The sequence below is a fragment of the Sprattus sprattus genome (genome assembly GCF_963457725.1).
Source record: "Sprattus sprattus genome assembly, chromosome: 2".
Classification (NCBI taxonomy): Eukaryota; Metazoa; Chordata; class Actinopteri; order Clupeiformes; family Clupeidae; genus Sprattus; species Sprattus sprattus.
In genome coordinates this window covers 52,060,929-52,122,803 of record NC_137921.1, presented here as the reverse complement: position 1 = coordinate 52,122,803, position 61,875 = coordinate 52,060,929, and the positions used below count along the sequence as shown (strand labels likewise).

The following is a 61,875-nucleotide window of genomic DNA, read 5'->3' as shown; positions in this document are numbered from 1 at the left end:
TACACACACACACACACACACTCACACACACACACTCACACACACACACCCACATATACACACACACACACACACACACACACACACACACACTCCAGCTCTCACTGCATCTGCGCAGTGTGACACCTGACTCCAGGTAATGCCCCAGTTCCACAGTAACAGCAGGCAAGTGGAACGGCCCCACACACAGTCTAGCATACCTTTAAACACACAAATACAAACACGGCACGCGCACATCTAGACTCCGCACCCTCACCTGCATCAAAACTGCAACAAGGTAAGCTTGGATTCTCATTCACAACAGGCATATCAATTTAACATTTCTCAGACATGGTAGGTCAGGAAAGCAGTATTATAGTACACAATTATCCACTGTTTATTAAACTATTCACTATGTACTATGAACTAATCAAACTAGAAGTCATGCCATTTAGCTGGTAATGGCCAACAAGCTTAGTAAAAAAAATTGTAAACTTTAATAGCAATGTTTCGCTAGTATGACAGGGAACATGGTGTTGACATGGTTTCAGTGATGCTGGCAGTCCTAGAGCTTGTGGAAAATGTAACCCTGATCACATGAGCTGGTTCTACGCCCACATCCACCCCACCTTCCTCCTTCCTCTACCTTTCCCTAGACCTCTCACGTTCACGCTGTTCCTTTCATCACTGTCTCTTAACTGTCATTCATTATCACACGCGGTGCCGTGTGACTGGGAGTCTCTCAGAGGGCAGAACAGTTACTGGGGTTTGCTGTTTTATGCAGGTCTGCTTGTTGTAGAATTAAAGGGAGAAGGTATATGAGTGGCGTGAGTCCTGTGGTTTACATTCATCGTGTTTTGATGTCCATTGTATGGGGAATGTAGAATAAAGTTGTGTTGTTCGATTACATGTGCCCCTGAACACGTTGTTGGCACTGTACATTGGAATTACATTTACATTCGCTGCATGCAGACATTGGCCAGCATATCGACATCCTGCCATTTTCAGTGATGTATACTTTGCTTGTCCTGGAGATGTAAGGGAGGCGGTACATGGTAAAAGACGCAATTATCCCACCTCAGTGACACAGTAGGTTTACTCTTATTCGTGCCAATGCGTACAGTCGTTGTGTGGTCATCTCTACATCGTAGATGAACTGTTGTGCGCTGTAGGTGGGATTGTCCAAATGCTGATCCAGGGCTAAGTGTGAACTCTCCTCATATTGCTTGAAGTGGAAACCTTACCCACGATCAGCACTTAGAGCGACATTTCCACCCATCCATCCCTCATCCATGTCTCCATCTCCCTTCTTGCAGACTCTCAATGAAAACGTTTGGCCGTGGTTTGCAGCCTTTAGATACCGTGTGTAGCCCTAACCATAAGATAACCTGTTGAGATACTTTGTATTATTATTTTTTTGTGTGTCTTGTTGTATTTCTCCAAAGCCGCTGAGGATCAGCATCGGGACACGTGAAAAAATATAGCAAAACAAGAACAGACAGGAAACACAAGGTGCAGAAGAGCAAGTCAATGTTTCCTAAGGTTTTACTGAAGTGGTGTGCAGCTTTGTCGAGCTGTGCAGCTGAATTAGGTAAAGGGTATGATAAGTGTTTGTGTACGCTAGTGTGTAAACATGTTAAGTCTAAGCTGAGTCACTGTGCTGGCATGCTTTTGAGTTTACCCTGATGATAAACTTTGTCACTAAGCCACACTAATAATCGATGGATTATGCCAGTTACAGTGACTTAGTCCATCATGCTAATGTGATTAACTGTGGCAGTTCATCAGCCAAGTCATATTCATTTAGCACAGGTGATGCTATGCAATGCTAGCAAACAGCTTTGCTATACCATGGTCAAGTTAGGATGCTAAGCTTCTGTTTTGCACTGTTCCATCATTTCATAGGGTGACCAGACTTCTATTGGAAAGTAAGAGGGACATATTGCATTAGATATGACTACTAGGGTTTTCATAATTGTGACGCAAAACATTTCTTTATGAGATTGCACCTGTTCATACAAAAACATGCACCATAACATGGCCTTGTCCAGGCCTGGCAAATAATGCACTCAAAAGGTCTCTGTCTTATTCACTGCATAGTGTAAGTCACGTTGACAAGGAGATAACAGTGTGCAGTGGAGTTTACCTTTTAGCATTTGGATACACTCCATGGGCTGCAAAAGCCATATCGGTCCAGATTGAGCAAGGTCAATATTGCGAGTGCCAGATCATTTTACATTGAAGGTTTGAAAAGGTCGTGAGGATGTAGTAGTACCTGCAGTGAAAGTCTTCCTCTTACTGACAGTAAATGCACCTTTTTGGGCAAGGTAGAATTAACTCAAAAAGAATGTATGGTTATGTTTGTGGTTATCCACGCCAGATGTTTAATTAACACTGGCCTATTTAAGTTAGTTGTGCAACTCATGGCATATTGTATTTATCCATTTGTATTGCACTGTTCCCCCTCTTAAGTCCTTGTGATCTGGTCACCCTAGCTGTGCTATTGTGCCTTAGCAATTAACAAGATCAGCCGGCACAAACAGTTAGCCAACAGCCACACCACAGCCAAGCAACAGCCACTAACCCGCAGTGTAATATCTGCAGCTAATGATCCATGCTGACAACTAACTACGGCTTTGCAGGACACTTGAGACATGCCATTGAGCTTTAGCACATTGATGCAACGCTGTGCAACTCCTCTAAGTGAGGAGTTATAGAGCCGTCCCTCTGAGTTAATGACCATTCTTCACGCAGACAAATGTCAAGCCTTCAAACGGTTCGTGCTCCATTGTTGTGCTGTTGTGCATCGGAGCACAAACACTGTGATTATGTCATCATAAGAAGCACTGAATGTGCACCACGGGGGGAAGTTTCAGTCCTCCTGCTAGCGCTGTGGTGCTGCATCGGTGCAGTAGTGTTGTCGGCGCTACGCTTTGCCCTGTGTTTCAGTGCTGGTGCCATCAGGTTTTTTTTTTTTTTCTCAGATTTTTTGCAATGCTGAGTCGTGCCAAGCCCAAGCACTGCAGTACGTCCCTGTTTAGTGTGAAAGGGGGCTAGCTCCAGTCGATGCTGTTTGCTGGGGGTACTGCTGCACTCCTGCCCAGTGTGGAGAGCACCTCACTGGGATGCTGTCTGCAGCTGTATCCCCCCCCCCTCTTTGTCCAAAGCATCTCTCTGTTTCTGGCTGCCTGGGCACATGGCTCACCCCCGTGCTTCGCCCATCCCATCCACAGCTGAGCTGAGGGCTCCATTCAGTGTACTGCAGCACAAGACACACAGACACACACACACACACACACACACACACACACACACACACAGACACAGACACAGACACAGACACTCACACACACACACACACATATACATACTCAAATACATGGGAAACCCCACATGTAGACATATAGACATACCAGAACTCATAAAAACACACAAATGTATATGATTATAGACAGTCCCCATGTCGAAGAATGACACAAAATACAAATACAACAGCGTGGCATCTTTGTATGTATGTAAACATGTAAGCCAACAAACACACACACACACACAGACACACACACACACACACACACACACACACACACACACACACACACAGAGACACACACACACACTCACAAACACTGATCACACTGTCCCCACTGACAGCCCAGAGCACAGACCAACAGAAGACTGTGCAGCTGTCAGATGCTGTCTGGCTGAAGCAAAACGGGACTTTAGTTTTAAAATAGACACGCAGCAATTGATGCATCTGTCATAGTCACACACTTTAAAATACTGTCACAGCAGCTCTACTTAAAAAAAATTTACTTCATTTCCATGTTGATGCCTACTGAGTTTTGTTTCGCCCTATATGCACCTTGTGGGGCTTCTCTAAATAATCAGATTAGCTGCAGAAATCCTGCTGCAGGGTATATGGAGCTGATTCCCTGTTGGATCAGATGATGATGTTAGGACTGCATTATATTGACAGATGTGGTCGTGCAATAAACATAAACACAGTCCTCTGCCTGCAATGGAACAACTCACAGCTCTGGAGACATACAGGAGAGGTAGACAGAGAGAGGGCTCTATGTGATGATGATAATGATGATCATGATGATAGGATGGCGAGAGGGGATTGCTTTAGGCAGCACTGGAGGAATGCAGATTTCATGTTCGCTAGTTTGTGTGGTGACCGGCACCGGCGGAGACTGTGGTGTGGTGTGGTGTGTTATGGTGAGTGTAGCACTGTGTTATGGTGAGTGTAGTCGGGTGGAGACTGTGTGGAGGTTTGTTGTGGTGAGGTGAGTGTGTAGTGTGGTGAGGTGGGGTGAGTGCGTGGGGAGGTGTGGTTTGGTGTGGTGTGGTGTGTTGAGTTGTGGTGTGGTGAGGTGAGTTGAGGTTTGGTGTGGTGTGGTGTTGTGTGGTGTGGTGTGGTGTGGTGAGGTGTGGTGTGGTGTGTTGAGGTGTGGTGTGGTGTTGTGTTGTGTGGTGTGGTGTGGTGTGGTGTGGTGAGGTGTGTTGAGTTGAGGTGTGGTGTGGTGTGGTGAGGTGTGTTCAGTTGAGGTGTGGTGAGTTTAAGGTGTGGTGTGATGTGGTGTGGTGTTGTGTGGTGTGGTGAGGTGTGGTGTGGTGAGTTGAGGTGTGGTGTGGTGTGGTGTTGTGTTGTGTGGTGTGGTGTGGTGTGGTGAGGTGCGTTGAGTTGAGGTGTGGTGTGATGTGGTGTGGTGTGGTGTGTGGACTGTGGGGAAGGCTAGCTGTGGGCATGAGAACAGCGCCGCTGGTTGCTGTATGGAGCAGACATCCGTTGTAGTACTGCTGACTCAGGCAGACATCTGTAATCTAATGCAGGGCTAATGGAGGAGAAGACACAGGGGCTCCCTCTGATGTTATGCGCCTCTTCCTCTCTCTCTCTCTCTCGCTCTCTCCAGCCCTCTTTTTCTGCCTCTGTCTTCCTCTCTTTTTTTGTTCTCTGTCACTATCCTTTTACATCCATTTGTCTCAAGTCTTCTCATACACTATAAGATGGTAAGAACGTGGACACAAACACAAGCCCCCACCCCACCCCAACACACACACACACACACACACACACACACACACACACACACACACACACACACACACACACACACACACACACACACACACACACACATTTCATTAACAGTACTTTAGAGTTAATGGATCCTATGTTCTCAGGTATCGGGCACGTTTGTTTGTCTGACTAAGAGCAGTTCTGATGAAGTTTATCCACAGGGTCAGCCTGCAATCAACCAGCACCTAGTGGCTATCTGCCACCAAGGGACCAAAACATCCAGACCTGAGAGAGGTTACAGAGGTTGTGCATGAAAGGAAAATGGAGGAGAGAGAAAAAGAGGGATCAAAAGGGACATGTGAAGAGAGGGTAAGAGAGAAAAGAGAGATGAGCTGAAAAATAGTTCTGAAGGGAACACCTGGGTGTTTTATAGAAAATGTTGATGGAGAGAAAGAGAGCGAGAGATGCATGAAGGGGAGTTTTACCAATCATGCAAAACGACAGAGAGAGAGAGAAGGTGATAGGGGACAGAAAGGGAGGATTACTGAAAGAAAGAGAGAGAGAAAGAGGTAGATTTAGAAAGAGAGAGATAGAGAGAGAGAGATAAAGCGAGAGGGTGAGAGAAGAGAGAGTCCACAGAGGTGTGCCATCTGCACTGCAGACAGGCTGAGTGTACTCCGAAACGCCCCTTATATGTCAGCTCACGTTTCCCCTGCACTCTCCTCCCCTTCACTCCTGCACTCTCCTCCCCACCACTCTCCTCCCCTTCACTCCTCCACTCTCCTCCCCTTCACTCCTCCACTCTCCTCCCCTTCACTCCTCCACTCTCTCCTCCCCTTCACTCCTGCACTCTCCTCCCCTTCACTCCTCCACTCTCCTCCCCTTCACTCCTCCACTCTCCTCTCCTTCACTCCTCCACTCTCTCCTCCCCATCACTCCTCCACTCTCCTCCCCATCACTCCTCCACTCTCCTCCCCATCACTCCTCCACTCTCTCCTCCCCATCACTCCTCCACTCTCCTCCCCATCACTCCTCCACTCTCCTCCCCATCACTCCTCCACTCTCCTCCCCATCACTCCTGCACTCTCCTCCTCATCACTCCTCCACTCTCCTCCCCTTCACTCCTCCACTCTCCTCCCCATCACTCCTCCACTCTCCTCCCCATCACTCCTCCACTCTCCTCCCCATCACTCCTGCACTCTCCTCCCCATCACTCCTCCACTCTCTTCCCCATCACTCCTCCACTCTCCTCCCCATCACTCCTCCACTCTCTTCCCCATCACTCCTCCACTCTCCTCCCCATCACTCCTCCACTCTCCTCCCCATCATAACACAAACACACACACACACACACACACACACACAAACATTCGTGCAACCATGGTGGAAAACATCTCCTGGTGCTCATGCCTCATTTTTTCCAACTTCTACCACAGACAAAGATCGCCATTACTATGGCGACGGACCCCAAGGAAACTAAGCACGAGGCGTGTTTAGACGTAACCATATCCGAAGTCCCAGGTAAACAGGAGAGAAGCCTTTTGGGCCTCTTCTTAAAGAGACAGCACCAATTTGATTACATAACAGCAAGATTGCAGCATTTCTTTGGAGGACACCAGTGCTTCTGCTCTGTTGCTGGTGCTGTTTCTTTAAGAATCTGCATGGTGTGGAGGCAATGGGGTGTGATCAGATATCCTCACACAAACACCCATTGGTTAATCGTGTGCTGTGCAAAGGCCTTTTAAATCATTGTGTTGGCATGTGTGTGTGTGTGTGTTTTTTTTGTTTGTTTTGGTATGTGTGTTTGTTTTCCTCCTCAGCTCCAGATCTTTCATAAATAACCTCTTGTGTTGTTTACCTCTTTACAGGAATGATATGCATAGTAGATACAACTGCCAGAGAACATATTCAGAGAATCCATTATTATAGCTAAAGCCACTGGGGTAGGGTGAGGTTCCCTGGTGTCTCTGTGGTGTGTCCACAATGCATTTTTTGATACAGAGTTTGAAGGGATAATAGCTAACATAATGCATTTCTGTGTTCAGACCGCATTTCAGTCATTGTACTTTTAATAGTGTATCTGAAGCCCGTGTAATCAGAGTAGTGCTGTCCTTTCATGTGCCTGATTTCCTCTCCCTGGCTAACCCTAGATGACATCACTCAGTTCAAGGTTCACTCAGGGTAATACGTTTGAGTGCGAAGGCTTGCAAAAGTGGGGCAGTGTTTTTTTTTCTTTTTCCGTGTGCTGTCCAAACGTAGTAGTACATGTGTGGGTAGTTTGTGCCACTCTCTGTTATTGTTCCTGGACAGTGCCCCCACTCTAATCTGCCCATGGGCATCTCACATATAGGTCAGTCTTTAGCGCAGAATGTTACTTAGTGCTGACAGTAGACAAGAGATTGATTTGATTGGCCACATTTCATTGTTGTTGTCACAGCAGCTCAATATTTTCTTGACGTCCGATAGCTGGTCGTTTAGTGTGAGAGTCTGTGTGTATGTGTGTCTGTAAGTGTGTGTGTGTGTGTGGGGGGGGGGGGGGGGGGGGGAGTTGTTGTGTCTGATTTGTGTGCTGAGTAAAGGGTGCTGACTGGGGGTTTAGCATGTGGAGAAGTGGAACGCAGGGTCGAAAAGGAGACTGATGTTGGAAGGTTTGGTGATGAGTGGGTCACACACACAGAGTGAAGGGGAGACAGTGTGTGTGTGTGTGTGTGTGTGTGTGTGTGTGTGTGTTTTCGGCAGAGCATGTGTCCTTTGCGCTTACACGCTTGGCTGGCTGAGCCCACCGGGGGCGGTGCATTGTGGGTCACCATAACAGAGCACAAGCAGGGAACAGGCTGTGACAGAGGGATGGAGAGGGACAGGAAGAACACTGCATCATAACTGCAGTCTTGAAGTACAGTGCGGAGTGAGAGGTGGAGAGAGAGAGCAAGAGAGGGGGAGAGAGTGTGTGTGTGTGTGTGTGTATGCGCACATGCAAGCGAGCATGAGTGTGTGTGTGTATTAGGGCTCAAACACTGTGGAAAACATCCAAATAGTCCAGGTTCTGAAGAATGATGAGTTCTTTCTAGGGGAGAAATACTAACCCAGAGAGATCCATTCAGAGTAGCTTTAATAATTGGGGTTGATGAATTGTTAGGCCATACAAAACTTTTATGAAGCTGGGATCTGTAATGTGGCACATCTTGACGGAGTGTCATTATGAATGGCCTCATGTCCAGATCTCATTGGCAAGAGTACATTTGTCAAGCTTTTACGACAGGCAAGCTCTTAAATTCTAGATCGGCTTTCATCAGCATTGTGAGGGAGATGTTATGCAAGGTGAGAAACACGTCATGTTGGTGTATGATCTACTGCACCATGGATCTGCACAGGGTATAGAGTGCAATAGTTCTGTTTTTGAATACAACATTTCACCAATTCTGATCAGGCTACCTTACACAAAAACGAAATGTTCCTTATGTGACAATATAGATGTATAGAAATCATGGAAATTATGCAAATCAAATGTCTTTGATTTTTTTCTATCAAAAAAGTGTCACTGACAGTCACTGATGAACACACACAAACACAAATGGAAGAAGAGGGCTGGGCGCACACTTTTTTTCTTTTATAGTTTCCCACAATGGGGACGGCCCAGTGACACTCTCCAAGTGAAACTCCACACGCGTTTCTACTTTTAGTCCGGTAAGAGATACCCCTGATGCTAAGAGTGCAGAGAGCGTTTGTCTTTACTGTGTGGTGTAGTATGGCCCTGTAACCTCAGACATATCACCTGGGCCCTCCCACCGACCCTCATAGAGCTCTCTGTGTGTGTGTGTGTGTGTGTGTGTGTGTGTGTGTGTATGCGTGTGTGTGTGTGTACAACACACAACACATGACGTAAGCAACGCTCTTTACTCCATCATCTTACCCGAGTGGCACAGTCATTAATAGGAAAACAAAATTATCGCATGGTGCCTTAGATAATTCCAACAGACACACACTGCAGGAAGGGGATGGAGTCGGTAAAATGAGACGCATTGAGGGGTGTTGCCGCAGCTGGGAGGAATTGTGGGAAATGGATAGGTAGAGTAATTTTGGGTTGTGGTAATGTGAAATGACGATACCTCATTATAAGACTGGACTATTGGTGTAAAGTTCACACAAGAGCAGTGTGGATTGTCTACATGTGGTTTTAGGTTGCGTCTGTTAAAAAGAACAATAATAATTCATGCTGTGGCCACTGCATGGATTTAACACTATCAGTATCAGTACCAGTACCAGTAACAGTAATTGGCAAGATAAAGTTTACAGCAGTTTAGATACCACAAGGACACAATAATTCCCACGCTCCCATTAATAAGGTTGATGATGTGAAATGAGAAAACTATTTGAATGAGCATTTTTTTCACTTTGAAGCATAAATCCTGATGGATGTTTTAAAGAAATATCTTCAGGAAAGCACGTGGTAGCCTTTGACATGGGTTCCTTTTCTCTCAGTGGACTTAATAGTTGGCTGTAAAACTCTGTCTCATGGGGAAATAAAATATGAAACCAAAGGTCCTTCTGTTATCTTTCATTGATCACAACAATGCGGGAAACTCACTCACATCCTATCAGTGCCAGAACAGAGTAATCTCTCCTACAGAGGCTTTCTGGAAGGTAAGGCATAGAAAATATCTTATAGTAATCATTTTATATTTGAGGCAAGGAGCTAGTTAGTGATCTTATTTTCCTCACTCAGGTTAGTCTGATGAGGTCATGGGAATTATTGTAACCTGAAACTTCATCTTTGTGTTTGTGTCCTGGGGATCCACAGTATGGCACTTCTTTGTCTTAATCTTACATCTTCAAAGTAATCAAAGGATTAACACAGAATTTTCTGCTGAGCTAGATTATTTAAAAAAAAACTGCCGGTTCGTAGGTTTAGGGATTAGACTAGGGAATCACTTCAGGATCACTTAAGACAGACTTTTATAGTTAAAATGCTTTTTCACTGGAGTTGGAGTAATTCTGTATGGCATCCTTCATCTTTGGATTCTTTTCCCTTACTAGTATTCCTTACTGTGTAATAGAATGGTTAGTATAGTATATGTATAATAGTATATGTATAGTTGGGTGGTGTGGTGTGGTTCACTGTACATAACAAGGATTAAGGTTGGCCTGTCAGTACATGTCCCCTGCGTTTTCATGTGTGGGTACATTAGGCTTTGCTCTATGTTCTAAAGGACTTTTCTATCTGGCTATCCCATTTTGTGGTGCTCAGAGTTGCTTTGTTTTCTAATTTAATCACAATACAGGGATTGGAACACATGCTCAGACTCAGCTCGTTGTGCTTAGACTTTCATTGGTAAAGTTTATTGAATGATTCACCTAGACACTTGTGTGCAGCTCATTACAAACGTCAATGAGAGCAAAGGACAGAGATTATGTATCTAAAGTGATACACCCAATGACCAGTTTAGTGATATGGTTTGTAAAGAGTGATTGTGAGTAACAAACTTAGACATCTGTCAATGAGAGTTATGTAATGTCTGTGGCTACTGAGTGAGATTGCGAGTGCCTTCCTCTGCCAGTAAACCCGAGCCCAGTGGTTCTGAGGTCTGTCTATCTATCCCTCCTCTGTTTGTCATCCGAGTCTGTGTGGAAGTTTCTTGTTTTCCTCCAGATGCAGCCAATGGATCTCTAGTTAGGCTGTTCTTCAGAACAAAGTGGAATCAGAACTCCTATTCCCCCATTGGCCTGACAAAAAACCCTTGCATAGCCTCTGTCTGTCTCTCTCTGGCAGGGATAAACACAGTGTCATGTGAATGTATATCTTCACACACCCCACTCAGTATGAATGTGCTCACAGACACACACTCACTAATACACACACACACACACACGAGATGAGGCACTAATAGGCTGATACGATAACATAAACTTGCTGAGGTGAATATCAACTCTATGTTCTGCACTTATAGAGAGGAGACGACAGGGCAAATTCCAGCCTTTCCGACGTCTCTTTGGGAAGAAGAAGAAGAGGGAGGGGACTTCTGAGAAGGGCTTTGACGAATCCAAACTCAAGCCCAGTCACTCTGTGGGGGATGTGTGCAATGGGGCTGTCTCAGATGAAGAAGAAGCAAACCAGCATCTGAGGTGAGGCAAGCTTAACTCTATTGGTAAAGACACAATGTATGGATTCTGCATCATAATGGTAGTACTCCTACTATGATGCTTTGTGTACAGTTCCATGAGGTACATTGTGATCATATGTGACAATATTTCATTCACACTGCTAGGGGTATGTTGGTGTTGAATTAACTGTATTCTGGCAAGTACTATAACTTTTGGTTTCAGACTTGCCTTACATTGAATTGCTGTGTATAGATAACATAATGTGTCTTCAGTATTAGTCACCTGATGATAATAGGATGCAGTTTGCCTTTTGGTTTTGTGAAAGGTTGTTATTTGAACTCAACAGCCAATCACATTACACCCCTCCTTTTCATGCTCCTGAAGCACCATGCTGATTGGCTGAGATTATTTATGGCCACTATGTCTGTTTCCCTGTTACAGAGCTAGGACTGATTATTTTTTGACTGCCAACACTGAACAGACAGTTAGAGGACTGAGGGGAGCAATTCGCAAAAAGTGTATGGATTAGAATGATAGACTACACCTTTAATGTGATAGAAGCAAAGCAATAATTACAAAAATGTTTATAATAAGCAACTGTCTTGAACGATGTCATCACATTCACAGTGCCAGCACTGCAGTAGTGCTGTATTAGACTGCTTTGGTCATAATGCTAACATGCTACATTTTGTAGCATGTGTTACTCACTTTTGTCAACAAGCTGTTTGTCTCCAATCATCTCCTTATATGGACTGAAAACATAAAACAGGCCATAAACACTTACTACTGCATACACACTTTCTCTGAGAATAGCAAACAGAAATAGAAACTGCAGCTTGTGATACAAACAGAGAATATGACACTAGAATACAGCGACAATAAATGGACTTGTATGACATTTGTATGTCCTCTGACAAAAGAATGTTTGTATGTTTTCATGTTTCCTGTAATTTTCTGTTCATTACATCTGTATATGTGTGTGTTTTCAGTGAAGTTAATCCCTTGGGGTCTCGAGCTTTGTCACATGACAGTATCTTCACCCCTGAGGACTCAGCTGAGAAGCCCAGTGCAGAGCAAAGCATGTCTCAGGAGAACGTGTCGGATAAGGTCCGCAGCCTGCAGGTGAGTCACCTGCAGAACACGCAGTGAATTTACACTAATTGTACATACACAAACATATACAAACACCCAAAGGCATGTGGACACTAACATACCAGAATATGTAAAACATGAAAATCTAATACATTTTGAGTTTGTACATTTCGTGTTTATATCAGTATTTTCTTCTATCACTGAATTATCTCTTTCATTGGACACAGAGGCAGATAGCTCAAGGTATAAAGTTTGGCCAGAAACCTCCATCGCTGAGGAAGAGTGAGGGTGATGAAGGCAGTTCAGATGAAGAGGAGGTCCCCGGAAGTCCTCTGAGGGTGATGGCACAGGTGGAAACTGAGCCTGCTGATGTTGAAACCAAGGTATATATCTGTTATAGTTCAGTATGCTGTGCTGTTACGTGTATGTATGTAAATGCAATGACAATGCACTCTTCACACTCTCCAAGCAGTGGCTATGAGTATGAGTATTGTCGTTCCTCCCAGGCTGCCGCACATGGAACACCTGGGAAGTCGCCTCGTTCCAAGCGCGCTCTTCCGCCAGAGGGAACAATCGAATCGATCAATCTGGATGCCGTTCCCCAGTCTGGCCCTCGACTGGATAATGCAGCAGCGAAACACAAACTCTCAGTCAAGCCTAAAAACCAGAGAGTGTCCAGAAAGCACCGCAGGTTCACTCAGGTAGAGAGGGAAAGGGGATGGTTATACCTCCTACATTTACTTTAGTAAAACCTTACACACAATGACTTACAACCAACATCCAGAGACAAGACATGTTGGGATGAATCATTTACTGTGCTGTTTCCTGAGAAGCCTATACGTAAAATGGCTTCAATAAAATAGTTTGAATGGCTGCCTTAAAATAATGGTTTAAATATTGATGAATTTTGATGATTATTTTTTCTTTTAAATCTCCCTTGCAGGAACTTCAAGATGTGAACCTCCCAGGCATCTTGCAGGAGGAAACAAATGCACAGCGGGCTGCAGAGGAGTCAGGTGGGCCTCTTGAGCACTCGAAGAAGCAGAGGCTCCAGGAAGATGAGCAAGACCAGCTGGAACTCAGGCGAAAGAGGGATCGGGAAGAGGGAAGACAGAGAGAAGAAGAAAGGAAGAAGGCAGAGGAGTTGAGGATAGTGGAGGAGAGACGCCTCATGCTAGAAGAGGAGCGGAGGCAAAGGGAGGAGGAGGAGAGACGGAAGAGAGAACAGGAGGAAAGGATTATCAGAGAGGAGGAGGAAAGGGTTAGAAGAGAGCTGGAGGAGACAAGGAGAAAGGAGGAAGAAGAACGGCAAGAAAGAAAGATGATTGAAGAAGAAGAACGAAAAAGAAGAGAGGAGGAGAGAAAGAGGGAAAAAGAGGAAAGGAGGCGTCTTGAAGGTGAGCGCCTGCGTCTGGAGGAGGAGAAGAAAATCAGAGAAGTAGAGGAGGCAGTGAGAAAAGAAATGGAGGCTGAAAAACGAAGACTACGGGAACTAGAGGAGAAACGAAGGAGAGAGGAGGAAGAACGACTCCGTGAGGAAGAGAGAAAACAATTCGCTGAAGAGGAGGAAAGGATGAAGGAGGAGGAGGAGAAGAAAAGACAGCAGGAAGAACGGGAGAGAGCGTCTGCGGGAGAGGAGTGGAAGAGGAAGGCAGAGGAAATGCGATGGAAAGAGATGGAAGAGCGACAGCCCTTCACCTTCAAAGTCTCCTCCGGGGAAAAGCAGATCCTTTTCCAGAAGGTCAATCTGACACCGGTTACTCCAGGCTCGGGCCAGCAGGCAGCCTCCTCTTCTGAAACAGGAGAGGGAGCTAAAGCTTCATCGTCAGCAGGTGCTGACTCGCCGACTCGCTCCTCGATATATGTGCCCCACACAGCCATCCTTGTTACTGGTGCCCAGTTGTGTGGGACTGCCGTTAATTTAGACCAGATCAAGGACACTGCCTGCAAGTCACTCCTGGGCCTGGGGGCACCAACAAAAAACAAGACCTCTCCAGATCGTAAATCTGGGAAAACAAAATCTTTGAATTTGTCTGCCGCGCCATCAGATCAATCCAGTGCCGCTGTGCTGGCAGAATGGGCAAGCATACGATCCAAGATCTTTAAAGGTGTAGACGAGGGGAAATACGAGGACAATCAAGAGCCCACACAAAGCCGAAAGGAGAACCAGAGCCAACCCACGAGTGAGGACCTCAACCAATCCCCGTTCCCCCACCCCAACCTTAGAAAGACCCTGTCCGCTAGCGCCAAGTTCTCCATCACCCCAGCACGGAAGAAGTTTGGAGACTCCAACAGGAACTCCGAGATACTATGTCAAGATGAGAGAGATGACAGGAGCACCGGGTCGGTCTCTCCAGAACCCTTCCGGCCCGGCCCATTGCCCCCCTCCTCTTCTTCAAAGACCCAAACCCGGGTCACTAAAAGCGTCCGAATCTCAGACAACTCCGAGGAATGCATGTTTGCCAAAGACCTGCCTTCCTTCCTCGTCCCCAGTCCAAACCAGGAATCCCCCATTCCTCAGACACCAGACGCAGACTTCATGAGCCAGGCGGACTCCGAGGGCTCTGACACCAGGGAGGAGGGTGATCAGAGGGACTTGGGGAGGGACGAGCAACCCTCACCTTTTGGGATCAAGTTGAGAAGGACCAATTACTCACTCCGCTTCCACAACGATCAGTCGACAGAGAAAAGGAAGAAAAGATACAGTGCTGGAGATTGTTTTGATGGGGTCCCCGGACCCCTCACCCCAATGGACCCAGAGTCAGACTCCTCTGTGTTCTCCGAAAGGTCTAGCCCTACATCCCCTCTCAGAGAGAATGTTGGTATCAAGCCAGCAACATCACCCAGTGTTGATACTCAAACAAAACCCAGCAGATCTCCGGTACCCTCCATGCGAAGCGAGAGTGAGCGGTTCATCTCCAAACCCCATGTTTATCAGAAACTCACCACAGCCCTCAAACCCTCAGATGGTGCCACCCCTCCACCCTCCCCACTCATCAAAGTGGGCAGAACGCCCCCTTCTGGTGACACAGGAGACCAGCAGAAAGGATCACTACATTTTCTCTGCGACGATGAGCGGAACACTGGAAAGGATGATGAAGCGTCAACATCGACCCTCTCGCCTAGAATCAGCCCTGTAGAGGAGGAAACAAAAGAGAAAAAATCTTTCTTTCCCTCCATCAGCATTCCGTGGAGAGAGAAAACTGACAGGAAGACTGAGCTTATCAAAAAAGGTACGTCACTTCCATTTCAGTTAGTGGTTATTTCTAGCCCCACAGTCTGATTGGTTGCAAAACAGTAAAAACATGCTGTAACAAGACAGTAGTAAAAAGGCACTCAAATATTTTAAATTATTGTAGCTCTTTTGTTTAATTGTTGTCTATGCAGTAGAACGATTGGGGTTATGTATTATTGCACATAACACAGTTATAATGATTAACTCCCTTCAGCTCCCTTTTAACTTGTAGATAACTTGTTGGTACAGTGCTCAAATACATAACAGTCTGGCACCATCTCATTTCAGTCTTTAGTGATTGGCTACACAAAAAATTAGATACTGTGGAAAACCAAACGTGTATGTGTTAGCATGTGTCATCCTGGCTTGGGCTGTAAACTTCTATGGGCGCGATCCAGCTCAGGAGGCTCAGAAAGTAATCCACCAAGCAGGGTATAAAACATTTTAGCCATAAAATCTCTAGGATCGTTCCCCTCAGTATTTTCTGGCAGCCCCAGCACTCGGAAGTTTTGACGCTTTGATCTCGATTCCAAATCTTCCACATTAACCTTAAGCACAACATTCTCCTGAATCCCGACTCTAGGTTGGATTGAAGCCCACCCGAATCATGTTCTATCTGGGTTATCCTGTCACTATGTTCAGATAGGCTAGTTTCAATTTCTCTGATTGTGGATGCTTGGGTGGATAATGTCGCCTCAATCGATTGGACTGATGAACGGATAGGATCCAGGGAACCATTTAGTAGAGTTGTAAATTCGCCAGTCATCGTTTTTCTAAGTTTGTTGAGTTCTTTAATCAACCTTTCAGTAGTGATGTGGTGAAGGGCTATCCTCAATGTCGACGTCTTGTTGGATTTTGTCGACCTGCCCGTCACTTCTGCCCTTTTCGAATGTCGATATCATACAAGGCACTCGAAATCAGATAGTAGATGGAGATATAGGGTATTTTGGTACAAATAATCTGAAAGTTATCGGAGCACAGCCAACGCATGTCTTAACACCACATTGCATAAGCGGAAGCCAGCATTTGTCATCTTGATCCAACATAATAATTTCTAAGCCACAAAGACGTGGTCAGAAAATGATTGTGAAAATTGGTTATACACACAACAATTTGTGCAAATAATTAAACACAATATGTGATACTCTAACTGTTCATAACATGGTTAAGTTATTGTGTAGCAGGGAAACATATGTAGAGACTGACTTTAGGTAGTCTGACGATGTCATACTCATAATTCTAGTCAGAATATGAGTCTGATACTGCTCCATTGGGCTGTGATTATGGGGCGTGTTTCAAACGAAATGCCTCTTTGCTCGATTGGATATACCTAGAACCAGTCAGAGCAACGTATTATGACCATCGGGGCCATCTTATACATTCAACCTTTACCGGATCCCGTAGGAAGGACGGCAAAAACATCTTTACGATAGACAAATACCTTGAAAGCGTGTCTCTGTTCCTCTTTCAAAATGAATGTGCTCTCAATGTCTTCTTAAACAGACTTGAATCCCCAAATTGTAGGTCTCCAGCGACAGCCATGTTTATGAATACGAACTCAACCCAAGCGTTGGTGACGAAGTTGATAACGTTACGGTTGATCATCTGCCTATCATCGTATAAAGCCCGCCCTGACAATTTGATTGGTCCGGCAGAATCCTGCCTTCTGATAATTTCTCCCCAACGGAGCAGTGCCAGACCGAACTTCCAGGCTAGACTTTAGGTGCTTTGATGTAATGAATTTAGTTTTGTTTGTGATCCTCCCCCCCTTGTAGAAAAGCCATCACTGCAGAGTAGACACTCTCTGGACAGTTCGAAGGTGCAGGAGAAGGATGCGGCTGGCCCCCTGTGGATCACCCTGGCTCTCCAGAAACAGAAGGGCTTCAGGGAACAGCAACTGACCAGGGAGGAGCGCAAAACCCAACGGGAAGCCAAGCTGGCAGAGAAACAGTGCAGAGAAAGCGTATGTAACAAACATGTAACTGAGTCAGGGAGAGAGTGCATATGTGTGTGTGTGTGTGTGTGTGTGTGTGTGTGTGTGTATGTTTGTGTGTGTAAGTGTCAGTGTATGTGTAAGTGTGTGTGCGTGTGTGTTGGTTAGCGTTAGCATCTCTGTAATGTACACTACATTATTAGCCACAGATGTAATACAATCAAACTTTTCATTGGAAGAGCTCAACAGTACAATACATTTCAGATTTGTTTATAGTAATGTAGTGTTATACTAGAATACCGTTATTTGACAGTATTCCAGTTTACTTAATGACTGAAAGTCAAGTGGGGTCCAGTTCCAAAATAGGAACCCCCATATATCAATACATTGTTCTTTCTGGGAGAGATAAAAACAAAACATTCAAAGTATATTGGATAGAATTTTGAATACTCAAGATTGTCTCTCTTCACAGGTTGTAGTCAGTCCAACAGGGAGTAAGGGGAATAGAAACACAAGTCCTCCTAAACCACAGACCCCTGAGGATGGCAAGAGACCAGAAAGTCTGAAGAGGTTTGAACGTCGTGAGAACCTGAAAAAAGCCAACACCTTGCCCAGCTCTGTCACTGGTAGGAATCACAACTGCTTCAATCTCAGCATTACCGTTGTGTTAATCTGTTCAAGTTGCTGTGCTGTTTCAAACCAACAAGGCAACTGATACTCAATCTATAATTGTATCTTTATTCCATTACTAATTCAATGCCAACGTGGTCTCTCTCTCTCCCTCTGTGTGTGTGTGTGTGTGTTTGTTTTTGTTTGTGTTTACCAGTTGAAATCACAGACTCCACTCCGTCCCCGCCGGCAGTGAAGGAGGTGTCCAAGCGCTTCCCTCCTGGGGACTCGCAGCAGGTGTCCACTGAGCCTGCCTGGCTGGCCCTCGCCAAGCGCAAGGCCAAAGCCTGGAGCGACTGCCCACAGATCATCAAGTGACCACCAGCCTTGAACTCTGACCTCTGCCACAAAGCAAATAAGACCACCACACAAACACACACACTCATCACTTAGGCCCCGTCGTCATGCACTACTGGGACGAAGGCCTTGTGTTACTTTTGCCACCCTCATGCTCGCCAAATAATGACACAAGCTGATAATGTCCTGTACCTTTTTCCAGATGTTCATTCCACCTGGTGAATGTTCACAGAAGATCATGACAGCTCTTACATCACCACTGTGGTTACTGCACTATTCCCTACAGTTAGCCGGCTTACCAACAACACCAGTGTGTCATTAGAAAGTGCCATCAAAATTTGTTTCACGTCTAAAAATTGCATTTAAGTGGTTGTTCATTTGATAGTATTTGGAGTCCAGCTTTAGTAGATTCGAGAGAGTGAAGGGATGTAAAGACGATTAGAGACCAGGGTAAAAACTGGGGATATCTACTGAAAGGAGATTTGTTTCGCTGGACACTGCATTCATTCTAAATTCTTTAATCGAGGATCATATGTAGACATACACCTACATGCAGATGTTTGTCATTGTTACAGAACTTAAATCAGTATCCAGCAGCCAATCAGCTGCTTGCAAGCCCTCATGAGCCAATCATGTACCCATGAGTACTTAAATAGCCAATCACAGCCCAGCAACTTCACCACACATAATTAGGATATCTTCTCATTTTGTAAATACATGAGGCATGTTCACACATTTCAGACTTTGTTCACATTCTGTAAAGTTTTACATCTGTTTATTAATAATGTAGCCTAATGTATGTAATGACATTATGGGGGATTATTTTGGGAACTGTGTTTTAAGGGCTAACTATATCACTTGTAGTGAAAACCTCTTGCATCATTCTCGCAACGTGCATGAAAATAAATGCCGGCTACTGTTTTGTATTGTTTTTTTTAAATGAACATTATAACATGGCCTTCACCTTTGTAAATGTGTTGAATCAAGACAAACAAACAAACGAACAAAAAAAAAACACTTACTACATCTGACAGCATTACTAAGTACGATTCTCACTGTGTCCGTGAAGACTGTGACTGCTGTTATTGAAGCTCTTGTGAAATTCACCGTAGCAATGCTAGGTCACCTTGTTAACATAAGTAAGAACTAAAAAGAGAATCCGTCTCTCAATTGAGTCTCCTTGGCACAGTGTCAATGCACTGAATCACAGCGTTTGAGTATCGATCCGCTTCTTGCACAGTGTTTATACCGCCATGTGACTACAAGCCCTTTCCTTTGGGTTAAAACTGACTGCCTGCTTGTTGTAATACACACTGTTCTCCCTGTCGCAGAGTGTGCTATCTGTTCCCATACCATGCTAAACACCATGGCGAGCAAGCAAGAACAGATCGAAAGCTAATGCACCCACAGACCCACTAGGGCGGTATTGGAGAGCATGACTAAGGTTGATCAAAACTACTTTAGTAGTAAACTACGAGTTAGCAGGGCCTTGGTCTTTCACCTCCCACTTAATTTAACATTATGTATGTATGTATGTATAGAGTTGGCTCTGATGAATACTCCTCAAGAAGCGCAATCGCTTTGTCCTTTTGTTTTCCCCCCTTTGGTTGTGTGCAATAGTGTAGTGTAAACAGTGTTGTATGTAACATGGAACAAACTGGTTTGTTGATAATTGCACTTTTTGTTTCACTTAGAGCTACCGATGAGATGTCTCCTTAAGTGATGCAAATGTTATGAATTCTGTAGAGAAAATTAAAATATAATGTTGATATTTGTGTCAGAGGAAGTATTATGTCTCTTTTTATTTCAACTGAATGTATGTTACTATATATATATCACAATATTTATATAATTGGACAAAACCAAACTTTTGCTAATCAAAATCAGAAAATGTAACTTTATATAATCAATTATAAATTGTATTGATTCATAATCAAGTATAATGAATTAATCCCCAGTGTCCGGAATAGTACATCTAATAACCTTTATTACAATCTGTCCATAGGTATTCACATTGTCAACACTTGAAACAATGAATACTACTATGCAGACTTCATTACAGGGTCCTGTGTCAGCTCCAAGCAGTACACATAGTCATTGCGACACCCTAACACAAGGGTCTGTTCCCATACAACTGGGGAGGAGAAGAGCTCTCCAGGTAGAGACAGAGAAGCACACACAGTCCCATCCTCTCCGTTTAGGACCCAGACCGTCCCATCTGTCGAGGCGACGGCCACTAATATCTGCTTTCCTCCTGGGAGTCCGTGAAAGGTGAAGGGGCTGGAGTACAGCTTCCCTGCTGTCTGAAACTTCCACAGCAGCGAGCCATCTGTGCAGCTCAAGCTGTACACACAGCCGTCATGTGACCCACATACCAGCCGCTGATTGGATGCTGGAGGTGCTGACACAACACAGGGTGATGAGAACACTGGGCCATTGGTGGTGAACTGCCATAGCTGTTAGGTGGGAGAGGTTTTGAGGAACAGAGTAAGCTGCTTTTCTGCTTTTTGCACTGCTGGTTAGATGCTAACTGCATTTCGTTGTCTCAGTACTTGTACTCTGTGCAATGACAATAAAGTTGAATCTAATCTAATCTTGAATCTAAAGACAGAGTGCAACATACACAGAAAATAACACATCATTAGCATAGGTTCTGAGACATGCATGGATGCATAGATGTAGAGTATATCACATATACAAGCTCTTGAGCTCTCTTACCATTTCACCCATATGGCTGAAGCCAGAGACGTTTCCGTCCACTGAACCAATGAAGACACAGCTGCTGGAACAGCAAGGGGAGGAAAAGAATGGAACTTCTCCAGTGTGCGTCCACACAGGGGCGCCAGTAGCCTGTAGTTACAACGAGGGATCACTTTTCCAGCTATGAGATAAACCTGGGATCTTAGGTATCAATTTTCAAGCTAAGAGATGAAACCTGGATATTTGTTGATATTACTTCCATAGATCCATCACAAAATATACAGGATGTTTCCACAGCATATATAAACATTTACAGAAAATAACAATCAGCCTCCAATGTTCAAAACACAGTCAGAGCAGGTTTTTGGCTGTGTTCATGTCTTGCCAGTGGTGGCTCTGGATGTTATCTACATCTGAAAGCCAGTGCTACTTCATACACTGAATGCGAAGATAATAATATGTAAGAATGTCCCTATCCTTGCTGGACTACAGTGATGACTTGGTAATATGAAGGTGTTCCTCTTTTACCCTGCTAACAACGCTGTTCACGACTGTATGAGTGTGTGAGAGAGAGTGAGACAGACATGACATCAGGCACTTACTGAGCTAAGACACAGTAGGCGACCCTGTAGCGTTGCCGCGAACAGCAACCTAAGAGAGGGGTGGAGGCAGGGAGAGGAGAACACTCCACCACCACCACAATGGTGCTTCCACACACACGTCTTCAACTGAAACAAAAACAAACAATGAAACACACAATGAAATACTAACAATTGTGATGGAAATGGATATAGTCATATAATTACCACTGCATTGCAAGCATGTATGCTCTCTTGTGTGTGTGTGTGTGTGTGTGTGTGTGCCATGTGTATTGACAGTCTGGCCTCACCCTCACACATGGCCTATGCTAAATAAGCTTCACGGAACCTTTCCAGACACCCCCTCTCCCCAAGGTGATGTAATACACACTACATTCTGCACACTACCTTCGCTTAAACATAAAAACACACTTCTGCACACGGACATACACAAGTTGTTGTCACAAGTTTCCTGCAGTACCTCTGGGTTTAATGCATACACATGACCATCATGTGAGCCCACTATGATCAGGCCACTGACAGGATCTACAGCAGGACTGCTCTTTACAGCATCCTTTGTCTCAAAGGTCCACCAGGTCTCTCCCGAGTCAACACGCAAGAAATACACCTGTCCGTCGTAGCAACCTACAGTGCGGCACAGAGAGAAGATCAGACACAAGACAACTCGCTGAAATGAACACAAACAAATACAAAATCTGGCAAATGTCGTTGAGGTATAATGGAGCCATGGCAATATACATAGTATGAGTATGAGAAAGTTTAACAGCCACAGGATTATTTCAGCATCCATATATCCCTTTATTTTCTTGATGTCATGATTCGAGGCATCTGTGGACACTGACCCACCACAACCAGAGTCCCACAGGCAGAGATGGCAGCTGAGGACTCCAGCCTCTCCCCGAGTACCCGCTCCCAGCGCAGCTCTCCACTGCCCAGGTCCAGCGCCTGCATCCTGTGGGAGTGGGACCCGATGAAGACTGTAGCAGCACCGGAGATGGACTCCACCAAGAGGACCGGAGAGGCGTCCACACACCTGCCTGTGTCAGAGCTCCAAAGCACTCTCAGGGACAGGCTGTCCTCAGAGCTGCCTGTTTGTAAAGCTGAGGCAGCACAAGGGACAGAATCACTTGAGTTCTTTGGGGGCCTTGACATGTGAGGAGGCATATGGTTCTTATCATTCTTATCTACAGGCGTGGTGAGGGCAGTTTTTGCTGAGTCTATCTGTTGTATCACACATTCATTTGATGGACTGGTATTCATCCAATTGCTTTTTTTGGTCTTCTCAGTGGTACTTATGTTCTCACTTGCATGTGAATGACCAATCTTGACAACCTCTCCTGCTCGCCGTACTACATATCCCACAATCCTTGTGTCAGAGGCTAGAGCAACTCTTACAGGCCTAATTGATGTCACAGTCATGAATGGATCAATCTGTCTCTTGGGAGGAATAGGAGAGTGGGAATCTGAATACTGTCTCTTGGATGCAACATGAGTGTCTAAATCAAGCTCTTCGGGGAATGTTGCCATAGTGACATGTCTAAGAATGTCTGAGTAAGAGCCATCCAGTACAACCTCCAGTAGCCCTGCTGAACTTATCCCTGTGACAACGGAAATGCTGTCACAAAAGCGCAGAGCCTGGAGAGAATCTCCTCCGCTCAGCAGGAAGTTGGAGTCCGCCCCCACTGCCACATCTTCAGACAGACCAAGCGTCTCCTGAGGGGTAAACACACAGAGAAGCACTTACACACATTCCAAAATAACACCAGTCATGCCAAAGCTTGAACAGTATCTTATCATTTCATATTGAGAATTGAATCATTCCTGTAGTGTTTACTGTTAATGCAAAATATGGTGTGGTAAAACTCTTTTACTCCTATGACCTTTTACTGTACCTTCCAGAGTATCTGCAATCTTTTCCTGAATACGTCTGGTGACAGCCTATTCTTCTGGGTTCCTAAACGCTCTCTGTGCCTCTCATACATTATCTTCAGTTCCCCAAGGGCCACCTTACCTAAAAGAACACAAGGTCAAACTGCTTTTTGAATAGTCTGAACAGCTTATTAAAAAGGTGTGAGGCCTCTAGGAGAGCAGAGCAAGCCTCTTTACCGTGTGAGGTGAGTGGCAAGGTTGGGATGAACACCAGAGAGTCTGGGACGGCGTGGCCGGGCAGAAGGTCAGACAACCTGCGCTGGATGCTTCTCTGCAGGTCTGCTGGAGCAATGGCACCATCACCGCCAGATTCCGTTTGGTGAGCGTCAGAAGACACTGGGCGGTTTCCATGATTTATGGATGTAGAAGGAGAGTAGGACACAGGATCTTTATTGGGTTTCCTGAGGGACTGGTCTCCCTTGTGAGTGCTGGAGGCTGTTGAAAGTGCCTCTCTGCGTGAAGGAGATGGCACAATGAAGGCAACTAGTTTGTTCCCCTCGCACAATCTCACAGCACAGGCTTCAACCTCGGTCAAACTCTCCACCACCTGAATGGAACAAACAGAGAGCAAAAGTACATAATTTCATCCTTTCTGTAACCTACATCAGGCCTCTTTAGCTTACCTAAACAGTTCCCACCTGCTGCACAGCATCGAGGTGAAGCTGCTGTCCGTGGCGTTTGACTAGACGGTCCTTCCTGCCAAGGTAGAAGAGCTGAGCATCTTGTATCATCACCCAATCACCTGTAGCACGCATGGTTCCTGTAACAGTGGTCTCTTCATCATCCAGAAGACACACTCTGTCTTGCCCACCTGTGTGTTATGAGTGAATCTTAACAAAACAATGTATTTGCACATTATGATCCACAAGAACTTCTTTTAAAACTGAGCAGCAGTTTAAGAGCAAATTAAATTTGCCAAAAGGAAAAGAGGGTTAATGATATTATCAGACAACGATTAATCTGATCAGTACTCACATCACACATTTACATCAGTCCAAACAGATAGTAAGGAGTTCTTACCTATGAACATCTGTCCCTCCCCTTCACTGACCAGTTGTCCTTTATCATCTCTGACCTCAACCACAGTGTCCATTAAGGGTTCACCAAGAGGCACAGAATCTGTAGTCCTAACAAGAGAGCAGCACACAACGTAGTCTGGCTGATCACCCTGTTTCATCCACACTAGCAAACTTTTATTTGCTTTCCATGTCTGAGTTTATTATATAAATATATCTGTGAGAGTTGAAAAACATCCACATCCTGAAATATATATAAATATATCTGACTGTGAGAGTTTAAATACATCCACATCCTGAAATGTATATACATTTATTTGACTGTGAGAGTTTAAATACATCTTCACCCTGAAATACGTATATATATATAGATTTGAATGTGAGAGTCAGGTATTTTAACAATAGAGCAGATACATTTTAAAGCTAATTTGTGTCAGAAAACGGCTATGGGACACTCACAAGTGGGCCAGGTCCATCTTCGAGACTCTATGGTAGGTTGCCCAGCAGGACACCTCTGTGGTACCATAGAGGTTGAAGATGCGTGTGCAATTCCCCTCCTGCCTCCAGCTCCTCAAGAGGGCAGGGGAGGGACAAGCTTCACCTCCAAGAGCTAGAACCCTCAGGGAGGAGCCAGCACTGAGTACTTCCTGCTGTAAGACACGCCTCCCAAAGCACCCAAGAAGAGTGGGTGTGGCCTACAACGCAGGATGCAACCTCATCACTGAATAACATGGTAATTGTTTAAGTTACTAAACAGTTCAGCACAACGTCCGCTGCTATACAGTTATAAATGCAATAAGCTGCTGGGAGAGGGACATCATTCTATATGTTGACTTCTTTAGCGCACTCACCTGTAAGATTGTTGTCCGGTGGCGTGTGAACAGGGCTTGGGCTAGACGGCTGGGCATCCTCTTGATGACTGTGGGTACGATAAGCAGCTGAGCTCCAGACGTCAGGGCCAAGAACATTTCCACAACTGAAGGATCGAAGGTCAAAGGAGAGGCCAGGAAAACAACATCATCAGCAGTCACCTCAAAAAGGGCCCTGTGAAGAAATAATGCATGCAAATCATAACTGGACAATTGTAGTTTCATTACTACCTTCATTTCACAACATCACAAAGTGATGGCAGTGTCTTAACAGTCATACAGACCTGAGATGCCTGATGTTGGACACAATACAACCGTGCGGCACTCTTACGATCTTAGGCTGTCCTGTAGTGCCAGATGTGTGTAGAGCATAGGCCAGCTGCTTCTGACAGTCAGTCATTAAAGCTGATGTCTTGAGTACACTGTTGGAGAGGACTTCCTGTCCCTGTGCTTTCTTCTCTGCCTTCATTCCTTTGTTTTGAGCCTCAGTTGATGGCCTTCCATGTATCCTGATTAGAGTTAAATTCTGTGTTGGCCACTCTGCACAGATGTCGAAAGTGAGGTGGCTGGAGAAGTCTGCCTGAAATTGCTAATTTCACAGAAAAAGAAAAGATAATTTAAGACCAGAGATTTCTCATAATCATACACGTATATTATAACAAATAGGAAGAACAGTGTGCAGAGAGTAGATTCAACACGCCAGTGCTATTCCTGGTCCCTTTTTGGATTCAGACACACTTCAAGGAAAAATTTGATTGACCATCGAGACACCTTTACCTGCAGGAGTTCGTTCTGAATGCAACAGTATGTCAGTTTACATTGGCCAAGGATTCTGACTGTCTGTACAGGTGGCAATTCGGGGTTGAGTGGCAGATAGGCTGAGGGTAGCTGAAGAATACTGTTAACACACACACACACAATAATTGTGAATACAGTGTAAACACAGAATGTGAATTCTAGATGCCAAAAGATAGATGATTGAATCAGTCAGGCTCCAGTATAGTATAGGTTACGGAAGCATCAACGGAAAAGTGGTAGGACTTCCAATCGTACCTCAGTACCCAAAGAGGGAGGTTGACATCGGGATAGCACAAGGGTCATTCTACAGATTCGGTGCCGTTTCAGTAATATCAGTGTCCCAGGGCTTACTACTGTTATAACTTTACAGAACATTGATCAAACTAAACTTAAACTGCAGCATTTAAAGGTTTCATATGTTTTTAATATGCAATAGACATTAAATATTTAAAAATATATTTATTTCATTATTTTTCTGTTTGCTGTTCTTATGACTATTATGAAATCTGCATGTCCCCATCAACCATCATGAAAATAGCATGATGCATTTTGAGTATACAGTTTAAAATAATAATGCTTTTTTTTTGTTAAATTCAATCAAAATGTCATCTTTTCATGGATCATTCATTTTCTCAAGAAAAGAAATTGCATTTTCAGAGACATTTTCTCATAAATGTAGGCTTGTAACCCTGTCCTTGCGTTTCATTCAACCCCGTAACAAAAACATTCCCCCCAAAAAAAATAAATAATGGTTTGATCCTTTTGACATCATTTTTGAGTAAGTGACATCATCAAAGTCTTCACAACTGGATGGTGTAACAAGAGGTAGGTGTGTCTCTCATTTTCTATGAATATTATACAGTTTTTATGTACATAAGGCCTTTGTCGAGCTCAGGTGTTCAACCCTGTTGAGGGGTAAACTCATAGCTAAGAAGGTTTTACGAAAAAAGTGCTTTCATAGCTGTTAAGTATAACAATATCTAAATTGATAAATGCCATGAGGCACACTGATAGCTGCTAGCATTCCAGAATTAACAACTATTAGCACAAAATCTTCAACCCCGTCACATTCAACCCCGTCACATTTTTCTGTTACAGGGTTGAACAGATTTGACAAATTTGCTATATTTAAAGTATATTGTTTGATACACATAATGTTTTGTTATTGCTGTGAATGCAGGTGTACAGTATCAACAAAAAAAAACTAAGAATTTCATAAGGTCATTTGAGAAAGTCAACAAAGAATTTCCAGGTCATTGACTTGTCTATGCTTTCAGATTCATCAATGGCAAAAACAGCAGCAAAAAGGCAGTAAGAAGTACAGGGCAAGAAGGAATACCGATCAAGAACGAAGGGAAAGGTACCTCAGGAGTGAACACACAAGAAAAAAGGACAAAAAAGGATAAAAATGTGGCATGTACGCTGCTTGTCCATTCAACCCTGTTACATGATTTTCAACCCCGTTACATGATTTTCAACCCCGTTATGGTGTTTCAGCCCTGTTTTGAGATGAATTTTGTGCTTTTTTGTATCAAATAAATAAGTTATGAAATCAAGAGATTTGTTTCATGTGTATTATATCAGGATAAATAAGTGAAGGTCAATTTGGTTGAAATTAGAAAGTCTCCTTAGACATTTCTAGCCTAAATGCGGAGATATTTGACAAATTTCATGATCATAACCTGCAAAGGCTGGTGTTTTGTCAGGTTTGTCAGGTTTTCTTAATTTTCTATTTCTTTGTAATATGTCATTATTTACAAGGGACATCTAAACTTGGAGATTATGCCAGAAGCTGCCCACAAGCTTACTTAAAATATGTATTGTTGAATTGCAAAATGGCCGTGACGGGGTTGAATAAAAGCAGGGACTTGTTTCAGAAATCTTGCAAAATAATAACTTAATTGTTTATGTTAAGGTGGGAAAAGTTATTTTCTATATACTAAACATATTACCACATCACATCAAATCAAAAAAAGTTTAAAATTGTAATGTACTTTTTTTCATCTTCCAAAATCTGAAATGGCACCGAATCTGTAGAATGACCCACAAGAGTCCAATTAAATGTTCGTTCTGTAAACTGAAGGATCGGAAAAGGTTTGTTAATCCGTTGCTTGCCGAGAGTAGCTCTTCGTATGTTAGCGTCGATACCCCCGTTTCCGTGCCATTGTTAAAAGTGACAGCTATTCTGTTGCAGTGAGCAGAAGCAGCCTCCTGCACCATTTCGTGTAGGGTGCCCATTTTTGAGGAACGCAATGGATCTGTGTTGTCCTTTATCTTTATTTTATTTCAGCGAGTCGCTTACATATTGTACTAGACAAAATGGACAAGCCCTGCAAAATGACATGCGTTTAGCTGCAACCATAGGTATCTGCAACATCCATGAAGTGCAGACAACATTCCCCAGCAGCCGGCAGGTTACCGACCATAATCGTGATAGTCGCATGAAGATTACGTCACATATGGCGCAGGATTCAAATTGTTGAAAATCTGTTGCGCTCTTTTAGTCGGTAAATGTAACTTGCTGCATGAAAACCGAATGCAAGGTTTTTGTTATACATTCGAATTTAATTCTTTTGTCATTCATTTTTGAAGGCATATGTATGAATGCTCAAAGATGGACCCAGAGATGTGGATTCAGTACAAGAAGAATGAAGACATTTTCAGACAAAGACTAGAAGATATTTGTCAAAAGGTCAGCAAAGCTACTTAATGCTAATATGAACGTTACCTTGCTAACGGGAGCGGTTTTGCTTTTTACTGAGAAAACAAACATCTGAGTCAGCCGAATAGTTAACTGCTTGTTTTGCCGTTGTCATGTTGTTTGGTGAGCCAAGTAACTAACGTCAATTAACGTTAACTCGGTTACTTGTTCGTCAACGTTGCATTTTCACTTATGTGCAGTAACATGAGCGGTTATGTTTGCTATCCAGGAAGAAGGACAACGGACAACAAAAAAGGAGCTAACGTTGTGGTTACTCAAGTGTCTTGTCCAGTAAAGTTAATGTATCTACTTTAACCACAAATATTAACTACTTATTTAAAGCAAATATATGAGTTAATCAATGTGCGGAATCCTATGGAAACAACTTCAGGTCACTAGGTCACTTTCATTTCAGTTCAATTGAGATGGTTATTTTGATACTCAGCTAATGTTACATCGCTTATTCCTAACGACAGTACGCCAATGTGGAAGACCCTGGGTTTGACCTGTGCTTGGAGACCCTGACCTATCAAACATCAAATGGTAAGTCAACAATGATAATGTACTAATAGAGATTTCAAGTCACACACCCCCTACTAAATTCAATTGAACTATGTAGTCAGCCTACCCTCTAGTGGTGACTGCTAATATAGTTTCAGCGTTCAAGTGTCAAGTCGGTAACGTTACTCAAACTTTTCTGTAATTGTTTTTTTTTTATAAATACAAAGGTGTTGTCATCGCTTGCCTAAAACATTACCATTAAACTGACGCTAAAGACGTGGGTTCACTTACACAACCCAATATCAACATTTTAATGAATGCCACTCTTATACAGGGACAGTACCAGCAGAAAGTGGCGAGGCAGAGCGCAGACTTAACTCCTTACAGGTAGGAAAATGTGACTATTTTATAGCAGTATTACTGTCTCCAAATAATGCATTTCACCTTAGTGTGACCCCTGAAGCCATATGTTTGTGGTTTGTTTTGTGATACTTTTTCTCACCTGTATCCTGCAGAAAGGTAGACAGAGACAGAAAGGTAAGCAACAGTTCTCTCACTTTCAGTCTATATTGCACATGAATTGCTGAATCTGAATCACCTGAATATATTGATGTATTTTTTCCAGATTTGAACACCACTGAGTTAACACTGGTAAGTGCTTCTGGTATTGTTTGCATGTCAAGCTGTGTGCAAGTTGCATTATGGGCGTGTTTTAACATTTTTGGGTGTGTTTTAAAAAAGCTTGTATGTTGGGAAAATATTCACTTAACACAGATCTTTCACATGCTCTTAAAATGCAGTCCACGTTGGAGGATGTGGATGAAGAAGAAAAGGAGGATTGTGAACATTCTACTGCACTGGAGAGGAGTATGGATGATCATCCAGGTACTTTGCACCTGCACAAAGTCTTTCATTACGTCCCATGCAAATACAGCAGGGTATATTTCTAGCACATTCTGTAAACCAGGGCATTTTGTCATCCTCAACATTACACGGTCAGTTTTTTAAGCAATTTCTCGCTCTCTCGCTTATTTTTAAGATGGAGGGGGATCTCTCCTCGAGGCTTCCCGAGTCTCGTCCAGCACGCTCTCCCTCCCCGAGGATCAGGACCCAGAGCTGGAGCGTACCTTCAGCAGCCAGAGCGATGGCCCGTGCCTGCAGGATCTGTATCCCAGCATGCTCAGCCAGATCCGCGGGGCCTGCCATCGCCAGCAAGTGTCGGATGTGGCTAGCGCCCTGCGGCGGAAGTACTACCGGCAGCGCTGGAAGGTTAAACGTACCAATAAGGGACAGAGTTTTATGAACAGCTCTCTTAGTAGCACTATGACCTCCCGTGCCGATGGGCCCCTAAACAAAAGGGCTCCACCTGGCCTCCCCATGCCCAGCACGGTGGCTCACGCTCACACCAACCAGGTCAGAGATGCAGGCAGCGGCCAGAGGTCCTCCCCGTGGAAGCGTGTCACCTCAAAGGCTGCGGTAGAGCAGGATCCGGTGCGCGTCATGGACTTCTCCACATCCCCCTCCTCTGGCCCATCAAGCCCCAATGATGCTTCCCTAGAGTTGAACCAAACGTATGCAGTTAGAACTTCACCCTTGCTTTCTCATACCAGTCATCATTCAGAGCAGCAGGTCAGAAGACAAGAGGGCAAAGTGGTGTCCATCCGTCCCCATGAAGGTGATGTTGGACACCACCAAAACACAGTGTTTCCCTCACCAAAACACAGCTACTGTGAGGGTTCTCAGAGTTCCCCTTCCAAAGTGAACTCTGGACTGAGCTCACCTTTCCATCGTCACCGTCGTGTGGTCATGGAGAATTCCCCTCCACGCCAGCAGGAGTTGCTCTCACCTCCTAGGCACTATCCCTACTCTCAGCCAGGTCTCCAGAAGAACCACTACTCCTCACCTAGCAGACATGATGCTCTTTGGACCTCCCCAACCAGAAGGAATCACAAGGCAGACTGTCCTATCAGCCCCCAGCAGCCATCTTTCAAGGCTTATCTCTGGAAGCCAGCGGTGCTGTCCTCACGGAGAGGCCTTGCTGAATCCAATCAAAGTTCTCACCCACCATTGGGCAGCACCCAGCGAGATCCCAGTTGCAGTGTTGTTATGGGAAGCTCCAGTCCCCACAAACGAAGGTTTCTGAGCGGGGAGAGCTCCCCTTCCAAGGACAGCCCTCTAAAACACTCACCCATCCATAGTGCTCATTCCAGCTCGGCCCCTAGGCGTTCCTCCCTCCCCCGGCATCCAGAGATCTACACATCGCCTCTTCACCATCACCATAACCTCCAGGGGAACCACCAGGCCTCACCCAACAGGCTCAAAACTCTCCAGACACGTCAGCGGTCCAGCTCTGGCCTGCAGGACCCTGGGCAGAGTCTTACTCGGCGTCTGTCCTCCTCCTTCCAGCAGATGAACCAGCAGTTCCGCCAGCTCTACCACCAGTACGTTTGCCAGAGAAGGTCGTCGTTGTCCTGCCACGGGTCCTCGGGTTGCCTGTGCGAGCAGATAGCCGAGGGCTGCAGCCCAAGCCCCACAGCCAGCCCTGTCCCCACCTCCGCCAGCGCAACCAACTCCAGGCTGGCCGCTCTCTCCCTCACCCCAGTCAGGAGACGCCGCTTCCGGTCGGAGCGTATCCCCCTCTTGAAGCGCCTCCAAAGAGGCGAGCAGATGAACAGTCCGTTGGTGCGCCACCAGCATCAGCAGGAGCATCCGCAACAGCAGCAGACGCTATACTCAGCAGACGATTGTGAAGATGCAACCTCAGTGCTTAGTGAGATGTCTGAAGGGGGCCACCTGTCACATCAGTACCAGCGTTCCCAAAGCAGCAGCGGTGGCCGCCACCACAGTGGCTCTTACTCGCCCTCTACTCTGGCCGCTCTGGGACTTGCGCCATCTCACCCCCGCCTGAGCAAACGTCGCTCCCTGTCCGAGCCCCAGGAGTCTCCCAGCCTCAAGCGCTTCCGGGAGTGTGCCCAGACCCTCAGCCCATCGAAGCCCCGCAGTTACCCTCCACAGCAGACATGGGGAGAATATGATTACCGTGAAGCGACAGCCCCAGCAGCGAACAGGCTCTCTGAGGAGCAGCGCACCCGCAGCAGGTCCCTGCTGCTCCAGTGCCCCAGCCCCAGGTTCCTAGGGGCAGCCATGAGGGCCATGAAGGCTGGCCGCTCCAGCTCCAGCTCCCGCTCCAGGCTGGGGACTCGCCCACAAACCTCAGCCTGGGTAAGAGCCCACAGAAGATGGTATGACACTAAATTAAGCAGATGTATGCCTCAGTAATTTACCCTAAATATACCTCATTTTGATTTCAGAGAAGTCCGCAGGACCTTATGCATGAAGCTGAAGGTACGTTGGTTGTTTTCCACAGCATGCATATCCTAATTTACCCTGGGAATACCATTGTAGTGTTATTTTGCTGTTTTATATTTTAAGTATCTTCCTTTTGATTGTTTTGTTTTAGCAGGAATATCAGACGAGGCCTGGAATGAAAGTGGCATGTCACCCAGGTAATTACCAACAGTTCCAGTGGCATTCTGGGAAATATGTGCTAAATGAGTGCCATCGTGTCCTGAACATATTTCTACAAACATTCTATTTTCTATCTTATCAAACATTCTTCTCCATTTGTTATCACTCATAATTATGCTGCTGTGTAGGGTGCTTAAGGGATTATGTAAAGGGGCAAGCCAAGAATGGGAATTGTCTGAAACCACATCCAATTTTTGCCCATGTACAAGGGCTATGCTGCTCTTTTTACACACCTTTTCAAGTGTTTGATAACAAGTAGATTTATTCTGTTTTATACTCACAACAACACATCACACATAGTAACCTTTTCTCTTCAAAAAATGATATAGCTTTAAATAACATAGTACTCACTGTGCCGAGACTATTGCATAATGGTCTTATCTACTTTTTACCAAATATAATGAATTGAGTACTGAGGTTGCACATGATTGTCAACCCTACTGATATCTGTTTAAAGAGCAACCGTCTTCTAGTCATAGTCCCTTTGGCATCAGTTATGGTCAATAGGTGGAAATGTTTCTTATCTAGGTATTTTCTCTCAACAGTGTGTCACGCAGACGGCTCCTCTACGGAGTGCCCCGTTGCTGAGGTTGGTTCTGGCTGAACACATGGGTTTTGGTACTTAAGTTTAAATGGTCCCCCGAAGCCATGTGTGTACATGATCCAACTCATCACGTGTAAAGAAGTTATAAAAATACTTTTATTCTGTGTAATCGGTTTGTTGTGTAATCGGGTTGTTGTGTAAGTGTTGTCAGTATCTGTCAAAATTAAACCTTATTTTAAATGTTTTTTTTTTTTTTTTTTTAAATGGGTAACAACCTTGACATACATTTAACAATCAGATGTAAAGATGACAGATGAAATTTCAAATGATTATCCTAACCTTTTTAAATAATGATGTTAATCCATGTAAATATCTGGGGTTCAAAATTGACCTTTATTTCTTTTCTCATCATTTGACATACATTTTAAGAATGACATCTGAAATTGTTGAAGTTGTTAATTGCTTCAGTCGTTGAATCTTTGACTAAACAGGGAATGTTTCTGAAGGAAAATAGGGGGGGGGGGGGGAGGAAAATAAAACATACAAAAAGTACAAAATCCAGTGTGCGTTGTTTTAAGCATCCTCGCAAAATCAAGTGAACCTCACATAGTGCCTAGCGATTGTAGTGTGTATTTGAATGGGGGGGGAAAGCTACTACCCTGTATTAAAACCACATACAGTACCATTATTGCCAAACTTAGTGCCATATTCATTGCCAACCTTTTCTTGATTGGAATAGGCTAACTGAACATTGATGTCCATAATGATGGTTTAGGTGGCAGTCCAATGTGACACTCTAAATCTAGAAAAGGTGTTGTGGCACAGTCTTAGCAGGGCTATAATGATCAAGCTTGAGCCATTGATTTACTACCCTGATGAAAACAATTCAGAGTCCAGGAGATTTCGCCGTGGCCTAAGTGGTTGATGGAGTGGCTCAAGTAAGGCTGTAACACCTGGTGCGTTGATGGAGGTGGCGTCCTGCAGTGGTAGTGTTCTGATATCAGATCACCATTCCAGCTCTACTGGGTACTTCCCAGTGAGGCAGGCGGTGCAGTGGCCCACCTTCCTGCTGGAGGTAGTGTTGGCGTTAGTGATTCTCTCGTCTTTATCCTGGCGGGATGAGATGCCAGCCTGGACCGCTGACACCAGGCCCTCCACGGACAGGTATTGCACGCTGGTGGCACCTGAACCAAAGGGAAACAAAGTGAGAACTCGTGCATCAGCCATTATAACCAGCACAATCAGAATGGTCTTGAGTGTTTCTTATATAAACATTGCACAAAAAGTAAGGAAATTTGTGTTTGGTAGATTATTTCTTCGTTGTAACAATGCTTCTCGGTAACTGAAAAATGTGCCAAAATTCTCCTATTCTCCTGTTTTTTTCATGGGCACAACCCACATACTCAGCTCTGCTGCTCATCCCCTAAATGCATGTTCCTTACAAATGTGGCACCATTTAAAAGGGAACTAAACAGGCTTTCCAACGGCATATGATTTATTGCCAAGAAGCAATGTTACAACAAAGAAATAATCTACCAAACAGGAGAATAGGACAGAGCAACAACCATGAATTCAATGTAAACATGGCAGATTCAGCCATCTTCTGTCTCTTGTAAGGTTAAAGTACAAGTGCAACTTTCGAGGCTTAAAAATAAACATTCAATTTCTAGTCTTTTTTACACGTAGTAAGTTTCAATAACTCCATACCATTACATATCGACATTCAAGGAGCAAAGATGAGACGCCGTTGTGTGGTGAGAACTGATAGAAAATCGTAAACAACAACAATCGCCACCATTTTCCCCCCAAATCTTTATTTATTGGTGCCACCAATAAATAAAGCAGGATTCCAGTCAATGGAAAAATGGCCTCTCCCCACCGGCGATTGTTGTTGTGTACGATATTCTATCAGTTCTCACCACACAACGACGTCTCATCTTTGCTCCTTGAATGTCGATATGGTATGGAGTTATTGAAACTTACTACGTGTAAAAAAGACTAGAAATTGAAAGTTTATTTTTCGAGTCTCAAGCCTATAAAGTTGCACTGGGTGCCTTTAAGGGAAGATATTAACAAAATCTGAATGACACCTCATCCTGTGAGGAGGGTACAAAACCATCCTCTTAAGCAGTGTACAGGTGATGGACATAATACCCACCAATGTACCCAGCAATGTCCTCAAACTCCGGCTTGTTTGCAATGAGCTCCTCTTTGGTAGGAATATTGATGCCCATGTAACACGGGAATCTGATAGGTGGGGATGCTACACGGATGTGGACCTGGGGCATAGCAAAACTGGTAAGTCATGACATCATTATATGTAGATATAACTAAACGATCAAATAGTAACTGTGACCGCAAAATGCATTGTGTTAATCTCGTTTCGCTCAAACCTCCCTTAGGCTTAGCCCATACATTACATGTGGCCTGTTTTCACCAACCATTTTTGCCTCTGAAACTAGAGGCATTTGATTAGTTAAGATGGAATATTTATCGTTCTAACTAAAAAGAAAAAGACAGGATGTGCGTTCACCTCTGTTGCCCCCGCCTCCTTCAACAGTTTAATGATGGGGGAGATGGTGTTGCCCCTGACGATGGAGTCATCAATCAGCACCACCCGTTTGCCTGCAAAGTTGTCACTCAGTACTCCGAACTTCTTGGCCACGCCCAACTGACGCAGGTGTGTGTTTGGCTGGATGAACGTCCGCCCCACGTAGCGGTTCTTGCACAGGACTTCCACATACGGCAGGCCAGACTGCATCACAGATGGGGCAGGTGCCACACATTGTCACCACCACAATACTAATGATAGTGCTAACACTAATAAAAATAGCATGATAAAACATCAAGGAGCGTTCCCGAACGTCAGTAACTCACCTGTTGGGCGTATCCTAGTGCAGCAGGTGTAGCGGACTCGGGCACTGTGCTGACTACATCACAGTCAGTGGGTGCTTCAATGGCCAGCTGCCTTCCACAGCGTTGTCTGACTGTGTACACCATCTGACCTGCAACCAGTGGGGCAACCAGTATTTAGATCCTCTACCAATTAAGTACCAATACAGCATTGTCAAAATACTCCATTACAAGTAAAAGTCCTGCATGCAAAATCCTACTTAAGTAAAAGTATGCAAGTATTAGCAGCAAAATGTAGTTTAAATATTAAAGAAAGAATACTGGTTTATTTCCTCTGACTAATACAAGTCATATGTAATAATGCAGTGTATCATTAGATACATCATTAGATTATTAATATTGAAGCATTAGTGAGTAAGTAGCCCATCACTGTTGTAAATGCTTGAGGTGAAGCTGGTTTGAACTGTTTTCTATACAGTTTTATATACAGGGACACCAGATTAATCTGATGGGTTGTGTTTCCAGTTGTTGGACTTTTTTCTCTAATCTTTGATGAGATATTTGATCATTTAGTTATATTAATACTCTATTGCTAATATTTTCAGAAGGAACAAACTGTATTCTTATTACTATTGTTAATGAACACTGCATTGAATTAAAATCAGCCTAGTTGTGGGTGGCATATTTCCCATGCACTTCTGTGGAAAAGAACATGCGGTGTGGGATTTACCTTCGAAAATGGAGTCTGGCCTGGAAAAGTATACATATTCAAAGATGCAGAAGGCTGGTGGGTCTCCTTCAGGCCGCGGGACCACACTCAGAGTCTTGACGCCATGTTTGTTGATCTGCACGATCTCTCCTGGCTGGACTTCACGATAATACCTGAGAAAATCAAATCAGTCAGAGAAATGTAGCCCTGTATTAGGTCAGCTGAAAGGGGTTACTAATGAAGTGAAGATGTTTGATCAGCTGAAAGGGGTTGCTATGGAAGTGAAGATGTTGATCGGCTGAATGTTTGCTGTGGCTGTAGGCACTCACTTGGCACCGATGGACTGGAAGCTGCAGGACTCTGAGGAAACCACCCAGCCCTCAGTGTCACCTTCTCCTCCACCTGCAGAGCAACAACAAAGCACAGGGATGTTTACATCGGTACTAGTAGCTGCTTAAGTACTCATGGCCAATATATTTCCTACAGCAAAACAACTTAGAATAAAACAAAAACACACAAACTACTTTAAGCATTACACAAAGAGTATGAAGTCTACACAGATTTGTTCTCCATTGATATTTGTGATTGAGTACCTGAGCTGTGAAGTTTAGACACTGGAACAAGGCGTCCTAGGCTGAGGGGTCTGTTTCCATAAGGGTCCCTAACTGCGTAGACGACATCTTTGTACATCACCAGTAATGAATAAGCGGTGGGCGTCTCACTCATCAGGTTCTTTATACTTAAAAACAAACACAAGTTCAGATATAATACACATTATCATGCAAACATGTTTTTTTAACAAAAGCACCAGTGATATAGACATGGAACTGACCGAGCCACCCAATCAGCGACGTCAACCTCTTCCATGGGCGGAGTAAGCGCCAGTAGCTGAGTGATGAGCTCACTGTCTGAACTGGTGGATAGGCCGACACCATGCCGCATTACCTGAGAGAGAGAGAGAGAGAGAGAGAGAGAGAGAGAGAGAGAGAGAGAGAGAGAGAGAGAGAGAGAGACACACACACAAAAGGAATTGGTGTCCATATACAGACATTGATTTAATAAACAGATACCTTAATACAAGTGTGCGCACGCACACACGAACACTTAGTAATAAAAGTGACATTCAAAAACATAAAAATAAAACATAGAAGCATACAGCACGTGGCACAAACCCTCTCACCTTCTTGCGCAGGGCAGCGGCGTTGACCAGCTCTCCGTTGTGTGCCACAGCTATCTTGCCATGCAGGGTGTCCACCACGAAGGGCTGGCAGTTCTGCAGCTCGGAGTTGCCCGTGGTGGAGTAGCGCGTGTGCCCAATGCCCAGGTTGGCATAGCGGTGCTTCATGAGATCCTCAGCTTTGAAGGCGCTGCTTACTAACCCCATGCCCTAAGATAGAGAAGGGTCAGAGAACAAACATGTCAAAAACATCAAAACGTTAAAACGTTATATTCTTTGACCCACAAAGATTGTACACAAATTGTTAATGCTAAGGACAACTCTCTAGATTCTAAAAATAAAACAATCCTGAATCAGTTCATATAGTTCAAAAATTATCTCTATCTAAATTTCTCTCATTCCCTTTTCTTTCCCTCACGGTAAAAAGGCCAAAACGGGGCATATTGTCATATGAAAAGTTTCAGATTGACATCAGATCAAGCCAGCTAAAGATATCTTTAAAAAAAAACACACAAACTACTTTCAGCATTACACAAGAAGTATACACATATTTGTTCACATCACAATTGCTATTTGTGATTCTATACCTGAGCTTTGGAGCCAGGCAAACAAATCTAGCACAAACACATGTTTTAAGGAACAAAGGGAAAATAGATATAGTAATAAAAATGAGATTAGAGATACTGCAGTATAGGAATGTAAAATATCCCTGTATGAACAATGTTTGAACAGTAAGCACTGAGATTTTAAACTGAGAATTTTCACAGAAGACAACAGATTTTTCAGGACAGAAACGTTCTGTTTGTCCTACAAAACCAGAGATCAGATGAGGATTATAGGAATTTAGGCTGGTGTGTGTGTGTGTGTGTGTGTGTGTATGTATGTGTGTAGGGGTGAAGGCATAAAGTATGAAAAATGAATATAATATCTGGTGTATTCTGAACATTTAACTTTGCATTAATATACTTTTATTCGATAATGTTACCACAAACATCAGTACCTTCGAGGAAGTGTATATGGGTGGACAGGCTCCATTGCTTGTGACAATCCCAGCGCTTTCTTGTCCCCTTTAAAATAACAAAAGAAAAACAAGAAATAAGTCATTCTGAAACTATTAAGACTTTAGATGTATTTTCAACAGCTTGAAGTCCATGCCTGCTATATAGTAATGAGATAACACCTCAGAGAGCATCACACTATTAAGCAGACAATTTAACATATTTAACAGTCCATTTCCTTCACATGCTCACACATGCAAAGTCAGTTAATGAGCAAACATGCTCACAACACTATAAGTGCCAATGACTCATATATGCCTTCAGGCAGATGCAACCGGTTTGTGAGGGGAATATGGTTGCAGAGAAGAGAATACTGGGAAGCGGGAGGTTAGGGGAGCGAGAGAGGGGGAGGGAAGGAGGAGAGAAAAAGACACGCACACACACGCACACACACACACACACACACAGAGCAGGCTGAGTGTGCTCATCGGCACTCCGCTCCTAGCCTGGATCCTCTGAGCCTCTTTCATTCTCCTTATTTGGAGAAATCCTGTGCACTGCTCGCGGCTCATTGGCCAAGCTGCTTCTCACATTAGTGCCAGCACCTCCCCCGCACCACTCAGCTTAAGCCAGTAATCAGGCTTGCTCCACGCACGTCGCTCTTCCTGACTGGCTAAACTGCCTGGTTGCCCTGGGAACCGAGCTGGCAGGGGAGGGGTGGAAGGGGGAAGTGAGAAAAGAGAGACAGAGAGAGAGAGACTCAGAAGGGGGAGGAGAAAAAAAACGAAACGGGAGAGCCGCTTTCTAGGGCAGCTCAAAAACAAACATGGAGGCAGAAGCAGAGGAACAAAAGAGAGCTGGAGCAGAGGACATGGAGAAGGAGAAGAGGAGAGGAGGAGGAGGAACTGGGCCCTGGAGGGAAGAGGAGGTGAAGGCTCTGCTCTCGGTGTGGCCTCATAGGGGAGCACGGGCCGAGGCAGAAGGCCACAGCCACAACAGCAGGGCAGACTGGGAGAGGATGTCAAGCCGGCTGCGCGAGCTGGGCGTGCAACGGAGCTGGGTCGAGTGTCAGGCCCAGTGTAGAAGCCTGGGGGCTCAAACCCGCCGGGCCCAACACACAGCACCAGCAGCAACTGCCTTCAGCTCAGCCACTATGGGTGAACCACGCCTGGCCAGAGGACAATACCACATGGGGGAGGAAAACGGCTTGGCCAATCAGAGAGGCCCTTCCACTGTGGTCACTCTTCAGGAAGGTAACAGACAAATGGTGGCAACAACAGTGATTACACTGAGTAATACTACTTGATTACACAGTGTAACATCACTCGTTTAAATAAATGGCGCTAAAACATTTCTAAGGCATTTGGGCCTTGACCTCATTAAAACAAGTCACTTTTTTATTTGAGATTATTTTTATATAGAATTATTATTTATATAGCATTTTAATAATAATTCTATCTTATGAATTAACTGTGACTAACATGAGTTATTAATAAACACTCTTAAATTAATAACTGCAATAGATTAAATAAGCAGTTTTTCAAAACAAATATTGTTTCTAATGTGACTATGCCATTCACAGGAAATTGATATATCAAATTTCAGCTGCCTATGCCGTCTCTTCACACCAACCTCAGCTGCCACACACATCCATGGCCTGAGTGATGATCTTTTCCTATCTTTTACAGACGGTAAGGGCTTAGTGCAAGTGAGCGCTCCTTACGTGACGTACACGGGCTCCGAGGGCGGGCGCCACTGGTCTGACGACGAGGTGCGAGCCCTGCTCTTCATCTGGGCCGACCGCCACGTGCAGCAGCAGCTTCAGCGGACCCTGCGCAACAAGGCCATCTTCCAGGAGATGGCGCGCCGGCTGCAGCGGCAATACGGTGTGGTGCGCGACTGGAAGCAGTGCCGCACCAAATACAAGAACCTCAAGTACGAGTACAAAATCACCAAAAGCGCGCAGGCCGCCGGGGTGGCAGCCGCCAGCCAGGCCAGGGCCATGAGGTTCTTCGGAGAAGTGGAGGCCATTCTGCAGGGCAGAGAGCTGGACGCAGGGGAAGAGGAGGACCGAGACGAGGAGGAAGACGAGGAGGAGAGGCTCAGTGGGGTTGCAGAGAGGAATATGACCTCGCAAATGAGAGCACCCGATGGAGATCAGGTCATCAAGATCGATGATGGTAAGAGAAAATCTGCCGAATCACCTTGAGGGGAACCTTTGTTGTGTATGTGCGTTTGGTGTGGGTAGTGTTATGACATTTACAAAGGGAAAAAACTTCCTTTGTAGATGAAATTCCAGAAGAGATGGGTCAAGTCTCAATGAACTCCAGTCCTTCAACACCTTCAAAAGTCTCTGGTATGGCTGAATATTCCTTCCGTTCGCTCTCATTTCCTTCCATTTGATGGACTTTCCATGCATATTGCTATACACTTTTCAATTGATTCATGTTTGTTAATGTGTCTCTGCGTGTGTAGTACATCGTTATATTGCATCGTTATATTTTTTTGCGTTGGAGGGAGAGGTCAAAGTTCACTCAGGTCCACTCAGCACTCACTCATATGTCCTTCTCCCTCAGGGATTCTCACGTCGCCGTTGAGCACGGCCGGTTCCGACCAGTTTAACGTGATCACAGTGCACGACTCGGGCCGCAACTGGAGCGAGGAGGAGGTGGACAAGCTGATCAGCATCTGGTCCGAGGACGGCATCCGTCGCCAGCTGGAGAACTCCACCCGCAACAAGAACATCTTTGTGCAGATCTCCCGCCGCCTCTTGCAGCAGGGCGTGGAGAGGGACTGGAAGCAGTGCCGCACCAAGTACAAGAACCTGAAGTACCTCTATCGCTCCCTGCAGAGGGGCAAGGCGGACATAGGGGACCCGCGGCGGATCATGAAGTATTACGACCAGCTGGACACTATTTTGAGCAGATCTGCCAACAGCTCGGACATGAGCTACATGGAGCCATTTGAGCCGAGCGCAGTACTCAGGAGTTCCACACTCTACCCGGTGGCCAGTTTTCATGAGCAGGACCCAGCTAGTCCGGATCCTAAAAGCTTGCGGGACTTTACTGGAGTTGGATTCGAACCGCATATGATGGTTGAGAATATCCTGAGAGGCTCTGAGAGCATCAGTGCAGTGGGGTTGGAGGAGCGGGAGGAAGCAGACGCCATTATCAGGATGCTTCCCAAAGCCTACCTGGACACTCCCCTCACAGAGGACAGTGTAGCCGTGCATAATGAAGACCCAGTCTACAAGTCCATGAGAGGTGAAGGTTTCACACATTTTACATTAATATAGTAGAATTCCATTGTATTTTATATTATATTATTTCATGATAGCACTAGTATGAGTAGTTAGTAGCAGCAGTTAGGTAAAAATAGCAAGCTAGTGACAGGTATGTTTATCGGTCCTTCACATGCCCATATAGCATCAATATGATTTTGACAACTTTAAAAACTTTAAAAAACCTACCTCAATAGTGGCAAATTGCTTCATACTATTGTTTTATATATTCATTTCTAGACACTTTCATCCAAAGCAGCTCACAGCATAGAGAAAGTATACAGTGTATCATTATGGAAATCAAATCCAAGAACTTGGTTTTGGTGGCATTTTGCTTCGCCCGCTGAGCTAGCTGAGCTAGAACTGCTGCAAAATAATGCAAGCAGTAAAATCATTGTTGTTGTAGGTCTCTAGTATTTAACAGGGATGAGTCATTTGTGAATTTTTCCACAGTCAACAGTTTATGCTTATATCGCCTTGGTTCCAAAAAAATCATTCTCCCTTGTTTTGCTGTCGCCTAAAAGTAAGCGCCAGTTTGCTACAGCCAGAAGGTAGGGGAAGACACCTAAAAGCTGTTTTTAGCTGAAGAACAAGGTGATAGTCCCTGATACCCTGAGATGTTATACAAGACTTTGCTGATACTATGAACAGTCTGCAACCCAATTACCATGGGCTGGTTGCACAAAATACTTTAAGTTAAGATTTTGGCCAGTAAAAGTTGTCTGGCGCTGAGAGATTAGATGCTAGTGTACAAAAAGCATTGTGTGGAACTTTGTGAGGAAAATGAGGTGCAGTGCAAACTTTGCCAGGTAAAGCTAGCATATCATAATTCTACCACAAGTATGCACACTCATTTGAGAGTGCAGCACCCAGCAGATGGTCCAACCACAGATCAACAATTAGTGGCTAACTTTGTCACCAGGCAAAGTAAGTTTGATGTGAAGCGTGCAGAGCAAACAACGGCCCTCATCTCAATAACAGCTAAAGACATGCTTCCCATCAGCTTTGCAGAGGTGGGGGTTTTCTAAGTTTAAATTGGTGTGTGTGTGTGTGTGTGTGTGTGTGTGTGTGTGTGTGTGTGTGTGTGTGTGTGTGTGTGTGTGTAAACGTCGAATAGTATTTTTCCTTGAAATGCCCATATTTAACTTACTCCGATTCTTTCATATGTTTTCATAAAAATCACAAGCAACTAACTAGGTCAGCTAGATCAACACAGGTTGTCCGACATCATCCCACCGTCCACGGATGTACGCATCCATGTCTAAAACTATAACATTTGCTTCTGTATTTATGTATCTCTGCAGAGGTCACCGAGTCTACGTCTACACGGACGGACCACGTGCCTCCGAGCCGGACAAGGAAGAGGAAGGCTACTGATGAAGGTTGGTCATAATGACCTCCACACCGCTGGGATGGTGTCCCTCATTTAACAGTCATGAATGGCTTAACATGTAGGCCAACTACCCACATTGTGATTGAGTCTTGTGACCTGTGGAGAGAAAAACTATTCTAATTCAATCTCCATATGAGAAAAGAATGATGAGATAAAGAGAGAGTTCAACAGAGTTCAGAAGTGCTTGTAACCTGACAAAAGTTTTCAATAAACCTGCACAATTTTCAGTGATCCAACAGACCTTTTAAGTTCAGCCCACTAGCGCAAGCTCTCCAATTTGCCCTTAAATACACTGTAACTTGTATGTGTGCACATTTCCAGTTGAACTTGCTCTGCAAATTACATAAGAGAATTAACAAGTTAAAGAACCTGGGCCAAAATTAATGTTGTCTTGTGAGTTGAGCAACATCCAATCTGTGCTTGTCACGAAATATCTACTCATCCCTTAAGTAGGCTACTGCAGTTTGAACATCTGGCAAAGAGAAAATAGCAAGGAAGTGAGCCAAATCATTTTGCTTTAATATGCTAATACTTAACGTGGATATTAATGATAAAATCAATGAATTATGCTGTTTATAGGGTCACGGTATAGCATACCTTGTAGCTTACTCTGACAAAACAGAAAACATCCTCAGTTTGACAAAGGCATTCTCTGCTTGATCTAATCAGAGAGAAATTTTCTTGTTTTTTACTTTTATTTTATTTCTTAGACTATGTGACTCTCAAACGTCTCCAGCGAGACTTGGACGACGGGAATGGCAGCACCGAATTGTCTGGGAATGTAGACTTTCAATGCAAAGAGGAACAGGATCAATACATTCCAATCATTGAAATCAGCTCTGTTTGTTCCATGGCCACACCATCCCCAGCTCAGGTGCGTTGATGCTAAACTGACGCCCTTGCAGTTAAAGTTTGAAGCTGTTGGGGGCTCGAAAGGAAGACCATTGCAAGGGTTAAATGTACTACAAGTCTTTATGGTTCTATATAATACCGCAGCGCTGAGATCTTTATAAAGAGGGCACAACAGGATCGTGGAATGTCTAACCGACTGCTTTAAGACAAACAACACTGCCTACTGTTGGTTAAAATGGTTTGTGTTAAATGTATCGGGAAGTTTAGGTACAATGTTGCCATGTAATGGGAGGAATCAGTATTTGTGTCAATAGAGAAGACAAGCTGAAGGACACTTTAGAAAGTATATAATATTCTGTGAAAAGAATGTTTTCTTCCCGTGCAAGGAATATCGTTACAACCTTAAAAGTCTTCCCAAAACTTGCATCCTGGATAGCCTTAAAATGTAGCCTATATCTGAACATGCTGACTCGCAGATGGCAAAATGCATCAGTGATAACGCTCATCAACTGATTAGTTTCTGCAACATCTAGGGTTATCGATAAGTAAATCAAGTCATGTATTGCTCTAGTGTATATTTTTTTTATCAGAAAGTGGTTAACCAACTTCAGCACAAATGACAAAGAAGTTAAAGTAAAGTTGATCGCACCTGTGTTGCAATGCAACAAGTCCCAGCGTTAAGATCTGGGCGACATCCAGTTGTGTGGGCCACTCTCCGGCTGCAACACATCCAAACACCCCACATTCTTCTCCGATGCCATTCTCCTCAAATTCCATGCCGATAGTTGCCGTGAAGGTCCTTTGACGTAACTGCGTAGTATATCCACGCTCAACACTAGCTTTTCAGCACGTGCTGCCTCCTGAAAAGTAACAAAATGTAAGCTTTATCGGTTTCAATTAAAGAGGCACTAATACCTGGCGAAATAATACCTACATACGAAAGAACCACATGAATGCCGCTTTCAGTTGGTCAAAGCCCAATTGCTATCTTATATTTCGGCATTTCACTTGGATGTTAAGTTGGAGCAAAGTCGAGCTATCGATCTTTGATGCGAGAGTGCCGACTTACCCTATATGTATGTACAGGGCTAACTTCTTTGGCAAAAAATCAATCACGGGTGAAATGGATAGCGATAATGTAAGGTTTCAGGTTTACTGTGTATAGTAGGGTAAAACAAACTTATACTGATGCTGATAGAGCAGGGTCATTTTTTTTCCTCTGGAAGGGAGGTCTCTCCACGTGGTTGGGGCAGCATGATTCCCATTGGTTTTGAATGAATCTGCCTACAATGTGTCGTAATTAACGACACAGATATATGAATATCGCTTTCGACTTCTATAGCTTGTTTTTGGCTGCTCTCGTTTCGTTTCCCACCAAGTCTGCAGGTAAGCTTGTCAACTGAGCTAGATAGTTTGTGAATTTGATAGAGAATAGAAATACAAGCGCAAAGTAATAACTCTTATCATTATTTTGCAGGAACACAGAGACACATCAGACATGGCGTCATCCACCTCAGGTAGGAACTTTTTGTATTTGGATGAGATTTTATTTTCCAGCGGCATGAAACTATCCGCCCCAGTTTGTTTTAAACGTTTGCTAGCTTTTTAGTCAGTTGTGGATGGTGTGCAATTTCTCTGGGTATTCAACAATGGGACTTTGCTTTATGTTCATTGAAAACGGTGGTTTTGGGTGCTAAGTTCACGTGACTAAACTGGACATGCTTTTTCGTTGCGAAGCTTCGGTCTATTCGTATTTTTAGTCTATTTTAACATGTGTTCAAACAGAGTTGAAACTCGGCAAGAAACTGAACGAGGGTAAGACCAAGCAAATCTTTGAGCTCGCGGACGAGCCTGGTCATGTCTTGGTGCAGTCGATGGACCAGATCACGGCGGGGAACGCGGTCAGAAAGGATCAGATGGAGGGAAAGGCTGCCATAGCCAACAGGACCACCAGCTGCGTGTTCAAACTGCTGCATGGGGCAGGTGAGATGGTGATGAGACTGGACCATTTGAATCGAAGTCCTTGAGTCCGTCTCATATTTGCATACTCCAACCCCTATCACACACACACAGTTTGCTTTTGATCAGATAAGTAAGCAGTTCTGTCACGAGCACATGTTCCGGGCTAAACATAGAAGCAAACCTGTCTTGTTTGACCCTCGATTTTCAAGCCAACAGTGTTGCTAATTTGAAGATGGATCCCACTTTTTGTGAACTTGATTTAAGTGTGGCCAATGTGCATCTCATGAGACTGAACTCTGGAAATGACTGCCATGTGACACAGCCATCCCTCTTTTAATTACACACAGACACTCACATGCGACTTCTATCTACACTTTTCCCCACACACTAATTAACTAATCCGTAACTGGGGCAGGCTTGACCTTCAGGGTTGTGCCTGTCATCAGTAATGATTCTCCCTTATTTTCATTTGCGCTCACTTTGTGTGAAACCTTTGAAATATAAAGGTTATGCCACAACATTCCACCACATAGCTACATTCATGGTCTGACTGTTCTAGATCAGCAGTTGAGCGGGCAATCTGGTGTGTGCCTGTGTGCCAATCTAATGTAACAAATCCTGGATTGTGCTAGTTTTGACTGTTCACTCATGACACTGATATATATCCATAGATAACGGATCTAAACACCGCAAGGCTGGAAGACAAACCAGTCAAATACCAAAGTAATGTTTTTTTTGTCATTTATAATCAGCCTTGTCTTTTTGCCTTTTGTCCTTCACCTACTGCAGGTGTCAAGACGGCCTTTCTGCGGCAACACTCAGAAACGGCGTTTGTGGCCACCCACTGCGAGATGATCCCCATTGAGTGGGTGTGCCGAAGGGTTGCCACCGGCTCCTTCCTCAAGAGGAACCCAGGGGTGAAGGAGGGCTACAGGTTCTCCCCTCTCAAGATGGAGATGTTCTTTAAGGTGTGTGGGTCGTGTGATCAAAGTTGACACCCATGCAAAGTGGTATGGTTGGATGTTAAAGTATTTGGGTTGGGTTGTTGACGCCAATATTAATTAAGTCTGTTCCCTTTTTAACTGTTAGTCTGCATATTATTGATGTTGAAGATTATATCATGAATTGGTCCATTTTAGTATGCAGAAATCACTATGTTGATGATTTATACGATTATTATGTAGATCATTATTGGAGCTTTGACTCTCCTGTGCTCCATGTTTTAGGAAACGTGTTCAACTTAGGTGGACATCATATTTTAAGTGGTCATTAGTTTTAAGATGCCGCTGATACGGTACAACTAGAAAACATTAAAGTACTTCAAAATCTTCGACTCGGTTATTCAAAACTGTGTTTCTGTCCCTTAGGACGATGCCAACAACGACCCACAGTGGTCAGAGGAGCAACTGCTGACGGCCGGCTTCAACCTGGCCGGCCTGGCCATCGGCCGCTGCGAGGTGGACATCATGAACCGCAGCACGGTGGCCATCTTTGAGATCTTGGAGAAGGCTTGGGCCACTCAGAACTGCACCCTGGTGGACATGAAGGTAAAGTGCACCAGACTGGTCTTAAGCTCATCCTGTCCTGACTTTGGTTACTTGTTGATCGTTTGCTGGGTATTTATGAAAAGCTGAAGTTTTTTGCCTTTACCTCTGTCATTTAACAGTTTGCAGCGTGTTTAATGGGGGATTGTAGTTTTTTTTTTTTTTTTTTTGACATGGGCTATTTTAGTTTTGTCTTTTGATGTTTAAGATGTCTTCACATTAATGTACTGTTTTTAAGGTGATGCAGAAGACTGTTCTTGATCTAAACCTTTTGATGTCCTGTCTTCACTGATTTTAGTTTTTTTTAAACACTTACGCCTTCAGATCGAGTTTGGCGTGAATGTGACCACCAAGGAGATTGTGCTGGCTGATGTGATCGACAACGACTCATGGAGGCTGTGGCCGGCTGGGGACCGGAGCCAGCAGAAGGACAAGCAGGCATGTGCTTGGATGCGATATGAATGTAGATTTATGCATGTTTTGTCCTTGGAAGGATTTTGGATATGAGCCGTTTTTATTTGTAATCAAAGCTTGCATGTACAAGCTGGTGACCAACCAGTTAGCAACCAACTTTCAATGATTATCAGTACAATGCCAATTTTGAATACATATTAATATTCATTTTTATAATTAAGTTTAAACTGGTTATGGCAACTCTGCCTCAGATTCTTGTTTTGTTATGGAGTCTTCCTCGTGTTCTGCTTCACTCACCTGGAAGCTAAACGTGTGTCGTCTGTCCGACAGGTGTACCGTGACCTGAAGGAGGTGACTCCTGAGGCCATGCAGATGGTGAAGAGGAACTTTGAGTGGGTTGCTGAGAGAGTGCAGGTATTGAACCCATGTCTCCCTGCTATCTGAGTTTGGACTAGACCTCAGAGTTTATCATTGCAGCCCTAATCAGTACAAAGGTTATCTAGGGTAGTCTGACCCTGCCTTAGTTTTTTATCGACCAGCCCAAGAAAACCCTGAACCTGCCATCCAAACCGTGACCTTAACTGGCCAGCCATAACAAGACAAGACCTTGTGAAAAGCAAGGTCCATAAATACCATTGATGAACTCCACAACCTATGATTGCACCATGTCTGTTTGAAAATGCCATACATCAAGTAAATGTATCTTTGTAAGTTTGGGTTTGGCGCCATCTGATGGTGGTGTGATGGTATTGGCAAAAGATGTCTGTGGCTGTAGATCACATTTAAGTAGTAATAATCTATAAGCTCCTATTTCCCATTCAAAGATGTTACCACTGTAAAGCTACCTAATAACACAATGTATATTTAGTCTTATTTGTCCTGGACTATTACTAGGGCTACTGTGGTGATCCGTTTTGCTCAGTTAAGCCATTTACTTTGCCATCTTACTGTTACTCCATCTTTCTAAATGCTATCCTATGCACATATATTATATCGCTGTAGATACTTCATGAGGCCTTTTGTGGTGTGGTGTGGTGTGTCTGTCTGTCTGTGTCTGTCTGTCTGTCTAGCTTCTGCTGGAGCCTGAGGCTTCTGGACGGGTGGTGGTGCTGATGGGCTCGACCTCAGACATAGCTCACTGTGAGAAGATCCGCAAGGCCTGCGGGTCCTACGGGATCCCTTGTGTCCTCAGGGTCACATCGGCACACAAAGGCCCAGATGAGACTCTCCGCATCAAGGCTGAGTATGAAGGTACGCTACCCCAGCCTGCCAGCACAAAAGCATTCATGCATCTTAAGGGTTAGTTATGGACTTATTGGACCATTAACCTGCTTATAATGTCTGAAGAGGGATTCCTTCAGAATGCTATTTAGGACTGTAGGCCATGCTTGAAATGAGGATGCTTTGAAGGATATTTTAGGGCTCCTCAAAGACCTTTCCCCATATAAGATTGCACACTAGATTGCTCCACTGCTTGGATGGTGCAAATCGATGGGTTTAGATTAAAGATGATTTTAGCCAATTTGTATGTTATTTATTGGGTCATATTTCATAATATCTAGTATGTGGACCTTATTGAAATGCCCAAAACAGAAACATTCACCCTCTGAAACTGAGTATTTGTAGCTCCCAGGCTTCATGCATTTAATAGGAGTATTCAATTAGACACAGGTGCGTGCAGGAAGAAATAAATGCTGTACGGGAGAAAGACGCCTGCAAAATAAAAATATGTGTATGAAATGGGATAAGTAGATTTAATGTTCTTAAACTACAGATTTGTGTTTTAAAGAAAGCCGCAAGGGAGGTTTTACATAAACAGGTGCAAGACTGTTGTTTTTTGCGTACTGCACACTTTCATGGGAGCAAGCACGTGAGACTGAAACACCCATCCCGTGTAAATGTTCAACTGCAGGATTTTTTTGAGGACGGGTGCGGGACAAAGAGTGAGGGATGTGGGTGAGAGTGGGACAAAATATTAAAGTTTTGCAGGAGCGGCACAAGATCTTTCTAGAGCAGGCCTGTAATGTCTTATGCAGCCCTCTATTCTGAAGTCAGTAAGGTGGAACAAGACCTCATTGTTCTCTTGCATCATAGTGGAAACTAAACAGGAAGTCAGAGTTCCAGAACAAATGTACTACACCAAGATGGCTGCCGGGACTCCCACCTTACGAAATGTAATATATGGGAGAAATAGATTGCAATACATCACAGATTCAAATCAAAGCATTTGCTGTATCGTAAAATGTTAAGAATTGCAATAATATTATATCATGGTCCAAATATCATGATTGTATCAGGTCTTCTTTGTGGCAGTTCCCACCTTTTTGTCTGTATGCTACCATTACTTACCTGGTATTATTTGCAAACTATCTTCAATAGACTTTATTGTTTGAGTGTGCTGGCCTATTTTAGATGACTGATGTATTTTTTTTTAAGGTTGCATCTATTTGCTTCCAGTACCCTCAAGAGCTTTTAAATATAGAGGCAAATAACTTTCAGGGTCCCATTGGCTTTACACAAAGCAAAACATTCAAATTGATGGGATTGAACATTCCCTTTTTCCCTCTGCTTGGCATTCAGCAGTTGCTTTTAAGCGGTCTGCAGCTTGCTAGAAACTACTCTAGGAGCCATTAGTTTGGGCACCACAAAGAGTTTGTCATTTTAACAACATGGATAACTTCCCAAACGTGGATTAAATCTATCGCTCCAAACAGTGGCACTCGAATGTCGGGAACCAGCACCCGTGGTAATCCTTGTCCGGGAAACCGCCCAAGTGACTGAAGCATCTGATTAACCATTCTCCTCTCCCAGGGGACGGCGTGCCAACTGTGTTTGTGGCGGTGGCAGGCAGAAGCAACGGCCTGGGCCCCGTGATGTCCGGCAACACAGCCTACCCAGTCATCAACTGCCCACCCATCACTCCAGACTGGGGGGCCCAGGATGTGTGGTCCTCCCTCCGCATGCCAAGCGGTAAGGCTCAGCGGAGTGTTAAGGGGGGGAGAAAGGGGGGTATATATTTGTGGGTATGGTGCTGTTTGATTGGTTAAGGGGAAGAGGCACATCTAACTGGATGAAGTCTGGTGGTGTGGGTGATCATTATTCCACAAACAAGGAGATGAGACTTAGCGGTGTGTTGATTTGGTTGGTAGGTGGGACGTTTTGTTAGTCTGCATATTTACGAGTCTCTCTGTTCTTCCTGTAGGACTGGGTTGCTCCACGATCCTCTCCCCAGATGCCGCTGCCCAGTTCGCCGCTCAGATCTTCGGCTTAACCAACCACCTGGTGTGGAGCAAGCTACGTGCTTCCATGCTCAACACCTGGACTGCTCTAAAACAGGCCGACAAGAAGCTCCAGGCCTGCAGCCTTTAAACATTCAGTTGTTGGTTTTGGTTTTATACGTTTCTATTGCCATTCCAGTGCCCATGATCCTTACTTACCATCAACAACTCTTCCTAGTTAAGCTGTTCTAAGCTGTAGCATTACTAACAGAACACATTCTTGTGAGTAAAACACTAAAATATACCATTACGTGTGTATATGTTTGTCTTTACTTTAGCATTAAAGGCCCTGGTTTATGGCTTACCATAATCACCCATCAACAATTGGAGATGAGACACCACTAGTCATGCTTTTTATGATGGCTTCTTTTTCAGTTAAGAGAAATTAGCTAGTCAAGTGTAAATGTAATTTAGTTCGAAGGTCTTAATGTAGCAGTCACAGTAGATTTGTACATTCTGTCCAGCTTGCATACCATTCAAGCCTTTCAAAACATTGTCTGATGTGAAATGAAATCGTGTTTCTCCTCTGTACAGCACATGCTAGTTATTTTAAACACTAAACAGGAAGGCAGAGATAGAAATCCCATTCGCATCTGACATCAGTGAGCTCTCTCCGGCTGATCAAAGCGGAGGGCAGGCAGCTTCACATGTACCCCTCACTGTGTCTCATACAAACATCACACCTGGCACAGAGGGGAAAGCATTTACTGATGTCCAAAATAATGATGGGCTTTAGAACAGCCTTAAATTAAGGACTGAAAAGTTATTTTAAGATTAAGCCAAAAGTCATACTTTTACTGTACTGGGCCATAGTAGGCCTACCTACATAATTGGCAGAAATATTTGGAATTATGCAATTACGGGTCTTCATTTTAAATGGCAGCTCAAAGTTGGTGGGAAATGGGGAAGACCACACATGGATATCTGATTTTTGCGAAAGCTTAATCTCATTGTAGAATTAAGAAAATGCCCATTTGGTGCCATGAAGTCAAAGATCTCTGCCTTCCAAAGAGATGTCATCGATCTGGAATCATCACGTATATCCTGCCTCGATATGTATGATCAGGTAGACTCATGGAGGACTGAAAAGGGTGTCTCAAAAACAATAAATTCAGTTCAGTGATTCACTGCACGGTGGTACACTGATGCGGAGGTGGGTCTAGCGTGACAAATGCCTGGAATAACAGTAAACGGTGGTGCTGTGTTAATTATCATTAGGCCTAATATGTACAGTGTTGCCACCCCGTTTCAATTTTCAGGTCTTCGTTACAGAGGAAGTGATTTTATCTTGGGTTTTAGTCAACCAAAGTCGTAACACTAAGAAAACACTGCTACACCCTGGTGTGTAGCCTACTCACGTGTTTTTGTCTCTGGGCAGCTACCACGATGTACCCACAGTGTCTCCGTTGAACAATGTTTGTTTTATGCTTAGAGTTAAGTATGTGCCTGGAGATTTCAACACTTCCCCTGTTATTTCTGAGGTCGATAAAGAGAACACTGAATTGAAATGAGGAATTGAAGCCCTCGCTTTCTAATTAGCTATAAATAATCAGTTTATCAAACAGTTGTAAGATAATCAGCTCCCCATGGCCTGCAGGTGTTTATCTGAGGGTTGATATCGACAATCGATATGTGGGAGATTTCTTCTGGGACGATACCATCCTCTGACCATTTAGTAAAACACGATCATGGCTTCCATGGGCAAAGTTTACACCATGTGCCACAACACATCTCTGCTAAATGTTTTTGAGACAAAAAACATCCCAGCATTTACCCTTTAAGGGTCACGTCAAGGAAGAAAACAGGGTCCTTGAGGCAATATTACCGCTGCCATCCTGCATCATCTTGTATACTTCAACCAACTGTAACAGATGGATTCAACAAGTGTGAAGTAAAAAAGGTGTTTTAATCAAGATGGTGGAGCAATGAGAGATGGGCCCCAAAGGCCACATTTAGATTTTTTGGGGGGGGGAATTCCACCTCAGTCCTCTGAGTTTTTATATCTCGGATCTTCTAATTAAAAAGACATTTCATATCTTTCACAAACTGTCAGGGGACATAGAACATTAAAAGGGGGGGGGGGGGGGGGGAACCTGCTGTACAGACAAATTGAAATCCCGTTGAGCCTTTAATGTGAATATTACTACTGCTCTCATGTGGTAAGTAAGTGAAATTACACTGATCACTTTACAAGATCGCAAATTTTGGATGACTATGTCAGATCTCTTACCAGCAGTGCTGGACTCACTTAAGTGTAAGTGCCCAGAAGAACACAATATATGTGTTATATGGCTTTCATTAACCTATGTTATTAGCTTTTGTTCCCTGTGTCTTTGCATGGTTCTGATTTTATGTGAACACATCAGCTCCTTTCTCAGCTTATGTGAGAATTTGGTTTATTTCAAAATACTAAATGTCTCCTGGGTAGTTTGAAACACATTCAACGGATAGGCCTATTTCAGATGTAGCGTTTTCCATCTTGATTCAAACAAATTGAAAAAGAGGACAAAATTAATTAGTTGTGAGTGGTCTGATGTCTGGACGTGAAGAATGTCATTTCATTCGCCTGTGGGGAAAATTAACATGCTATATTCAAGACTCACCATCAATCATGTTTCATCGTGGGACAGGAAATGCCTTGTTCTTGTTTACCTGGACATACTGAAGGACATTGTCTTTTACCAAAAGAGGCAGCGTGACCTTTTATCCTAAAACCATCAAGGATAATTGCTGCAGTGTCTGACTGCCTCATTGGTCTGATGTGTCCTTATTATATATTATTTAAACTAATAATTTTTGCTCTAATACTGTAGAGCGCTTGTCTTTCAAAATATGATACTGATTTAACAATAATTTTGTTATAGAATTCATGGAGGGTTTGTAAGCGTTTTGTGCTTTAGCAGGAGTTTCTGACTCAGCACTGCGGTCAACTGTGCGTGTGAACACCCCAGTAGATTGGATTAAATGAACAACTGCCTATTTTTAAACTTCGTGTCACAAATACATCGTTTTGCCTTTTATCGTTTTCATAGGATTATCTCCCTCACTCGTCCCACCCCCTTCGACCCCCCCACCACCTCCTCTCTCTCTATCTCTCTCTCTCTCTCTCTCTCTCTCTCTCTCAGGGAGTGATAGTGCAGTCAGACATAGCCTACTGGTGGAATGCATGGGAGAGGAGAAATCCGTGCGGTTCATCACTGAGAGAGGGAGACAGCCAGGGGTGGTGGCAGAGAGAGAGGAAGAGACATGGCTTCCAAAGAGACCACATCCTCCTGTTTTGTCAGCGTTTCCAGGGACCTCACAGGTAAGAGACAGGGCACCAGCCACGGCACTCGCATCATCCCCGTTTGGGCACCACCACCACCACAACGCACCGATACGGGCTAACGATGCGGTTTGTGTGTCTAGCTGTGACCTACCTGACGCATCGCACGTTTTTAATGTTAATCAACATGCTTATGTTGCAACCTTAGCTTCATGCTAAATTATTAATTCCTATTCACGGTGTAGGTTTTCTATGCACATGGAAATGCATGTCACAATGAGCAACGCTACTGTTCTCTAGGCGATGCTGCCCCGCGAGTTGGCTCATATTAAACCCGAGTCTAAGGCCATATTATTTGCATTATTGTAATAATAATAATCCCGTAGCCTACCCCGCAAGTCTCTCATTTGTCATTTTATAAATGCGCATGCAGAAAATGCTATGTCTGCACGGGCGTTTAAAATAGGCTATATAGTCTACGATTTTTTTTTTGCCGTATCTGTGTGTATGTGTAAGTACTCAGTATGCCATCATTTTTGTGTCATACTCGCAGCCTGCTGGTTTTGTTAAATACTTACGCGGGGTCCCAGCCCCCTTCACTCACCCGCCCCACGCTTTGGGCAGACGGGCAATGCCATGCTGAGGCAGCCGCGGGGAACACATTAGATCACTACGAGTTAAAATCCACACACTCTCAAAGATCATTCACACACACACACACACACACACACACACACACACACACACACACACACACACACACACACACACACACACACACACACACTAAGACCGAGTCTTTTAATTACTCCTGATGGATCTATTAACCACTATACCATAATTAGTGTAGGGAATCCCAGATTTTCATTTCACGCATCTGGCAACTTCGTCCCTTTACTCCACAAAAAAACCCCACATAATGCCAATCCTCATAGCTCTTATGTGCTGCCGCTTGCATGCCACTTCTTGTCGTGGTAAATAATGCATGCTACCTCATGTTGTTATATTTAAGAGTGCCTACTTTACAAGCAGCAAGTGCCCGTACATGTCTCTTTGCAGTATGCTGACAGTACAGTCGGTTTGCTACCTACTCGTCCATTCAGCCAACAGTTTCATGACATATTCGTTGTGTCTCCCTTTCCTTCTCTTTCTTTCTTTTGCTCCCTGTTTGTACAGTAGGTGTCAGGTGCTCACATTTCAAAGATCAGCATATGTCTATGGTGTCAGGGGTGCTTTGAGATTTAGATGACTTGGCAAAAATCAAACGACTTAGAATTGAATATGATGATGATGTGAGTGAGAATTGAATATGATGATGATGTGAGTGTGTGTGTATGAGTTTGTATGTGTGTTTGTGTGTGTGTGTGTGTGTGTGTGTGTGTGTGTGTGTGTGTGTGTGTGAGTGTGTGTGCGTGTGTGTGTGTGTGTGTGTGTGTGTGTGTGTGTGTGTGTTTGTGTGTGTGGCTGTGGATGTGTCGTGCGGGTGTGTATGTGTGTGTTTTGCTAACTGTTTATGAAAATGTCATTGTGCCAATCTTTGAAATGACAGGCTGCTGACTTGAGCTCTTGATTGAGTGTTTGTGTTTGTGTGTGTGTGTGTGTGTGTGTGTGTGTGTGTGTGTGTGTGTGTGTGTGTGTGTGTGTGTGTGTGTGTGTGTGTGTGTGTGGGTGTGTGTGGGTGTGGATGTGTGTGTGTTTGTGTGTGCGGCTGTTGGTGTGTTGTGCGGATGTGTATGTGTGTGTTTTGATAACTGTTTATGAAAATGTCATTGTGCCAATCTTTGAAATGACAGGCTGCTGACTTGAGCTCTTGTTTGAATGTTTAACACTTACCCAGATCCATAAGTGTCAAGGTTATGTTGATGGTGGACATCAAGTTCATTTGACAATTTTGGAACTCTCTCATGACTGGATGTTCACCTCCTGTTCTTCTTCCCTTTCAGAAAGCCTCAGGAAGCTCATTGACAAGTCCTCAATCAAGTTCATTCGTGGCATCAAGCTTGATACAAAAAATGGCAAATCAGAAGACAGGATATTGGTGGGTGCATTGAACTTTTTCTAAAGGTCTTTCTGAAAGCCTTTCCTTCTCTCTTGTTCTATGTGTCTCTCTCTTTCAGTTAAGTGTTGTTTTACTTTAATGATGTTGATCAGGTTCTTAGTTCCTCTTGGTGGCACGTATGTACATGAGTGAAACACTCATAGACACGTGCAGAATGTCCATGCACACTTGTGTGCTTGTACATGCTCACTGACCCACACACTCAAACATACCTCATGTACCCAGACACACCTGAACACAACACACACACGCAACATATAGAGTAGACACACACACACACACACAATGCACACACACACACAACATATAGACACACACATGAAAACACACACACACACACACACACTAAGAGCCACAGCATTTTGTCACTGTTTCCAGTTTTGCCACTCCAGCTGTCTTTGAGGCATGGCATACTGAGTAAGTTGGTGTGAAATTGCTCTGGCTATGATCGTTTCCAGTCTCTCCCTCCCTCCCTACCTCTCCCTGGCTCCCTCCGTCTGATCTCCCCCCCCCCCCCCCCCCCTGTTTGGAATCGGAGTGGGCCGGCCTAGCCCCTCTCACACTGCAGAATGTGGGGCAGACAAGGGGGGGAATCGTTTCATATCTTTGGCTCTGCCAGATCGGCCACACTTATCTGGGCCAGCCCTGCCTTTCTAAACACGGAGCAGAACCGCCAGGTCCACCCAGCCCCCAGGGGGAGCTGTGGCGCAGGCTCAAAAACGACGCACACACACCGAGAGGACCATATGCCCTCATGTTTGAGCAAGCACACACACAGACATGCACACATACCCACAACACACACACACACACACACACACACACACACACACACACACACACACACACACACACACACACACATATACACACACAGATCACTCCTTTCCCGTGCAGATAGGTGGTAGCAATACACCTCAACCACGTGCCGATCACAATCCAGCCGTAATCATTTTTGACTTTGAGGAGTTTTAACGTAGGAAGTTGTCTTGATGGCTCCCTTTGATGAGTTCATGTTAAGCACAGAGCACAGCAGACCTTAAAATCAACTCTCTCCCCTCTCTCTCTCTCCCCTCTCTCTCTCTCCCTTCTCTCTCTATCTCCCTCTCTCTCTTCCCCTCTCTCTCTCCCTTCTCTCTCTATCTCCCTCTCTCTCCTCCTCTCCACCATTTCTACCCAGCTTAGTAGATTGCTTTTGGCCAGGACTCTCCCCCCCACTAACTGGTTAATGATTCATCATGTGGCAAGTTGGAGCATTTTGGCGCATCGGCCCTTTGATATATGGGGGGCTTTGATAAACCCTGTCTGCAGGGACTCGCCACCCATGCCTCTGAAAATGAACACTAAGGAATATTTTAAAGTAAAACTAAAAGTGCTTTCTGGATCTGCTGATACCATTTGCCCTCTAATCTAGCTTTAGTGTATGTCTATTTGTGTGTGTGTGTGTGTGTGTGTGTGTGTGTGTGTGTGTGTGTGTGTGTGTGTGTGTGTGTGTGTGTGTGTGTGTGTGTGTGTGTGTGTGTTGAGGGCATAGGCATAAACATCTGTTTTGGTGTATAAAAGACTTTGTGAAGTTCTTCAGTTTTGTCAGTATTCTTCAGTACAGTACAGTATAATTTACAAACAGTATAACCATTAGAGCTTTCAAAAACACGAGGGCTGACAAGCAGACACTTCCTTTGAACCAAAACCCTCCCACGCAGTGTTACCTTGATTTACCTATCTGATTTTTTGGGACCTGAGGTTGGTGATATGAGTAAAAACTCTCATTGTACTTCCCCTGCTGCCGTCCTGCACTCCTCTGTCTAATCAATGTGATGCAAAGAGACAGGCATCCTATTGCAAAAACTCATTAATGAATAATTATGGGCTGCGAGGGGCATTCAGCGCTTCTGCTCTTTGATCTGCTAAGGCTTTGATAAAGACCCGTCTCACGGGGGAACAGTCTCATCTTCAACATCTCTATCTGCTGCTGCCGCTGCTGCTACCGAGGATGAAAACGTATCTGTTGACATTCACGCTTATTTCTTAATTTCTTGTCTTGAGATTGTCACCAGCCTGCTTAAAAAAAAGAAAAAAACTCTCGGCCATAGGATCTTTTGATGTGTTTTCTCTCCCTCTCCCCAATCTCCTTTACTCTCTCTCTATCTCTTTCTCCTTCATTCTAACCTTCCCTCATCCTTTCTCATGCACTCTCCCTCTCGTTTATTCCCAGTGTGATTCCTCTTTTATGGTAGGGGTTGTGTCGGGCAAAGCTGTCACTCTCTCTCTCTCTCTATTTCTGTTTTTTTTTGTTTGTGAAAACTTGAGTGTTTGTGATGCCCTATAAGGGGACTCAGCCCATGCTGGTATCCCTGAAGATGAAACAGAATGCTCAGGGATAGGGGGATGAAAAGAGAGAAAGATGGAGAGAGACAGGACTGTGATATGGACGGACTGATGACAAAGAAAAGACACAAGATGACGGGTGTAAACTCAAAAGAGAATGTGTGTGTGTGTTTGGGGGGGGGGGGGGGGGGGGTTTGAAAGGTGTGACCAAAGCTAAAGAATAGTATGAAGCAGGCGAAGAGCAAGTCAGGATGGAGTGAGTCGAGGCAAAAGAGAACTGAACGGTTGATGTCAGGGAAAAAAGAATGACAATCAAAGGTGGTCTGCGTACGAAGGGAAGCTGAGAGAAAGAGAGTGGAAGACAGTTTTCTCCTTGGCAAAGAGATGGGGTGTAACAGGGCATTGGAGAGAGGAGGGAGAGGATGATGAGGAGTGACAGAGCGGAAAAATAGCAGCGAAGAACAGAGGGATGGAGTCAGAGCAATCACTGGGAATATGCGCTGAGGTCACACACACACACGACACGTCCTCCTTTTGGGGGGCTTTTTTCCCTCATCTTTTGACAGCCTGTGTAGATTTCGTTTCTAATTTTCAGATACCACACAAGTTTCTGTGCACTCACCCCCTGATTCAGTTCACTAAATAGAGCGTGTGCCTGACTGCTCTCGTGAGAGTTCTGGACAGTAAATGCCCAGTGTTTCACTCTTCATGCCAATTTGAATTAGTTGTACAGAAGCACACATGGAACAGCTTATTATCATTGAGAATGGGATCTATCATTGTAACATTGGTTCAGGCAGCATAACCAAAAAAAAAGTTGGATTGTATGTCTAACCAACTGGGCTGAGTTTGTTCCACTTTATTTATCTCCAAAGAACTGCACATTGGCATTGGATTTTACACCCGTCAGCACACAACAGTAACAGACCTTTTACACCTGTCATCACACAATGGTAAAAGACGCTTTACACCTGTCATCACACAACGGTAACAGACGTTTTACACCTGTTATCACACAACAGTAACAGACCTTTTACACCTGTCATCACACAACGATAACAGACGTTTTACACCTGTTATCACACAACAGTAACAGACCTTTTACACCCGTCATCACACAACAGTTACAGACAGTATTAGTACTCAACAGCTTATAACAACAGCAGGCAGAAAATAATAATCCTGAAAAACACATTTATTGGGGAATAGGATGATTTAGGGCTAAGACTTAAAAGTTCCAGACACTCTTAGCGTTGGATAACTGCTCGTATATACAGCCGCGGAAAAAATTAAGAGACCACTTCAAAATTATCAGTTTCTCTGGTTTTACTATTTATTGGTATGTGTTAAAGTAAAATGTACATTTTAGTTTTATTCTATAACCTACTGGCAACATTCCTACCAAATTTCAAATAAAAATATTGTCATTTAGATCATTTATTTGCAGAAAAATGACAGTTGGTCAAAATAGCAAAAAAGATGCAGTGTCTTCAGATCTCGAATAATGCAAAGAAAACAAGCTCATATTCATTTTTAAACTACACAATACTAATGCTTTAACTTAGGAAGAGTTCAGAAATCAATATTTGGTGGAATAACCTTGATTTAAAATCACAACTTTCATGTGTCTTGGCATGCTCTCCACCAGTCTTTCACATTGCAGTTGGGTGACTTTATGCTACTCCTGGCGCAAGAATTCAAGCAGCTCGGCTTCTTTTCATGGCTTGTGACCATCCATCTTCCTCTTGATCACATTTCAGAGTTTTTTTTATGGGGTTCAGGTCTCGAAATTGGGCTGGTCATGACAGGGTCCTGATCTGGTGATACTCCATCCACACCTTTACTGGCCTGGCTGTGTGGCATGGAGCATTGCCCTGCTGGAAAAAACACTTCTCAGAGTTAGGGAACATTGTCAGAGCAAAAGGAAGCAAGTTTTTCTTCCGGGACAACGTTGTACTTTGAGTCCAATTTTCAGCTTTGCCCAACACATGGTCGTCTGATGGTTAGACGGAGACCTGGAGAGGCCTACAAGCCACAGAGTCTTGCACCTACTGTGAAATTGGACTCATCAGAGAAGACGAACTAGGAGACCCTCCAGTCCGCTTTGGTTCAATCCTTATGGTCTTTTACAAACCTCAGCCAGGCAAAGTACAACGTTGTCCCGGAAGAAAAACTTGCTTCCTTTTGCTCTGACAATGTTCCCCAACTCTGAGAAGTGTTTTTTCCAGCAGGGCAATGCTCCATGCCACAC

General features: G+C 44.2%; 5 protein-coding genes across 5 annotated transcripts in view; 3 read left to right on the top strand and 2 right to left on the bottom strand.

The window, feature by feature from the left end:
• Positions 1–12,124: 12,124 nt before the first annotated feature.
• cracd (capping protein inhibiting regulator of actin dynamics) lies at positions 12,125–18,348 on the top strand (the record flags this gene model as incomplete). The annotated part of the gene is made up of 7 exons (XM_080860469.1): positions 12,125–12,223; positions 12,421–12,576; positions 12,700–12,894; positions 13,137–15,426; positions 17,204–17,391; positions 17,834–17,987; positions 18,188–18,348. The coding sequence occupies exons 1-7, from the start codon at positions 12,182–12,184 to the stop codon at positions 18,346–18,348; spliced, it is 3,186 nt and encodes a 1,061-aa protein (XP_080716595.1). The 5' UTR covers positions 12,125–12,181.
• A 2,021-nt stretch (positions 18,349–20,369) lies between these two features.
• aasdh (aminoadipate-semialdehyde dehydrogenase) lies at positions 20,370–28,476 on the bottom strand (the record flags this gene model as incomplete). Its single annotated transcript, XM_080833065.1, has 15 exons — positions 20,370–20,783; positions 21,046–21,177; positions 21,630–21,755; positions 22,087–22,250; positions 22,469–23,339; positions 23,519–23,637; positions 23,733–24,102; positions 24,194–24,366; positions 24,576–24,682; positions 25,031–25,266; positions 25,423–25,615; positions 25,725–26,029; positions 26,218–26,338; positions 26,494–26,532; positions 28,286–28,476. 15 exons carry the CDS (start codon positions 28,474–28,476, stop codon positions 20,370–20,372), a joined length of 3,561 nt encoding a protein of 1,186 aa, XP_080689191.1.
• Positions 28,477–34,517: 6,041 nt separating this feature from the next.
• Positions 34,518–45,551, bottom strand: ppat (phosphoribosyl pyrophosphate amidotransferase; the record flags this gene model as incomplete). The annotated part of the gene is made up of 11 exons (XM_080860647.1): positions 34,518–34,696; positions 35,671–35,791; positions 36,046–36,267; positions 36,390–36,517; positions 37,096–37,247; positions 37,404–37,476; positions 37,668–37,813; positions 37,907–38,019; positions 38,255–38,461; positions 39,252–39,318; positions 45,424–45,551. 11 exons carry the CDS (start codon positions 45,549–45,551, stop codon positions 34,518–34,520), a joined length of 1,536 nt encoding a protein of 511 aa, XP_080716773.1.
• Positions 45,552–46,272: 721 nt separating this feature from the next.
• On the top strand, positions 46,273–52,199 carry paics (phosphoribosylaminoimidazole carboxylase, phosphoribosylaminoimidazole succinocarboxamide synthetase; the record flags this gene model as incomplete). Its single annotated transcript, XM_080860282.1, has 9 exons — positions 46,273–46,291; positions 46,560–46,757; positions 47,526–47,704; positions 48,104–48,283; positions 48,605–48,718; positions 49,025–49,108; positions 49,765–49,945; positions 51,506–51,664; positions 51,897–52,199. 9 exons carry the CDS (start codon positions 46,273–46,275, stop codon positions 52,061–52,063), a joined length of 1,281 nt encoding a protein of 426 aa, XP_080716408.1. The 3' UTR covers positions 52,064–52,199.
• A 3,019-nt stretch (positions 52,200–55,218) lies between these two features.
• LOC308360279 (capping protein, Arp2/3 and myosin-I linker protein 3-like) overlaps positions 55,219–61,875 on the top strand; it is a gene marked incomplete at both ends in the record, with an annotated part of 31,250 nt that continues 24,593 nt past the window's right edge. Inside the window, 2 exons of the mRNA XM_080832094.1 lie at positions 55,219–55,276; positions 57,181–57,275. Coding sequence (XP_080688220.1) covers positions 55,219–55,276; positions 57,181–57,275 — 153 coding nt within the window. The remainder of the gene's footprint in view (positions 55,277–57,180; positions 57,276–61,875) is intronic.